General features: G+C 39.5%; 2 protein-coding genes and 1 pseudogene across 2 annotated transcripts; 1 reads left to right on the top strand and 2 right to left on the bottom strand.

Moving 5' to 3' along the window:
- Nucleotides 1–7,150: 7,150 nt before the first annotated feature.
- LOC122687290 lies at nucleotides 7,151–20,676 on the bottom strand (annotated as a pseudogene).
- A 13,140-nt stretch (nucleotides 20,677–33,816) lies between these two features.
- On the bottom strand, nucleotides 33,817–34,601 carry LOC122687511 (keratin-associated protein 13-2-like). The gene has a single exon (XM_043893039.1). The coding sequence runs from the start codon at nucleotides 34,572–34,574 to the stop codon at nucleotides 34,077–34,079; it is 498 nt and encodes a 165-aa protein (XP_043748974.1). The 5' UTR covers nucleotides 34,575–34,601; the 3' UTR covers nucleotides 33,817–34,076.
- A 20,837-nt stretch (nucleotides 34,602–55,438) lies between these two features.
- Nucleotides 55,439–56,280, top strand: LOC122687456 (keratin-associated protein 13-1-like). Its single transcript, XM_043892982.1, has one exon. It carries the CDS (start codon nucleotides 55,462–55,464, stop codon nucleotides 55,966–55,968), a length of 507 nt encoding a protein of 168 aa, XP_043748917.1. The 5' UTR covers nucleotides 55,439–55,461; the 3' UTR covers nucleotides 55,969–56,280.
- Nucleotides 56,281–65,030: the final 8,750 nt, after the last annotated feature.

The raw sequence follows: 65,030 nt of genomic DNA, 5'->3' as shown, positions 1-65,030 counted from the left end.
ACAATTTGATCTCTGGTTCCTCTGCCTTTTCTAAAACCAGCTTGAACTTCTGGAAGTTCATGGTTCACGTATTCCTGACAGAATGTGGTCCACTGGAGAAGGGAATGGCAAACCACTTCAGTATTCTTGCCTTGAAAATGAAAAGGCAAAAAGATAGGACACTGAAAGAGGAACTCCCCAGGTTGGTAGGTGCCCAATATGCTACTGGAGATCAGTGGAGAAATAACTCCAAAAAGAATGAAGGGATGGAGCCAAAGCAAAAACAACACCCAGTTGTGGATGTGACTGGTGACAGAAGCAAGGTCCGATGCTGTAAAGAGCAATATTGCATAGGAACCCGGAATGTTAGGTCCATGAATCAAGGCAAATTGGAAGCGGTCAAACAGGAGATGGCAAGAGTGAACGTCGACATTCTAGGAATCAGCAAACTAAGATGGACTGCAATGGGTGAGTTTAACTCAGATGACCATTATATCTAGTACTGTGGGCAGAAATCCCTTAGAAGAAAGGGAGTAGCCATCATGGTCAACAAAAAAGAGTCTGAAATGCAGTACTTGGATGCAATCTCAAAAATGACAGAATGATCTCTGTTAGTTTCCAAGTATGCTCTACATTTTTTTTTAATTCAGTGCTTTGTTTTTGATGGAAGAATGATCAGCTCCTACATTTATAATGCTATTATGCTGTACTTAGCGTAGTTTCATACTCATAGCCCAAGACCTAGCAACAGGATTTCTCTAGCATATATTGTAATTTATTGAGTTCAGCTTATGACAGTGAAATGGCAGACGCCCAGCACTCTGGTCTACCTCTCTTGGTCTGAAGCAAACCAAGAACACTCAGGAACTTTGAATAACCCTTATACAAGCTCCTCTTTAATAAGTGATGGACCAAGGATATTATATACTTAAAAGGACACCTCTGAGTGTCCACATTCAGCTTGACAGGTTATACACTCAATTTCTGTATAATGCTTTTGTAATACAGGCAGATTATTTATAATTTTGCATGACCACTTTTGTGAGATGAAAGATGCCCTCCACATGAACCCTATAACAAGCCATTTAATGTTTATGCACATTTGTATTCATCATTACACAAAAGCTTCTCCTCTTCAAAGCAGTAAATGGATTCTCATTGCTCTTAAAAAATGAGACCCATTCCCCTACAGCACCATCTAAGACCTGGTTGCTGCCTATTTTTCTTTCTCCAAATCTCACCACTCTCCTCTGCCCAGAATGCTCTCTTCTCCCAAGTCTTCACCTAGTTCCTTGAACATGCCAAGCATTCCCTTGCTTCCGTATTTTGCACATGCAGTTGTCTATTTCATTCCTTCACTGCCCTCTCCCTTTCCATATACAGCTCCCTTCCTCAGTTTTTGTGTCTCAACTTAAATGCTTCTCTTCAGTTCTTTCCTTTATCTTTCCAGTTGAAAAAAAATCACATTCTTGGAGTATCATATTTTTTTCCTTCACAATACTTATCTCAGCTTATAATGATTTTGTTTCTTCATTATGTCTTTGTCATTACACTGTAAGATCTATAAAGGCAAGAAATAGATATCTTTCTCACTACTATATCCTTAACTCTAAACGCCATGCCTGGCTGGTACATAATAAGAGCTCCATCAGTGTGTTTTGAAACATTAATTAATAGAAGTTGCTAAGTAAAAATTCACTCAGATTACAGCTAAAAGCCTTAAGGTATACAGTTCTGACACCGGAACATATCCAGGAATTGGCAAGTGTGCACAGGTTATAAAAAAGAAATAATAATAACCATGCCTGCCTCTCAACCACCGCTCAGTGAAATAGGAAGAAAATCATTAAGGAAGGCTCTTATTAGCTGAATCAATTATTTTAGAATAACATTTGCTTGCCCATAGAAACAACACAGGCAAATGTTTTTGAAAGCATTTACCAAGCAAAACGGCAGTACTGTTCACTGCCAGCCGAGTCCTGTTGCCAAATTCTGAGGGGCAAAGACAGGACACCACCCAGGCCAACCTTCACACAATTGTCTCCAGCAGTTAACCTCTTTATTAACCTCACAATGTGTAGTAAATTAGTGCATACCCGGCCGGTTCCAAATCTCCACATGAAGACAGTGTCAGTTGTGAGTGGGTCTGTCATTTACGAATAAGGCAGCTCCACGAGTTCTTTTCTCTTTGGGATGAGGCATTAACTTGAGCATTCTGTCTAGTTAAGTGCTGAATTAGCAGGTGTTCCAGTATACAGTTTTAATTTTAACTGGTGCTGAGTTTATAGAGGGAGTGGCCTGGCATATCTCAACAGAATGACGTAGGTTAGGACAACTAGTCACCTTGGAATCATTTTCATTCAACTCACTACAAACTAAGCATTAGTTCTGTAGGCACTTGAAAATGATAATTATGTAGTCTACTTCCTAGAATTCTTGAGAAATAAATAGAATCATTACCTGATGGCTTACGGCGACTGGATTCTTTGCTACTAAATAGTTGAAAAGCAATTTACTGGTCTTAAAGTCGACATGATTGCAGATGCAGTGGCACCCCCTAACCACCAGAGGGCGGAATATCAACAATTGCTGTGGCCTGCTCAGTCACTTCAGTCGTGTCCAACTCGGCAACCCTGTGAACTGTAGCCGGTCAGATTCCTCTGTCCACGGAATTTTCCAGGCAAGAATACTGGAGTGGGTGGCCATTTCCTACTGAGATGATATGTATGATACCAGACTGCCTGCCACATTTTGAGGGATAAATGAGTGAAAGTATTTCTAATCAAATTAAATATCATCATACAGACCAAGATGTTGCTCTTGTGGCAACATCAGTCTGGCGGTGCTACCATACTATAAAGTAAAATAAAAGTCTTTATTTGTATTTTTAAGATTATGTTGTTTACGGCTGTAAATGTCACACATTCTGAGATCCTTCTAAGGGTTGGATTGTGTTTATCATTTCCATTAAATGTCTAGCCAGCCTCTGTCCATCTCTCAAGAACTTAGCACATGGTTGCTGAAAGGTTGAGTAGTTTATATTGTTTTTATATTGATTATGTTGCTACTTTGGACTTCTAATCACTGGTACAGCTGTATCAAGGTAAACAAAAATTCACAAATTAAAGTCACCCTTCTGCATTTAGAAAAGGCAGAGGAACCAGAGATCAAATTGCCAACATCTGCTGGATCATAGAAAAAGCAAGAGAATTCCAGCAAAACATCTGCTTCTGCTTCATTGACTACATTAAAGCCTTTGACTGTGTGGATCACAACAAACTGGAAAATTCTGAAAGAGATGGGAATACCAGACCACCTGACCTGCCTCTTGAGAAATCTATATGCAGGTCAGGAAGCAACAGTTAGAACCAGACATGGAACAACAGACTGGTTCGAAACTGGGAAAGGAGTATGTCAAGGCTGCATATTGTCACCTTGCTTATTTAACTTATATGCAGAGTACATTATGAGAAATGCTGGGCTGGATGAAGCACAAGCTGGAACCAAGATTGCCAGGAGAAATATCAATAACCTCAGATATGCAGATGACACCATCCTTATGGCAGAAAGTGAAGAGGAATTAAAGAACCTCTTGATTACAGTGAAGGAAGAGTGAAAATTTTGCTTAAAACTTAACGTTCAAAAAGTGAAGAACTTGGCACCTGGTCCCATAACTTCATGGCAAATAAATGGGGAAACAATGGAAACAGTGAGAAACTTTATTTTTGGGGGGGCTCCAAAATCACTGCAGATGACTGCAGACATGAAATTAAAAGATACTTGCTCCTTGGAAGAAAAGCTATGACCAACCCAGACAGCATATAAAGCAGAAGCACTACTTTTCCAACAAAGGTCCATATAGTCAAAGCTTTGGTTTTTCCAGTAGTCATGTATGGATGTGAGAGTTGGACCATAAAGAAGGCTGAGCACCAAATAATTCATGCTTTTGAACTGTGGTGTTGGAGAAGACTCTTGAGAGTCTCTTGGACTGTAAGGAGATCAAATGAGTCAATCCCAAAGGAAATCAATCCTGAGTATTCATTGGAAGGATTGATGTTGAAGCTGAAGCTCCAATACTTTGGCCACTTGATTCAAAGAGCCTACTTATTAGAAAAGACCCTGATGATGGGAAAGATTGAAGGCAGGAGGGGAGGGGACCACAGAGGATGAGATGGTTGGATGGCATCACTGGCTCAATGGACATGAAATTTGAGCCAGTTTCAGGTGATGGTGAGGGACAGGAAAGCCTGGCATGCTGCAGTCCATGGGCTCACAAAGAGTTGGACACAACTGAGTGACTGAACAACAACAACAAAGTCACCTTCAGGAACTTAATTCAGTTCAGTTCTTCCAGAATTTATTTCCTGCTTCCTTGCCTTAGTTTTATTGCACCGACCAAAATTATGGCAAAGCACTAAGTTAATTTAAATCAATTCAATTTCTCCAATCAAGAATTCATTCATGTAGATGCAGTGTATTGCAAAGAATTACTAGGCTGAGAATGAAAATACCTGACTTTTAACCCTGTTGATTCTATTCACTGCATGAATTTGTACATCACTCTACCTCTCTTGATATCTTACAAGATAATGATATCTGCAAGGTAACGGCAACCCACTCTAGTACTCATGCCTGGAGAATCCCAGGGATGGAGGAGCCTGGTGGGCTGCCATCTATGGGGTCGCACAGAGTCGGACACAACTGAAGCGACTTAGCTGCCAGGGTCTTTTCCAGTTATCACATTTTCTCTGATTTTCTGTCAGAATCTTAATATCTAGAGTTGAAAAGGTATGAAATGGCATGCTGTCAAATCTACCTACTGATTGAAAACCACACTTTAATTTAGTAAATGAAATCTTTATAATCTTTATTAAGAGTAGCTATGATGAGTTTTAAAGGACAGACAGAAGGTTGAAGTTTGTAGATAATTAGATGCCATGTTAATAGCAGAAAGCAAAAGGAACCAAAGAGCTTCTCATTGAAGGCAAAAGAGGAGAATGAAAAAGTTGGCTTAAAACTCAACATTCAAAGAACTAAGATCATGGCATTCAATCCCATCACTTCATGGTAAATAGATGGGGAAAAAAGTGGAAACAATGAAAGACTTTATTTTCTTGGCCTCCAAAATCACTGTGGACAGTGACTGCAGCCATGAAATTAAGATGCTTGCTCCTTGGAAGAAAAGCTATGACAAACATAGACAGCCTGTTAAAAAGCAGAGGCATTATTTTGTCAACAAAGGTCTGTATACTCAAAGCTGTGATTTTTCCAGTAGTCATGTATGGATGTGAGAGTTGGGCCATAAAGAAGGCTGAATGCCAAAGAATTAATGCTTTCAAACTGTGGTGCTGAAGGCTCTTGAGAGTCCCCTAGACTGCAAGGAGATCAAACCAGTCAGTCCTAAAGGAAATCAACCCTGAATATTCATTGGAGAGACTGATGCTGAAGCTGAAGCTCCAATACTTTGGGGACCTGGTTCTAAGAGCTGACTCACTGAAGAAGACCCTGATGTCAGGAAAGATTGAAGGCAGGAGGAGATGGGAATGACAGAAGATGAGATAGTTGTATGGCATTATTGACTCAATGGGCATAGTTTGAGCAGACTCCAGGAGATACTGAAGAACAGGGAAACCTGGTGTGCTGCAGCTCAAGGGGTTACAAAGATTCAGGCACAACTTAACTACCAAACACAAGATGCCATGCATGCAGGTAGAAATCCAAAAAAACTATTTGAGATAACAAAAACCTCAGATATGCAGACAACACTACCCTTATGGCAGAAAGTGAAGAGGAACTAAAGAGCCTCTTGATGAAAGTGGAAGAGGAGAGTGAAAAAGTTGGCTTAAAGCTCAACATTCAGAAAACTAAGATCATGGCATCTGATCCCATCACTTCATGGCAAACAAATGGAAAAACAGTGGAAACAGTAGCTGACTTTATTTTTCTGGGCTCCAAAATCACTGCAGATGGTGATTGCAGCCATGAAATTAAAAGACGCTTACTCCTTGGAAGGAAATTTATGACCAACCTAGACAGCATATTAAAAAGCAGAGAAATTACTTTGTCAACAAATGTCCATCTGGTCAAGGCTATGGTTTTTCCAGTGGTCATGTATGGATGTGAGAGTTGGACTATAAAGAAACCTGAGTGTCAAAGAATTGATGCTTTTGAACTGCGGTGTTGGAGAAGACTCTTGACAGTCCCTTGGACAGCAAGGAGATCCAACCAGTCCATCATAAAGGGGATCGGTCCTGAGTGTTCATTGGAAGGACTGATGCTGAAACTCCAGTACTTTGGCCACCTCATGCGAAGAGCTGACTCATTGGAAAAGACCCTGATGCTGGGAGGGATTGGGGGCAGGAGGAGAAGGGGACGACAGAGGATGAGATGGTTGGATGGCATCACTGACTTAATGGACATGAGTTTGGGTAAACTCTGGGAGCTGGTGGTGGACAGGGTGGCCTGCGTGCTGCGGTTCATGGGGTCACAGAGAGTCAGACATGACTGAGCAACTGAACTGAACTGAACTGCAAGTAAATAAAAAGGATGCTTCTCTGTACAGAAACACATGAAGAAAGAAAGAAAGTGTTAGTTACTCAGTCATGCCCAACTCTTTGCGACCCCTTGGATTGCAGCTCAACGGGCTCCTCTCTCCATGGGATTTTCCAGTCACGGGTACTGGAGTGGGTTGCCATTTCCTTCTCCAGGGGATCTTTCCCACCCTGCGATCAAACCCGGGTCTCCTGCACTGCAGGCAGATTCTTTACTGACTGAGCTAGGACTTCCCTTGTACGCATGAGTCCATCTCAAAAAACTGTGTTAAGGGGAATGATCAGCTTCCTTTAGATGTTGTTGTTGAGTTGCTAAGTTGAGTCCAACTCCTTTAGATATAACTTTCTGTAAACTAAGTCAAGTACCATGTACACCTCCTCAGGCAATGAAATGGACATGGTAAAACTTTTAGGCTCTGGAATACTCAAAATTATGACTCTATAACCATAATATTGATCCTATGTGGAATATGGAAGTAAATCTTTCACCAACAACTCTCTCTTTCTAAAGATAAATAGATTTTCTTAGAATTTGATCATAAAAGGATTCACACATAACAGCATTTCTTCTCTGAAACTATTTCTAAATAATTTTGTTTCCTGGAATAATTCTTGATCATTTAAAATTCAATTATATCAGATTTTGATTCAAAGAGCTGAAAAGAGAAAAAGTTAAAAAAAGAGAAAAGTTAGATGATTACACAGTGTCTGTGAAAACTTTAATGAGAAGTAATTAAAAAAAAAAGAATAAACCAGAGTATCTTAAGTATCTAAACATTAACTTTCATATTTTCTACCCCTTTGTTCATTATGTCTTGGATGTGAAAGTGTTAGGTTTATTATAGTAATTATGCAATTTCTTTTGTTCCTATCCTCAGATGCTCTTACTCTGGCCTTCCTCTGAGGTTAGCATACAGTGAGGTTATTTTTCTGCCTTTGTGCAATCCAAAAATGTGAATTTGCTTTTGAGTTCTTCCAGTTACCCTATGGGTAATGAAGTCGTGGTAATATGTCATTGAGATGGTGCTAAATCATTTATGATGATAATCATGAACAAAGGATTGAAGACTTTGATGACAAGTAACTGACCTAAATAGAGTTCAACTAGCAAAAATGAATGCATGCTTGATGTCACTGACATAATATATTCTTCATACTGACACCCTAGCTCCATCTCATTCATTCATTCATTAAATTAACTTTTACTGAGTCTTTACTACTTATAAAATTTTGTTATATTGTGTATATTGAAAATGTAAGTGTAAATACTAAACAAAATAATAGTTTAAATGAAACATTAGAACTGGTGATTTTGTAATCAGCAAAATAAGCATATATAATGCTAGCATTGTAAACAGAATAATCAACCCTATTGATTCCATAGTCTATTTAAAAGACATGAGAGAAGAGATAGCATTGTCATGGGTTTTGAAGGTTAAGAGAGACGTAGCATTGATTTTAGAAGTATCAGACCATGTAAGCGCTCAGAGCTTCGCCATGTGTTCCCGGAAATGTGAGCAGTTGACACTGATGGAGTATGTGTTGGTGGAGTGTATGTTTGTGGAGTGTGATGAGAAGAGAAAATGGGAGAGTGCAGAGTGGGTTGCAAATGGTCTTTAATATTATATTAAGGAGTCTTTATAGCCAGTAAAAAATCCACCTGCAATGCAGGAGACCCAGGTTTGATCTCTGGGTTGGGAAGATCCCCCAGAGAAGGAAATGGCTACCCACTCCAGCATTCTTGCCTGGAAAATACCACGGACAGCATGTAACCTGGTGGGCTACAGTCCATGGGGTGACACGGCTGAGTGACTAACACTTTCACCTTCACTTTTTTTTTTCCCATTGAGAAGGAGATTGTTTTAGGTTTTAAAGGACTATCTCATTTAGGAAAACTTTAGTTACAAGTAGCTGAAATTGTAATTCAGCATGGCTTATATAATAACATGTATTAGCTCACGACCAAAGTCCAGAAATAAGATGGTCTGGGCTCTGTTCCTCAGCATTCCTGTTGGTTTACCCTCTTTCACACAATGGTTTAGTTCTCAGGCCATATGCAAGATGGATGCAGCATTCCACATAAGATGTGATAAAACGGAGACATGCTTGCTTCAAAAAAACTCCATAAGAAGATTTTTCCAAAAACATCTCTTATGATTATTCCCTGTTTCTCATTGGCTTAAGTCAGACCACATGCTCCATTCTGAACCATTCTGTTTCAGTAGGAACTGGGATTGCCAGATTCAATCCTGAAACCTGGGGCATAGCTATGTTAATATAAAAGTATAGGTGGATAGGACAGGATACACAAGCAAAATTCAGTTCTTGTGGGAAGAAGAGAGGAGAGAAAAACAGCTACAATGAACAATATGTTGCCCACATCCACTTAGATATCAATATTTTGTTCCCACTTAGGTATTTCAAATGTAGATGTATGCATTTCCCAAAACAAGAAAACTTAGTAAAGTATCTGTTATCCTATCCAAATGTAAGCCCAAGATATCAAGTCCTCCCTCTCGGCTAGTATTTCCTACTCATGTTGCAGCCATGCTTCCAGAAGCTGTCAGGAGAATTCTGTGAACCAGCTGGCCTTATACTGACCACATAGAAGAGAGAATGAAGGCTGAGCATCAACATGACTCAGAGATTCTAATCTTTTTATTGCAATAAGATGAATCTGTGGTTAATTTCATCCGTATTTAAGATATTTGTTTCATTACCTGGGTTACTGCTGTCAGGTAATATCATGACCTCAGAATTTCATTAGAGCTCGCATAAGGCCTCCTGATGCAAAGAGCTGACTCATTGGAAGAGACCCCGATGCTGGCAAAGATTGAGGGCAGGAGGAGAAGGGGACGATAGAGGATGAGATGGCTGGATGGCATCACTGACTCAATGGACATGGGTTTGAGTAAACTCCAGCAGTTGGTGATGGACAGGGAGGCCTGGCGTGCTTTGGTTCATGGGGTCGCAAAGAGTCGGACACGCTTGAGCGACTGAACTGAACTGAACTGAACAAGTCTGTAAAAGTGGTAAGGAACCCTCCTGCCAGTACAGGAGACATGAGAGACTCAGGTTCAATCCCTGATTCTGGAAGATCTCCTAAAAGAGAGCACAGCTACCCATTCCAGCGTTCTTGCCTGGAGAATTCCACGGACAAAGGAACCTGGCAGGCTACTGTTCAGGGGGTCAGAAAGAGTTCGACATGACCTAGAATGCAAATCTGTAAAAGGGTCCTATAAAAGTATTTTGACAATTCTTTCATCTGAAACAGCCTGGCTAGTACTTGCTGAAGCATCACTGTTGTCTCCTGAACTTTTCTGCTTGGCTCAGAACTATGACTAGTTTAACCAAAGTTAAGGTGTCCTGATAAGGTGGTCACAAGAGAGTTTAGGATAATCTTCTGCCCACGCTCTGAGTCCACTTGCCCAAAATTCCAAGGAACCAACTCTGTATTGGCAGGTAATTCTGCCAACCAGGGTGTCTGCTCCATAAATTAAATACTTCTTTTTAGTCAAACAACAGGAGGTTTGTAATTCCCAACAGACAGCCTCTTAAAAAACTTGAATGGTAAGCTTTATGAACTGATATCAGCTGAAATAAGTTTACTTGAAAGGAAAAGAGACCTCCTGCTCTATTTTTAACTAGAGAAGTGAGAGAGGAAATAGAAAACGGAATGTGTACTCTCTGAGATGAATTATTATAATATTAGTAGGATTTTAAAAAATAATCCCTCATCTAGGTAGTAGAATATAGACTCTGGCCAGATATTAATATTAGCCAAGATTAGTGAGATAACTGTGAAGTCACAGTCTAGAACCCTTAAAAAGCTGAACAGTAATAGAAGCCAGATATAGAAGGTTGGTTGATCACAAGAAGTTTGGCAGCTCCCAGAAGCCACATACATTGGGTTGCAGAATTGGGATCTGTGGCTCAGGGAAGGGAAGCCACAGACTCCATAAACCAGGGGTCTGAAGCCACGGGATCCAAAGCCCAATGAGTAGCAGGTACTAGATCCATAGCCCAAGCAGTAGGCTCTGCTGGACCCATGGCTCAGGGATCCAGTGTGAATTGACTGGCAAGGACTGCAGAGAGTGGAGGTCCTTGGGTGGCAGAAGGACATCTGACACCTGATGGGTTCATAGCACGTCTCCTGACTGTCGAGAGAGGAGCCCAGCTGGCAGGAGCTGGGAGAGCAGAGGTCAGTGCTGTAGACCAGATTGCTAGGGAAGGAGGAGCCACAGGAGGAGCCTGGTAGCTCAGGTGGTCCCCAAGGGAGCGGGAGGAGCAGTTGTAGGACAACTTCACAGGTGATGTGAGTTCAGCTGAATTACTGTGAAAAAGATGCTCTGATATCCTTGGCTTTTCCCAGGCATATTTATATATAAATATATATCTTCTTGGGGGGAGAAGGGGACAACAGAGGATGAGATGGTTGGATGGCATCACTGACTCAATGGACATGAGTTTGAGTAAGCTCCGGGAGTTGGTGATGGACAGGGAAGCTTGGCATGCTGCAGTCCATGGGATCACAGAGTTGGACACGACTGAGCGACTGAACCGAACTGAACCGATATATCTTCACCCCATTGGGTGTGATGCAGACCCTCCTCCTCCTCCTTGTACAAGTCTTGTCATGAAAATGGCTAATTAACCTAGGCTATAATTATCACTGAACACATGCATGTGTTTTCTTAATTGCAGTTCAGTTATTCTCGTTTATAGAAGCCACTCTGCTTCTCTCTGTTTTCTTTCTTTCCCCAGAAATAAGTTGTGGTTTGCCTTCAAAGACGTTGTTCGTGATGCATACAGACAGCGCCCTAGCTGCCCCTGAGCTTGACTGCGGGGATTTTGTTCCTGAAAGTGTAAATGATTACTCCTAACAGTCGTCAGTACTTCTGTCTCAGCTATTTATACATGCTTTATGGAGCCTTTACAATGTGTAAAACACAGCAGATTGTGGAACTGTTTAATCCTGGCAACAACCTTAGGAGATGGTCACCAGTTTAATAACCCAGATGTGACTGCCTCCGAAGCCACCAGGAACAGCAGTGTTTTGCTGACAACTCCAGAAGCTGAACCTCTCAGCTCCTGCCATCCATAAACAATGAATGCGCGTGCTTGGTTGCTCAGTCCTGTCCAATTCTTTGCAACCCCATGGACTGTAGCCCACCAGGCTCCTCCGTCCATGGGATTTTCCAGTCAAGGATACTGGGTAGGTTGCCATTTCCTCCTCCAGGGAATCTTCCTGACCCAGTGATTGAATCTGTGTGTCTCCTGCGAATACCCAGATGAGGAAGTCATTTCGCTGTGATAATACTTGCATTTTATCTAATGTGCCTGCCTGTATATTCTTACCTCTTTTATGAGGAAACGAAATACAGTCACCAAAAAAAAAAAAAAGTTTCTTAATTCTTTTAGCTATTTTTTTCAGCCTTCAAAGTTACCGTGGAGATGGTTATTTCAAACTATTCTTCTATTTGTCTTCTCATTTACCTTATCATCATTAAACAACTCATGTTTGATCCTGTATGGAATTATTGAGTTCTTTTTTCCATGTGAGGCAGAGATTCTTTGGCAATCACATAGACTATCACTGAGAATAATTGCTAAAAACTGGTATACTGTGAGTGAGTTGACTACCAATGAAATACATTTGCAAAAGCTTGAATTTTAATAGTGTGCTAACCTTTGCCAACTCAGTTGGGAGTGAGAAATGAGACACCTTAGTGATTCATTTCACTCCCTGCTGAGCTTCTCTTTGTCTCAGCCTTCTAGAAAGACAAAGAAGCAAAAAAGTACCTCCATTTTAAGTAGTTAAAATTATCCTATCACAATAAAAATCAATGGTAGAAAGAAAGTCTTGGAATTAGAGAAGTCTTCTTTTCTTTTTTTCACTTATTGTAATATCCACCTTCTGTCTTAAAGCTTCTTCTAGAAATTGGAAAACAAAAAAAGCTATTTGTGTAATTTGATCTTTTATATTTGTTTCCCAATGATCGTTTTCTCTAGTCTCCTGGAGTATTTGCTTATATGGCACCAGTGGAATTATCTGCCCACTGTTTTGCTTACAAATTTCTGCCAAATGTCTTGCTCACTTCCCCAACTCCTTCTCATTCCTCAAATCTAAAATCAAATTCCTCATATTTGAGAGGTGTTCGTCTCAACTCTTTAAAATTCTTCTACAATAAGGATCTTAGTATCTTACCAACTATCAATTTGGGTGACCAAACATTCATACACACACACACACACACATGCACATGTATACATCACGGAGGAGTTAAAAGAGATGTCTTTTGATATGGATCATGCAGACTAAGATTTCTGTCACTTGAACTTGCTGGACAGTCACATGTTTTATAAGAGTGGAATACCCAGAAGTTCCTCAGGATCTGCAAAGGGTTTAATTTTCTTTGAACCAGCATCTGGCACACTGTGGGTGCTCTAAATAATTTACAAAAGGAAGGAATATATCAAGATCTTAACTTTTTATTTTCACAGGATGGCTCAGTGGTAGAGAATCCCCCTGCAAGGCAGGAGATGCACATTTGAACCCTGGATTGGGAAGATTCCCTGGAGAGGAAATGGCAACCCACTCCAGTAATCTTGCCTGGGAAACCCCAAGGACAGAGAAGCCCGGTGGGCTACAATCCTTAGGGCCACAAAGAGTCAGACACAACTTAGCAACTAAACCACCATGCATAGATGCTTAAATACACACTAATTGCTTGTCTTTCAGAAGTTACCTTTAATACAACATTGAGTGAATATAAACATTTCTTTCATAATTAAATATAATCCCCAAGTTAACAATAACCAGTTTAGTGCTTGAGGTGACCCTAGCTCTCTGCCTCTCACCTCCAGCCCGAGCAAAGTTGACTTTGTGGCCTTGATCAGTAACTATTTCTTTCTCTGTCCAACCCATTCTAATGGGTTCTGTTTTCTCCGACTTCACACATAGTCAACCTCTCCAATCCAAAAATCTTTGTGTCACTTCTTTCATGATTATATAGCTTTTCTGTTTTTGAGGACCAAATTCTCTATAAAGATTTGTGTAATCAGTTTGTCAACTATCTAAATTCTTATTGCCTTTTCAATAACCATACTGTTTTTCTCTGGCTTAACACTCTCCTGAAATTTCACTAGAGTGGTCAGTGGTGGCCATTATGCTACTAAATGTGGATGTTTTTAGGATGATTATATGCAAATGTTTAATTACATTCAACATAGGTAACTGTGTCCCTGATCTTGAAATATGTTCGTCTGTGTTCTTCTGTAACAGCGCACTCCTGATTTTCTATCTAACTTTCCCCTAGTTCAATTTACCCTTAGTTTGGTTTCCTATATATAATGTTTTCTTGAGGCTTGGCACTGATCTCACCACTGATTCTCTCTTTGAGGAAGACATTTCACCATTATGACTTGAAATACTACCCATAGTCTACATCAAATGAATATTTCCAGTACAAATCTCTTTTTTATTCAAATTCCAGATATCCAGTCACTAGCCATTTCCATTTGGAGATTTAATAAGACTGTCAAAATTGTATGTGTATAAAGTTGAACTTTTGCTCTTCCCTAGGGAGGAAAAAAAACACTTTTTCTCATCTGAGTAAAGCAGCATTTTGAACCACATAGCAGTTTAATTCAGAAACCTTGGAATCTTCCTAATATATGCATCTTCTCTAAATATGACCCATTCTCTTTTCCAAGTTTATCATAAATCTCCCCAGTCATCTTACTGTCTTCTTTCTAATCTAGAGCTTCTCAACCTTGTCATCACTGACATCTTGAGCTGGATATCATTTTGTTGTGGGAAGTATCCTGTTATTTAGGAGATATTCGGCAGTGTCCCTGGTTCTATCCACTAGATGCAAGTTGCATGCGCACATACACACACACGCGCACACTCATACACACACATTATAACAGTTAACAATGTCTTCAACAATTGTTTGAGGGCTAAGCAGTTCAGGTGCAGAATCATTGTTCTAGAGCAAGGGAATCTCCTCTCTTGGTGGAACTACTGAACGATTCTGAGGCAGGAGATAAATGGACTGACCAGTTTCTCATCTGTGGAAAGAAATTCCATAATATCAGGTGATGGAGGAGGCTGGGCCCTGCCCAAATAAGAGATAAAAGGCCACATAGTCCTCATTCTTGGAGAGAAGGAGACCTTTTCAACTACAAATGCACAGAAGGACTCCTTGGAGATCTGAAGGGTGGTGGCGCTAACCTCGTACCAAGTGATGGTAACTACCCAGTGGCCTCTTTGCTAGAATCCACCATGGCTCAGAGATGCATGTGAACACACAGGAGACCTTAAGATAAAGCAAATATGGATTCAGAACCAGGCAAAGCAAGATGACTGGTCAAAGGGAGCCCAGAAGAAATGCCCCACGTTGGTGATTCAAACTACCATGAGGGTGCGATTTTCCGAGTCAGCCGGTGTCTATCTACACGTACTCTGCTTCCTAATAAATATTTTAGTTGTTTCACTATTTCCCATCTCTATGTGGAAATTTATTTCAACACAGCTGGCAGGCCAGGGCCTCGTCACTGGTCCCTGGTCCCTGGTCCCTGGTGGTTTAGTGGCCAGGATTCAGCATTTCCCCCTGCCTCGGTCTTGACTTCTGTCTCTGGCCAGAAACCAAAGCCTGCTTCAAGGTTCTACAAGCCAAGGTCACCTGAGATCAGCTCAACATGGCTTATTTTATTTTCAAAAAGAAAATGTCTTCTCCAACCTTTTATTTCTATCCCTGTCTGATCAATCTTCTTAAAAAACTGGTCTTATCACTGTCCCAATGAAAGTTGCCCATTGCTTTCTAACACATGTCCAATAAAACACACATCCTCTACCTGACTTGCAAGGTTGCCTTAACTTGTCTCTGCCCCTGCCTCTAACCTCATCTTCACACCTTACTCCTCCTCTCTTCCAAACACACTCTCTGCTCCGCGATTAACACAGCTCGGAGCTTTTTCCTACCAGGAGGACTTGCTCTTTCCTCTACTTTGAATGTCCTTTCTTCATCTGGATAATTAAGATAATTAAGCTTTTGCTCACTACTTAACCACTTTATCCCAGGATAAATTAGGTTCCCATGTTATGATCACTATCATCCCTATAATTAATTTTATTATTTTTATAATATATTTATTTTGTAGATTGTCCTCTAGGCTAGAGCAGTGCAACCTTAATGAACCATCCCGTGAGAGTCTGTTACCGTCTGCCATGAGACAAATAATGTATATCAAGTAAATGAGCTCATTAGTTCCTTCATGAAGAACTCCCGCATGATTAAAAGGTATCAGCTTAACTAAATTATAGGCTTGGTAACACCATTGATTCACCTGGTCTATAACCCACCCACTCTTGTAATCTTTACTTTTTGTTTTCTATTGGAGTATAGCCAATTAATGATGCTGTGAGAGTTTCAGGTGAACCGCAGAGGGACTCAGCCACGCATACGAAAATTGAAGTGAAAGTCACTCAGTCAAGGCTGACTTTTTGTGACCCTATGGACTATACAGTCCATGAAATTCTCCAGGCCAGAATACTGGAGTGGGTAGCCTTTCCTTTCTCCAGGGGATCTTCCCAACCCAGGTCTCCCGCACTGCAGGCTGTTTCTTTACCAGCTGAGCCACAAGGGAAGCCCAAGAATACCCGAGTGGCTAGGCTTTCCCATCTCCATTGGATCTTCCTGACCCAGGAATTGAACTGGGGTTTCCTGTATTGCGGGTGGATCCTTTACCAACTTATAAAAGTATCCATTCTCCCCCAAACTCCCCTCCCATCCAAGCTGCCACATAAATTTGAGCAGAGTTCCATGTGCTATACAGTAGTTCCTTGTTGGTTATCCATTTTAAATATAATAAAGTGTACACATCCATCCCAAACTCCCTAACTATCCTTTCCCCCATCCTTCCCCACTGGGATCCATAAATTCTTTCTCTACATCTGTGAGTATGACCCACTCTTAGTGGCACATCTCTGACTGTAATTTCTTGGGAGAGACAGTAACTACATTCTTTCTTATTCAACAGTAAATACTCAGCTCAAGAACAATCAAAGTTACATAGTTGTTTCTCAATAAATACTTACTTAATGGATAAATTAGGGCTTCCCAGGTGGTTCAGTGGTTAAAAATCTGCCTGCCAATGCAGGAGATGCAACCGATGCAGCTTCAATCCTTAGGTTGGGAAGATCCCTTGGAGAAGGGAATGGTTACCCACTTCAGCATTCTTGCCTGGAAAATCCCATGGACAGAGGAGCCTGATGAACTGCATTCCATGGGGTCAAAAAGAGTCAGACGCAACTGAACTTGAACACAATGGATAAACTAGGGACTTGATGGTTTTATTATTACCCATCTTTTGTCTGTCTCTCTAAATCCAAACTTTTGCTTGATCCTCGTATCCTCTTGGGTGATTCACAAAACAGGAAACCCAGCAGAAGCTCAACTTTTCTCCTAAGTCTTCTTGTTCAGTTGTGTCCGACTCTTTGCGACCCCATGGACTGTAGCCCACCAGGCTCCTCCATCCATGGGATTCTCCAGGCAAGAGTACTGGAGTGGGTTGGCATTTCCTTCTCCAGGGGGTCTTCCAGACTCAGGGATTGTAGGCAGATGCTTTACCATCTGAGTCACCAGTGAAGCCCATGTCCTATACATTTATCAGAATGGTTTTTCTAAAGTCTATGTTCAAAAACTCAAATTCAATTTCCGAAGTCTTTAATCTGAATCACCCTATGATCTGACCCCCCAATTATCTCATACTTGGTATCTCCATGCCCTAATTTTATCTTCAAAAGATACCAGATTTCTTCCTTGCAGCTTAAGGCTGAAAGAAAAGAAATTAGGTGAGAGGGTCTTACTTCAAGCTCAGCATCTGCAATGAGTATCAGAAGAGAAGAGATGAAAGGTGAGGCTGGAGACAGACAGGAACTAGATGACAAGTGGCTCCTGGACATTCTTCAGAGGTCCAAAATACTCTGAAAATCAAAACCTTCCCTTAGAACTAATTTGGTGGTGAAAGAAGGCATTATTTGTTCTCTGGATGGAATGACGTGATCAAATGAATGGTGTCTGTGCATATTCTTTTTCTCTCTATTCTTAGTGTAGATATATTGTGCCTCAGCAATAGATCAATATGTTTGATTATAGGGTGCTTTCACAATATTACATGCAGTTTATGCATTCTGTTATCATTCTAAAATCTGAAAAACTGGATTTCAAAAACCATCCATCTGCCTTGGCTTGGACAAGAGAATGGAGACCTGTAACAGTGAGAAGCCACAGATAGGTTTTAAATATGGACATAACTAGATCAAATGTTCCTCCTAAGGAAATGACTCTGATTGCAGTGCAATGGATTGGAGGGTCACAAAGGAGTTAGAGTGGGTCCCCAGGTTCAGATTCTTAGCAGTATGATTCAATAGCCTGTATTCTTAACTACAGTGAGTGGCTGTCTTCCATAAAAATGATTATTAAAACTCAGTAATATGTGTAAAATGAGAAGGGAACCTCAGATGGCACTCTGAGAAAAATTTACATTTAAGGAATTGGCAAAGTTTAAGGGGATCGCATAAAAGACTGAGAAGGAATAGCCAGTAAAGTTCAAAGAAAATTGGGAGTGTAACAAAGTCAAGTTAAAAAGGCATTATAAATAAACAAAAGCAATCAAAAGTATCCAGTATTGGAGGGAGGTCAAGTTAGACGGTCCTCCTAGATCTTAAGCATCTCACTATCACATATTATATATCTATATCTGTATCTATATCATTTGTTTTCGGGGGTTGTAATTTAATTTGGAAATGACCACCATTTAAATAGTGCCCAGTGCTATTTCAGATACTAAAAAACTTGCTAAATATAGATTAGCTATTTTTTTAAGCAATAGATGCTAAAAAATCCATTTGTTAAACTAAACCATCTTGTACAACTTTCTCAATATACTAACATGGCATTTGAATCTAAAGAGATTCATTTCAAGTCAATTCAGCAAGCACACATGAGAAGACAAGGCAGTGTCATGGATGGTGAGGACGAGGAGAGGACTAAGAAAGGGGTCTATCCAAAGGAGCTGTGCCTATGGAAGCACCCTAGATGTCCACTGACGACAGAGGAATGGATAAAGAAGTGGTACATATATATACTGGAATATTACCCAGCCATAAAAAAGAATAAAATAGTGCCATTTGCAACATGATAGGAGCTAGAGATTATCATACTGAGTCACGTAAGTCAGACAGAGAAGGAGAAATGTTGTATACCATCACTTATATGTGGAATCTAAAAAGAAATGGTAAGTGAACTTATTTACAAAACTGAAACAGACTCACAGTCTTAGAGAATGAACTTGCGGTTGCAGGAAAGGATGAGGGGAAGGGACAGTTAAGGAGTTTGGGATCAACATGTTCACACTGCTATATTTAAAGTGGATAACCAATAAGATCCTGCCGTGTAGCACAGGGAACTCTGCTCAATGTTATGTGGCAGCCTGGATGGGAGGGGAGTTGGGGAAGAATGGATGCGTGTATATGTATGGCTGAGTCCCTTTGCTATCCATCAGAAACTATCACAACATTGTTATCAGCTATACTCCAATATAAAATAAAAAGTTTAAAAAAAAAGTTAAAACTCTGAAAAATGAGATGTTAAGAAGATAAGTGATTTTAGAATGTGTTACAGGCAATTAAATCCAATAACTTTTGTTTTTCCTTAAGACCCCTCAGTAACTACACAAAGTTGAATAAAATCATATGCCCTTTTATTTACATAATGTGAACTATTATGAATTTTATGTTTTACACAGGAAATAATAATTCTCTAATTAGAAGTTTTCTTAGACTATCATATTTTTCTACCTCTACAAAAGGATTATGCTAGCTCTGATTTTACAGATTGCTTTTTACAAAATCAATAACCAAAGTTATCCATATGGTATTCATCCTATTAAAATATACAACCCGAGGAAGCCAAGAACTCTTTAAAAATTGAAGGAAATATGATTGTATTTGGAATTCCTTAAAAGATTAGTTTATTCAATAGCAACATTTCTGTAACATTTCAGGATAGCAAGAAGATATGAAATAACCTTCTGATTTCTCTTATGAATTGTTGTTCAACCTCTCAGGTATGTCCGACACTTTGTGAACCCATGGATGGCAGCACACCAGGCTTCCCTGTCCTTCGCTATCTCCTGGAATTTGCTCAAACTCATGTCCATTGAATCAATGATGCCATCCAACCACCTCATCCTCTGTCACCCCCTTCTCCTCCAACCCTCAATATTTCCCAGCATCAGGATCTTTTCCAATGAGCTGGCTCTTTGCATCATGTGGCCAAACTATTGGAGCTTCATTTCTTTTAATATACAACATATAAAACTCAAAGGTAGTTTCCTAATTTTGCCTACTGATTGTGTAATGATGACAGAACATCTATATCTGCAAGAAAAAAAAAAAGTTAGTGGTCAGTCAATTCCTAAAGCGAGGGTTTAGAGTAAATGAACAAAATAGAAAATAGTATTTCATGTAGACATGAAGAGGCATTAAACTGCTTTACAGAACCCAGGCCTCTAGGCTGGTCTGTATTAAGTTGGCAGGATACTTTAATAAGAAAGTAGTTTTCATGGTATAACCTGGGAAGATAATTCAGGTTTTGGGAGTTAGAGGATGGATTTAAAAATTGGAAGCCACTTAATTCATATTTTTTGGGAAAAATAGATGATTTCTGGTAGCTGATAGGCTTCTAGCATCTTTTTTGAGAGTCATTAGAAGTGAAGTGAAGTGAAAGTTGCTCAGTTGTGTCCGAGTCTTTGTGACCCCATGAACTGCATGTAGTCTGCCAGGCTCCTCTGTCCATGGAATTCTCCAGGCCAGAATACTGGAGTATCTTCCTTCTCCAGGAGATCTTCTCAACCCAGGGATCGAACCCAGGTCTCCCACATTGCAGGTGGATTCTTTACTGACTGAGTCCCCAGAGAGTCATTAGACAGAAACGTATCTTAGAAGAGACTGGGAGAACAGAGGTCAGTGGGGGAAAAGTGGCTGAGATAAGAGGCACCTCTGGAAAAGAGTGGGTAGACCAGGAATTCCTTACGAAAGCCGGAAGAGCAGTTTCCAGTCTAGCTGCTGTAACATGTTATCACTATATCTACTTCATTTGTTAACAGTGTCAGTGAAAGGGAAAGTTGCTGTTGTGTCCGACTCTTTGCGACCCCATGGACTAGGGTCGCATGGAATTCTATACAATCCGTGGAATTCTCTAGGCCAGAAAACTGGAGTGGGTAGCCTTTCCCTTCTCCAGGGGATCGTCCCAACCCAGGGATCAAACCTAGGTGTCCCACATTGCAGGCAAATTCTTTACCAGCTGAACTGCAGGGAAGCCCACAGTGTCAGAGAAGATCTAAATATCCCTGCTGGCCTGGAGGGCTTAATGCTCACTGCACCTGTGGGTGAGATGTTCTTGACGGCCAGTCTCAATGTCTTTCTACACTACAAGTTGTATAAGAACATCTCCTTATGAATACCTTGGTGGTCCAGTGGTAAGGAATCCACCAGTCAGTGCAAGGGACATGGGTTTGATCCCTGGTCTGGGAAGATTCCACACGCCATGAAGCAACTAAGCCCGGGTGCCATGACTACTGAAGCCCGTGTGCCCTAGAGCGGATCTGAGCACTAGAGAAGCTACGGCAATGAGAAGCCTGCCCCTGCAACTAGGCAACCAGAGGGTAATCTGCTGTTGGCCACAACATAAAAGCCCTGGCATAAGCGACAAGGACCCAGACCAGTCAAAAACTATCTATAAATAAATTTTAAAAATTAAAAGAAGACAGTCTCTATAGTGTGTTGTCTAATTACAATCAAATAGATTAGCACCATGGTAAATATCCTTACTTGCATTTTACAGTCAAAGACAGTTTATAGTTTATATGGCCTTGGATTTAAGGCATCACTGTATGCTCAGAACAGTTGGTCATCATCGCTGATTTAATTTGTGACTCAGAGGGTCATTTGAAGGATGTTGAGATATGGCTCTTTTCTTTTCTCCCTGCATTCAGCATTATATTTTAATGCAATTCTTTTCTCAGCCATCTCCGATGTGGTTTGCCATATTATAAAGCGTGTACTTACACTCAGTAACAACTGATATGTGTGATATAAATGGTGCATAAAAGACAATGATATCATTGCCTGATCATGATACTCTGTAAGAATCAAATGACTTTTATGGAAAAATAATTCTGCTCGGCTCTCTTTTTACCAGCTGGATGAATATGGAATGCCTCATATAAGTGGACTTAAATTATATTAGCTAAGAAGATGGAGATGTTAGCCTAAATACTTTTAAAAAGTAATCTACTATCAAATTTATAGTGTGTAAATTTTTAATGGCCCCTTAGAGGCTATGTTTATAAGCAGTAAAGCAAATACCAAATTATTTTCTTCCAGCACATTGAAAATTGCTGAACAGATGAAAAGTTCCAAAGCAATGTTACAGATAATCACATTTCTATATTATGGGAGGGTGGGCATTACATCTAAAGACCTTTGATTAACCTAACTATAGGAATGTGGTGGCTTGAAGGGTAGACAGACACTCATGAAGACCAAAAGTTCAAGGCACAGAGATAACACTGCCGGCCTGGTGCACTGGGAAGACCCAGAGGAATCGGGTGGAGAGGGAGGTGGGAGAGGGGATCGGGATGGGGAATACGTGTAAATCTATGGCTGATTCATATCAATGTATGACAAAACCCACTGAAATGTTGTGAAGTAATTAGCCTCCAACTAATAAAAAAATAAATAAATAAAGACTAAAAGCAGTGAGAAAAAAAAAAAGACTGCCCAGAAAAACCATAGCATAAAAGAAACATTAAATAAATACAAAAATGCATAAATATATCTATATACTTGTGTATATAAGAAAATGCCAAATTAGGTTACCCCTAGGGTAAAAAATTATAAAGAAAACAGATTAAAACATCTTTATTTGCATGTTTGTGAGGTTGAGAGTGAACAGAGTATACTCTTGTGTACGTTATTGTGTATTTAAAATGTTTAGGGATTGAGAGTGTAAATATTTGGCCTTAGGTCAAATGAAAGAGTTTGATGTTTATGGCTTACATTAGTTAGGTCATAGTCTGCTTTATTGACTATGCCAAAGCCTTTGACTGTGTGGATCACAACAAACTGGAAAACTCTTAAAGAGATGGGAATACCAGACCACCTTACCTGTCTCCTGATAAATCTGTGTGCAGATCAAGAAGCAACAGTTAAAACTGGACATGGAACAACAGACTGGTTCCAAATTGGGAAATGAGTATGAAAAGGGTGTTTATTGTCACACTGCTTATTTAACTTATATGCAGAGTACATTATGCTAAATGCCGGACTGGATGAAGCACAAGCTGGAATCAAGACTGCTGGGAGAAATATCAATAACCTCAGACATGCAGATGATACCACCCTTATGGCAGAAAGTGAAGAGGAACTAAACAGCCTCTTGAAGGTGAAAGAGGAGAGTGAAAAAGCTGGTTTAAAACTCAGCATTCAAAAAACTAAGACAGTGGCATCTGGTCCCATCACTTCATGGCAAATAGACGGAGAAACCGTGGAAACAGTGACAGATTTATTTTCTTGGGCTCCAAAATCACTGCAGATGGTGATGCCAGCCATGAAATTAAAAGACACTTGCTCTTTGGAGGAAAAGCTATGACAAACCTAGACAGCATATTAAAAAGCAGAGACATTACTTTGCCAACAAAATTCCATCTAGTCAAACTTATGGTTTTTCCAGTAGTAATGTATGGATGTGAGAGTTGGACCATAAAGAAGGCCGAGCACAGAAGAAATGATGTTTTTGAACTCTGGTGTTGAGAAGACTCTTAAGAGTCCCTTGGATTGCAAGGAGATCCAACCAGTCCATCCTAAAGGAAATCAGTCCTAAATATTCATTGGGAAGACTGATGCTGAAGCTCCAATACTTTGCCCACCTGATGCAAAGAAACGGCTCCTTAGAAAACACCCTAATGTTGGGACAGATTGGAGGTGGGAGGAGAAAGGGATGACAGAGGATGAGATGGTTGGATGGCATCACTGACTCGATGGACATGAGTTTGAGTAAACTCCAGGAGTTGGTGATGGACAGAGAAGCCTGCCATGCTGCAGTTCATGGGGGCACAAGGAGTCAGAAATGGAGCAACTGAACTGAACTGAATAGTTAGGTCAAGGAATCCATAGGCATCAAATTTTTTTGGCTAAAAGTCACATGCATTTATAACCTAATAATAGTTAACATTTGTAGAATGATTTCTGTTCAAGGAACACATCTAGTCACTTCACGTATCAGTTTCTTCTCATCGTGATATAAATACTACCATCTCTCTTTTACATTTAAGGAAATTGAATTTTTGAGAGGTTCTGTAAATAGCCATTAAGTGTTAGAATTTGAGGTTTTAAATATACAGCATTTCTTCTTAAATTGAGTTTAAATGAGTTCAATCTCACAGCAGACAAACTAATGTCCAAGTGAAAAAACAAATTTAAATGCTTACATATTCTAAGGACATGTTCTAAAACATGAAATTTCAGAAATTCTCTAGGTAGGGAAACCAAAGTGGGGACCCAGAATGAAGCATCCTGAAGATCAAGTGATCTCGTTATCTGGACGGTAGTATGGGAGCTCAGACCCGGCTGTCTCACAGAACATTTCTGACTCTTTTGTCTTATTAATGGGCTTGATCCTGACAACTCTGTACTAGTTCTATTTGCATTTTGGGAAGGAGTCACTGCTGATACTCTAGTTATGACTAACTAAAAACACTCACCGTTCAGGATCCATGTGCCTAATAACAGTCAGGAATTCTTAGGACAGCATCAGTTCTTCATGGTTTTAGCAGCTTGGAGGCAATGGACCTTCATTCTCTACTCATATCGGCAAGATTTCAAAGTTCAAGAAACAAAGATAATAACTTACAGTATGCATTTGTTTCAAATTTTAAGACCATTAGTAAGCAGTTTTCTGTTTGGCATCCCCAACAGAATCATGATAGTGGCATAACTGAGGACTGTTACCCCCAAGAATAGAATCTGGTAAGTTAGAGGGTGCCAGGTGGAACTTGGTTCCCTTTCTTTCATCAGGTACTATAGTGATTTATATAGAATTATACAAAGTAGTGTCTCAACAGGTAAGAATGCTTTTAAGGAAGGCTTGCACATTTTTAGGCTGTTTTGCTCTCATACAATATAGAAATCAGTGAATATTTAGGCAAAACAATATATTAAATTAGTTACAAGTAAACTTTGGAATGCACATTTATTTTTCTTCGTATTTGAGAAAGCAGTAGTTGTTTTGCTTATGCTTGAAATAGTGATGCTCTTTGATATATTTTGAATCTCAGTAATGCAGACCAAAGTCTACTGTATGCTGCTTCTTGCTAAAAGAGATTAATATGTCGACACTAATTGCCAAATATATGATAACCACACCATATATCAAGGAAAATGGGCTTAGAACACAAAGATGATTGAGACTCAATACCTCTCTTAAAATCAAAACCTAAAGCCTCCTAATTATGCAATTCTCATAGTTGGTACTCATAATAACTCAATTAACTAGTATTGTTTTCACTTTGCAGAAAAATGCATATTGATATGTTAAACAATGTATACAAAGTATTTTAATAAAATACTTTATAAAACCAGGTTAGACAAAATCTCTCTGCCTTCCAATATTTCATTACCCATATCTTATTTGTTGGGGTTCCCAGGCAGCTCAGTGGTAAAGAATCCACCTGTCAATGCAGGAGACACGAGTTCAATCTGTGGGTTGGGAAGATCCCCTGGAGAAGGAAATGGCAACCCACTCCAATATTCTTGCCTGGCAGATCCCATGGACAGAGGAGCCTGCTGGGTTACAGTCCGTGTACATGACTTAGTGTACATGTACATGACTCAGTGACTAAAGTCACTTAGTGACTAGTGTACATGTACACAACTTAGTGACTAGTACACAACTTAGTGACTTGTACATTTCCATGTACAAGTCCATGTACACGACTTAGTGACTCAAATCACCACCACCAGCACTGTCTGTTGTTAAGCCACAATAACTAACAATAAGCTAACAAATGCTGAGAACCAAATGCGTGACATAGATGTGTCCAACTTTTATTACTCAGCTCTTTAGCACTTAAGAACCCCTCTAAAATAGTATTAAAATGCAAAAGAGGACAATACTATCCCAGGCAAAGTGCTAAACCACACACCAAAAGGTACTGGGTAGAAAAGGAAATGCAAGTCATTTTAGAAGTCACATCACATACTTGTCTAGAATTTGAAAGTGAAAAACTTGCTGAGTAGAATTCCATCTTGTGACTTCAGTAAAGACAGGCTTGTACAAAGCATTCCTCCCCGTGTGTTGACAATCGATTAAGAGAACATTTCCACATCACTCTCCCAGAATGAGGCCTGCAGCTCCTGAGGATGTGCTAAATGTGGTTTGACTGTTTGTTTTTCCTGTGTTACCTTGTGCAATAATAGACCGTGAAAAATCACCCTAAAATTGTTGAAGCAAAAGCATTTTTCAAATTTGGTTTATAAGCTGGAGAAGATGAACAATCAATGACACCATTTTACCTTGCAATATCATGGGACACAGAAAGTGTAGTCCCTTGGAATCAATTCTATAGTCAAGACATTAACCTCTGTGGTCATTTGCCCAGCAGGAAGAGTAAACTGTTAAAAACACAGAATCAGCTGCTATTCACTTTTTATGATTATAAGTGTAATATCAGCTTCCTCTTCAATTACATGACTGGAGTTATTTTGCTGGTAAAGTACCAAAAAGGGTGTATATCAAAAGCAAATTTAGTTATTATCCCTTTGCAGAAATTCCCTGAAATAAGAGTAATAACTCATTCCTTCCCTAGTGGCTCAGATGGTAAAGAATCCACCTGCAATGTAAGAGGCTCTGATTTGATCCCTGGGCCAGGAATATCTGGAGAAAGAAATGGCTACCCGCTCCATGTTCAGAATCCCATGTTCAGAGGAGCCTGCAGGGCTACAGTCCACGGAGTCTCAAAGAGTTGGACTCAACTGAGCAACAGAATGCACAGATTTTGATTAAAATTAATTTTGACTAAAAATTACAGTATTATCTGAACCTAAGAACTTAGAAAAACTCATGTGGTGTCTCTTTCATCTCTGACATGGAGAAGAGAGGGATAGAAACAATAATCCTTCCCTCTTTATTTGGAAATTCAGATATACTTGCACACGTGATTTTGTTCAGACTCCTCTGGCCATGGGATTCTCTAGGCAAGAATACTGAACTGGGTTGCCATGCCCTCCTCCAGTGGATCTTCCTGACCCAGGGATCAAACCCAGATCTCCTGCACTGCATGCAGATTCTTTACCACTGAGCCACCAGGGAAGCCCATATGTGTATTGTTCTATGCAATTACATTTTATGTCTGTGTGCTTTGTCACTCAGTCATGTCCGACTCTTTGTGACCCCATGGACTGTAGCCCAACAGGCTCCTCTGTCTGTGGGGATTCTCCAAGCAAGAATACTGGGATGGGTTGCCATTTCCTTCTTCAGGAGATCTTCTCAACCCAGGAATCAAACCCAGATCTCCTCCATTGCAGGCAGGTTCTTTACCAACTGAGCCATGAGGGAAGCCCCAGATCTACCTAAAGTAATCCAACATCTAGCCACAGTCTTATAAGTTGAAAATTTAGTGTATGTTTCACAAGAAAATGAGTATTTTTTAAAACCCAGCATATTCAAAAGACATACCAGAATACGCACATTAATGACAATTTCGGTGCCAGTGAGTTAAATCTCCACAATCTTGCTTTTCTTTGTCATTTTCTACTTGCTGTAAGGATCTACTTCATTGCCAAAAATAAGCCTTAAAGTAAAACATCACTAAGATTTAATAACTTCCAAATGAATTAATCAGATGGAAGAGTTAATGGACAAAGACTACTTTTCTCTAGGTAGATGCTACTTATCCTATTATAGGGGGTGTCTTAGAATAAGTGCAGTTGATCCAGGGAAAAGGTCACAGTCCAGTAAGAGACTGTTCATATTAGATGATAGAAGCTTGTGTAGTCTTTGCAGAAAAAAAATGAGGTCATGCAGCAGTTTGCTACCTTCTTTATCTCTTCCTCTGTTCCTCTGTTAATGGATCGACATGCGTGTGTATAACTGATTCTGTTTGCTATACGGCAGAAGCTAACACAACACTGTAAATTGACTATACTCCAGTAAAAATTAACTTAAAAAGCAAATAAAGGGAAAGTAGGTTGGGTGGTAGAATGAGAGCCCACAACCCACAGGGGTAACTATTGTGTCCCTAGACTGAAGTCTTCATGTCATCCGTTTGGCAGGGACTATAAAAGGCAGCAGTTCTTAAGTGGCATGCATGTGACATTCAACATAAGGCATGATCATAGATTAGAGTTATTTGCAGATCAGGGCCAGGGCTAGGGTGGGGCAAGTGGAGAGCTTGGGGTACAACATGGAAGGAAGCCATTGTTTGCACAACCTTGAAGCGAGTGTACCCATAAGAATGAGACGCTTCTGTAAACCAAGTTGATGGGATGAGAACAAACATAGCAAGACACTAGGACATCAGAAGATCCCTAAGGGGACAGGAGGGGGATCCCCAGAGCAGCAACACATAAGACATGGTGAGAACTAAGATTTCCTGTTGAGTAGCCATGCAAAGTATTTTAAACTTGAACAGTAAACTCACATTCTCTTGGAGTGCAGTTCCTCTCAAATTATAGCCTGCATCACTAAGCTCTGCCCTGTGTGTGTTAGCATTTTATTAGACTGCTAATTGCCCCTGAATGAGTCCCCAGGCACATAAATAAGCACATTGATTTTGCAACCCAAGAAAAACATGAGCCCCCCAATCATTTCTGCATATTAAATGTAAAGGTTTATCATTGACATCTCATTACCCCAGACCCAAAGTTCAGGTCTTTTTAAGCGTCAGAGTTGCTTCTGTCTCTATTCCTGGACCGGTATGGTTGAGCAATCACACTTTTAATTATTATACAATCTCGTACTTCTCACTGCCCCCATTTCACACTTCAATTAAAATATATATATATATATATCTTGCAGGTTTCCTCCCCAAACCTCACATTATATTCTTTCAAGCAATTGTGTCATTGTTTATGCAGTGGCTCTTCCTGAAGATCTCTTCACATCCACCCTTCCCACCAAGATAATGAGAGACAATCTGTCTCTCTCAGGAGATGTGACCTAACTCTTGGAAGGCAAAGGTCATAGTCTTCTCTAAGTTCTCTAGTGCATTTTTCATTGAAGAACTCTAGCACAAAGTTAAAGTTCAAAACATATTTAGTGAGCTGAGTTCAGAACAAAGACCTGATGTCAGTGTATCAAAGAGCATTAGAGGTGGGACAGTTGTGAATGAGAAGAGTGAGCTGGAAAGGCAAGTGCCCCATGTCACTCTGAGCTTTTATGTCACCACTGATAGATTGTAATCTTCTCTTACACACTCTGTCACCATCCTCCAAGCAAGTCACCCACCCAGTGTCACCTGGTACCTAGAGGGGAGATATCACTGGATATCTCTTTCTTCTGTCTTGGGCTGTTCTGAGTTTTAGACAATTCTCTCCACCCAACACTGCTTGGAGGGCCTGATGACTTCTTTGCTTGAGGTTAAGTTCAGTTCGGTTGCTCAGTCATATCCGACACTTTGTGACCCCATGGACTGCAGCATTCCAGGCTTCCCTGTCCATCACAAACTCCAGGAGCTTGCTCAAACTCATGTCCATCAAGTCACTGATGCCATCAAACCATCTCGTCTTCTGTCGTTGCCTTCACCTCCCGCCTTCAATCTTGCCCAGCATCAGGGTCTTTTCCAATGAGGCAGTTTTTCACATCAGATGGCCAAAGTATTGGAGCTTCAGTATTGATATCAGTCCTTCCAGTGAATATTCAGGACTGATTTCCTTTAGGATTGACCGGCTGGGTCTCCTTGCAGTCCAAGGGACTTTCAAGAGTCTTCTCCGATACCACAGTTCAAAGGCATCAATTCTTTGGCGCTCAGGTTTCTGTATGGTCCAACTCTCACATCCATACATAACTACTGGTAAAACCATAACTTCGACTAGATGGACCTTTGTTGCCAAAGGAATGTCTCTGCTTTTTAATATGCTATATAGGTTGATCATAGCTTTTCTTCCAAGGAGCAAGCATCTTTTAGTTTCATGGCTGCAGTCACCATCTGCAGTAATTTTGTAGACAAAAATAAATAAATAAAGTCTGTCACTGTTTCCATTGTTTCCCCATCTATTTGCCATGAAGTGATGAGACCAGATGCCATGATCTTAGTTTTCTGAATGTTGAGCTTTAACTGAACATTTACACTCTCCTTTCTCACTTTCATCAAGAGGCTCTTTAGTTCTTCTTCACTCTCTGCCATAACGGTGGTGTCATCTGCATATCTGAGGTTATTGGAGGTTATTGGTATTTTTCCCAGCAATCTTGACCCCAGCATGTGCTTCATACAGCCCAGCATTTCGCATGATGTACTCTGCATACAAGTTAAATAAGCAGGGTGACAGTATACAGCTTTGATCTACTCCTTTCCCTATTTGGATCCAGTTTGTTTTCCCATGTCCAGTTCTAACTGTTGCTTCCTGATCTGCATACAGATTTCTCAGGAGGCAGGTCAGGTGGTCTGATATTCCCATCTCTTTCAGAATTTTCCACAGTTTGTTGTGATACACACAGTGAAAGGCTTTGGCATAGTCAATAAAGCAGAAATAGATGGTTTTCTGGGATTATCTTGTTTTTTCTATGATCCAACGGATGTTGGCAATTTGATCTCTGGTTCCTCTGCCTTTTCTAAAACCAGCTTGAACATCTGGAAGTTCATGGTTCACATACTGTTGAAGCCTGGCTTGGAGAATTTTGAGCATTACTTTACTAGTGTGTGAGATGATGGCAATTGTGCAGTAGATTGAACATTCTTTGACATTGCCTTTCTTTGGGATTGGAATGAAAACTGACCTTTTCCAGTCCTGTGGCCACTGCTGAGTTTTCCAAATTTGCTGACATATTGAGTGTAGCCCTTTCATAGCATCATCTTTTAGGATTTGAAATAGCTCAAGAGGAATTCCATCACCTCCACCAGCTTTGTTTGTAGTGATTCTTCCCAAGGCCCACTTGACTTTGCATTCCAGGATGTCTGGCTCTAGGTGAGTGATCACACCATCATGATTACCTGGGTCATGAAGTTCTCTTTTTATAATTCTTCTGTGTATTTTTGCCACCTCTTCTTAATATCTTCTGCTTCTGTTAGATCCATACCATTTCTGTCCTTTATTGTGCCCATTTTTGCATGAAATGTTCCTTTGGTATCTCTGATTTTCTTCAAGAGATCTCTAGTCTTTCCCATTCTATTGTCTTCCTCTATATCTTTGCACTGATCACTGAGGAAGGCTTTCTTATCTCTCCTGGCTATTCTTTGGAACTCTGCACTCAATGGGTATATCTTTCCTTTTCTCCTTTGCCTTTAGTTTCTCTTCTTTCCTCAGCTATTTGTAAGACCTCCTCAGACAACCTTTTTACATTTTTGCATTTCTTTTTCTTGGGGATGGTCTTGATCCCTGCCTCCTGTACAAGGTCCTCGACCTCCATCTATAGTTCTTCAAGCACTCTATCAGATCTAATCCCTTGAATCTATTTGTCACTTCCACTCTATAAACGTAAGGGATTTGACTTGGGTCATACCTGAATAGTCTAATGGTTTTCCCTACTTTCTTCAGTTTAAGTCTGAATTTTGCAATAAGGAGTTCATGATCTGAGCCACAGTCAGCTCCCGGTCTTGTTTTTACAGGCCCTGTAGAGCTTGTCCGTCTTTGGTTGCAAAGAATATAATCAATCTGATTTCGTTATTGACCACCTGGTGATGTCTATTTAATCTGATTTCAGTATCGACCATTTGGTGATGTCCATATGTAGAGTCTCCTCTTATGTTGTTGGAAGAAGGTTTTTGCTACAACCAGTGCATTCTGTTGGCAAAACTCTGTTAGCCTTTGACCTGCTTCGTTTTGTAGTCCAAGGCTCAAGGTATCTCTTGACTTCCTACTTTTGTATTCCAGTCCCCTATGATGAAAATGACATTTTTTTGGGGGGTGTTAGTTCTAGAATGTCTTGTATGTCTTCACAGAACAGTTCAACTTCAGCTTCTACAACATTACTGGTTGGGGCATAGATTTGGATTACTGTGATATTGAATGGCTTGCTTTGGAAACAGACAGAGATCATTATGCCTTGTTTGAGATTCTAACCAAGTACTGCACTTTGGACAAGTTTGGGAGCTACTCCATTTCTTCTAAGGAATTCTCATCCACAGTAGTAGACAAAATGTTCATCTGAGTTAAATTCTCCCATTCCAGTCCATTTTAGTTCACTGATTCCTAAAATGTCGATGTTCACTCTTGCCATCTCCTGTTTGACCACTTCCAGTTTACATGGATTCATGGACCTAACAGTCTAGGTTCCTATGCATCATTGCTCTTTACAGCATCAGACTTTACTTCCATCACCAGTCACATCCACAGCTGGGCGTTTTTCATTTTGGCTCTGTCTCTTCATTCTTTCTGGAGTTTTTCCTCCACTCTTCTCCAGTAGCATACTGCGTACCTACTGATATGGGAGTTCATCTTTCAGTGTCATATCTTTTTGCCTTTTCATACTGTTCATGGCGTTCTCATGCTTGAGGTTAGAAGCTTCTAGTTCAATTAGGTTTGTTGAATGTGTTCCTAAGTCCTTCTCATGGGCCACATAACTGTGATCCCTTTGAATTTGTTTTTCCAGTGGTGTCTTTAGTCCACATGTTACTCATTCCACTTTACTAGAAGAGGAATTCTTTCTCAAGGCCAATGCCAAGAATTCAGACTCACGGGATCTTTTTGTCTTACTAATAAAAAATCTAAATTCCTGTTTATACAAAAGTCAATGAGTAATTCTGCACTTAGATGACACATTGCATTAATTATAACTCTTTGGATGTGAGTAATAGAAATCTTATTTTATTTTAATTATTTTAATTAGTTTAAACCAAACGAAGACTTTATTGGCCAATATAATCAAAGTACATAAAAGACAAGTAAATCTGGCTTAAAGGATGCTGGAAACAGAGGCTCCTGGCTCAGCAGAAACTTTTGTGTCCCCCTTTTCTGTTTTTTCTTTTTTTTCTTAATTTTCTGTCTCTTGAGAAGATTCCCCTGCACAGAGGACCTGGTTCCCACATTCCTTTGCTTAACCATGATCATTTTCAGTATTGGAGAAAAGAGGCCCTCTTTTCCCAGATTCACTTAGAAAAAGTTTGAGGAAGAAGGAAAACAAATTAGTAAACACTCATAGCACATGATTGGAGCAAATGGTAATGATACTTATTTTCCCACTCATGAAGAGTTATTACTAAATGTGTTATGAAAAAAGTTGTAACTGAATTCTGACCCTTCATTTAGCCTCTGAGACAAACCACTTGCTCAAATTAAAGTAAACTCAAAGTGTTCCCTGTCTCAAATCTGAGTAGACCGTCCTCCCTCTCTCTTTCACACAAACACACCTAATAATCCATTTCCTGTATATTTAAAGTCAACCATAATGGCAACCCACTCCAGTAATCTTGCCTGGAAAGTCCCATGGACAGAGGAGACTGGGGGGCTACAGTCCATGGGGTCACAAAGAGTCAGACACGACTGAAACGACTTTGCACACACGCACATAATGTCCTTCAACCCATGGTACTTTATCTTTTCTCTTTTTCAAACCGATGTATCAGATTTATACAAATATTAGATATAATATATTTTATAAATATTTCATCACCATAAGTGACATCTTCTGGACAAACTCTAAATCAGTTCTGATTTGAAAATGTAAAATCAAAATCAAATATGGTTGTCAGCCCAAGGTGTCCTCCTTGAAAGCACAATGAGAATATTTGCTCCATTATGAGCACACTGTCAATTTAAAAAAGAAAAAAAAAACACTCTACCAGATTTGATAATGGAAGACATGCACACTTATTAGCCCTTAAGCAGTGGAATGCACAAAGAATTTCCCATACAGCAGTCCTGATACCATTTCCTGGGGAAATACAAATCCATTCCTAGGGAAAGGACTTTGAGGGTCTGGAGCCCCAAAGAGATTATAAATCAAACTTAAAACCAATAAAGAACAATGAAAATATCAGATGCAAGAGTGAATGAGTTTATTAGGGGAAGCATATCTGGATTTCCATGCATTTTGTAAGAAAAGTTTATGTAATTCTGAATCAATTGTTTCAACAAAATTACAGACTTGAACTCAATATTTTGGTCATTAATTTCACTGAAAGAATTAGTCAGTCAGTCAGTGCTTGACACTAGAGAAAAGATGAGATGCTGATGGTGAGAGGGTTTAGCTAGTATTTTTGAAAGAGGCTATGAGAGTTTTAAGTAGAGACTGAAACATTTTGCTCAGAAGTTCTGGAAATTCAACAAGTTGATCTACAGAAGGTTGATCTACAAATTGGCCTATAGTAAGAAGACTGGCAGCTCCTAGAAGCCAAGTAGGCTGGGTGGTAGAACCTGGATCCACAGCTCAGGGAAGGGAAGCCATGAATTCCATAACCCAGTGGTCTGAAGACTATGGATCCACAGCCCGCTGAGGAGGAACTTCTGGATCCACAGCCCAGAGAGCAGCAGCTTCTAGATCCGTAACCCAGGGAGCAGCCTCTAATGGACCCACATCTGGGAGCACCAGAATAAGTTATCTGGAGGGGGCTGCAGAGCGTGGAGGTCCTTGGGCGGTAGCAGGACGTCTGACAGGGGTTGAACACCACACAGGTGGGCCGGCAGGTCCTGGGAGAGCAGAGGTCAGCGCTGTAGACCAGGTTGCTGGGGAAGGAGGAGCCACAGGAGGAGGCTGGGTAGCGCCGGTGGACCCCGAGGGAGCGGGAGGAGAAGTTTCCGGAGCAGCACTTGTAGGACATGTTGGCAGGAGATGTGAGATCAGCTGAGTTGCACAGAGGACACTCTCTGAGCTTCAGTGTCATGACTTGGACTTCGAGTGTGTATATATATATACTCTTGGATGCGTCACTGTGAAGATGGTCCCTCTTCCTTGCTCACCGTTTCAGACAAGCATACCTCCCTAACTTATTGCTTAAATGTATCATGTCTTCACATAATTATGCTTTAATCATGCTGATATACTTAGAAAGAAATTACTCAGTTTCTTTCCCCTGGAAATTGATGTGACTTGACTTCCAAAATTATAGGTCATCACATCTCCAAATAGCCCCTCCCCCTTCTTATCCACTGTGCAGTTATGTCCTGGTCCTACCAGGGAAACTTACATACATTTTCCTTCACTTCCAGTAGGTTATTGTTCAAAATAGTTTCATGTCTTCTTCAAAAACATATGATAAGGATTTCTCCAAATACTAACTACATTCAATGGTCTTACAAATCTATCAGTTGGAACTTTTTATTTCTAATTCATATAATTTCTAAAGAATATGAAAAATAATATGTATACATCCACATATATGTATAACTGAATCACTTTCTCTGTACACTTGAAATTAGCAGAACATTTTAAGTTATGCTTCAGTAAAAATCCATGTTAAAAAAAAAAGAAAAATTTTTAAAAAATCCATGTAATTCTTGATATCCATTAATTTGGCTTAATTAAACCAATTCATTGGCAAAATTTTCATCCTACCTTTTCTGTGATACCCTTGACTTTATCACATCTGAGTTCATGATCAGAATTAAGGGATATAGACAGACATCCTTGGTGTTCAGGCCAATAGACTGCTTTAAAAAGAATGGAAGTTTAAAACATTTCCTTAGATGATATTCTTTTAAGAAACAATAAATATAACTTTTTGAGAGAGACTTTGAATAAAAGTATTTGCTAGACTTGAACATCTTCGTTCAAGTTTTATTCGTTCAAGTTTTATTATCTGATACATCTGTCTTGTAGTAAAGTTCCAGGGAAGGTTAACATTTTCTGCAACAACTAACTTGAAATATAAGAGCTACATGAGTCTTTACCATCCTCTGATCAACCTACACATAAAAAAAATATTGTCTTAGGTTTAACAACTTTCCTTTAATAACTCAGTGTCTGAAAAAAAGTTGAAGTTTGGACCTTGATCTCCGTATACTGAGTTAAGATTCAAACACTGCAAAGATAAAAGCAAGTTCAACTTTAACCTGTCTCATATATGAATCTGCTAAGCTTTCTTACACTAAGATATAAATGCCTGATAAAGCCTTATTTACTTCTCCTAAGAATACTTGCATTGAATAGTGTCCAAGAGTAGAATTCCATGTATCCCTCGTCTTTATACATTTAAAGTATATTTGACTTTTCTAGAACAAGAAAGAGAAAAAAATCCTGTGCAATCTATACTTAGATTAATGGGTAAAAAAGAAAGAAAAGAGCTTTTTAAAATCTGGTGTGTTCCCATTTGTCTTCTTTTGAATCTAACATTTTATTTGGTTGAACTAAGGGAAATGGCATTCACAGCTGTCATTGAAAAGAAAGCTCCCTAACTACCTGAAAATTAAGTTGCTTTATTCCAAAGCACGCTGCTTCAGAGCACTTAGTTACTTTGTTTTATGATTATCTCTCCCATGCAGAATCCAAAGTGTAGCATGCATCACATGAAGTGCCCTTGTGCAATACTTAAACCATCACTCTGATTCACAGAAGTAAAATAAGCTATGCTTTATGAATGGATACCTATTAAATTTGTTAAAGATGTATGTGTCACCCTCAACACATGGGATTCCTTATTGTGCCAGCCTTTAACTTCTTTGGGATGGATAGTATTTATCTCTTTCTATGAATAGCTGGCTTCTGCTTAAAAAAAGAGATGTTCTAATATGCATATGTTCTTACTTTTCCAGGCCAGCTCTCTGTGTTTGGGAATTAAAATGAAAATGACTCAGGAATAAGTCAATTCCAATTAACATTCCCTCAACCCATTCCTAATAGGTTAACACTTTTCATTAGAGTTATTTGTGTACATTGTACAAATGCTAATTATTAACTCATAAATGCTAATAAATATGTCCCTCTGAAAGTCAGAAAAGGCAAAACAAACAAGAGTAGCTTTAATGGTTCGGAAGTACATCCTGGAACTAATAAAATACTCTGGGTGCTTTGTATACACAGGCAAATGTTTAAGAGAAGAAAAAAGTCACCCTCTGGATAAATCAGAGGGAAAATGCAATGTTGGAAAACTTTTTTTTTTTGAGAAATAGAGGAATACCAACATTACGTAGAATAGAACACATTTTAGAGTACCCACTAATCGTAAGTATCTTATGATCTGAATGACTTAAATAGTGATGGTTTTTCTAAGTATTAAAAATGACAGTCTCTTTTGCAATGTGCTTTCAGACATTTTTGAATATCTTTCCTCTACTAGGCAGTAGTAGAAAGAATGAAAATCCATGTGCTCCATCCTATACTTTTTTCGTTCCTGTTCACTTTTTCTCTGCATCCTCAAAACTGCCTTTTCTAGACCTAAAGGATCTTTGCACTGCCCCTTTGCCAAAGGGTCTTCTTCCTAACAAATAAGATGATGTTTTTAAAAAAATTTATGAAGTTTTTTATTTCTTTGTTTCCAATTTTTGTTTATCTTATTTCTTTTATTTATTTATTTTTTTATAATTTTTTGGGCCATATCAAGAGGCATATGGGATCTTATTTCCCTGACCAGAGGTGGAACCCTGGCCCCCTGCAGTGGAAAGGTAGAGTCTTAACCACTGGACAACTAGGGAAATCCCTTCACTAACATTTTACTTTCCAAACGTTCTTACCAGAGGGTGATTGCCGGTTAAGCACTATTGCTAGGTATGGGCTAAAAGACCATTTCTGAGTAAAGAACTTGAGATAAACCACTTGCTTTTCCAGAGGGCATTCTGCTTCATTGTTAGAATTCTTCTTAGTACTAGTACTCCTCTTGTATGACTACAGTTTTTTCCTGCTTCCGATGGACCCAATTTACATCTTCAGAACTGCATCATCCATAATTTTTAAATGAATTGAAAAGGCCAGGGTAGCTGGCTTCTAAAGGGTTCTGCTTACAGACCTCTCTGATTTTTTACACTTGCATTTACCCACTGAAAAACAACAAAACATCTTTAAAAAAATAAAATAATGCTAATATAACTGCCCTCTTTCAGAGGTTCATTCAAAGCAAGTTTTATTGCCTATCTTTACTTAAAAAAAGTTTTTTAAAGAGAACAAGCATCTTCTGAATCTTATTAAGCTTGATGGCTTCAAAATAGAATACATGCTCCAGTTGAACAGACACCCCGCTTGACTTACCACCATCACTTTTTATGGACATGCACGGCCACGGTTCTACCTCACTTCCCCTTGGTGCCACATTGAGCAGTGTGTGACTAACGGGGCAGAAGATGGTGATAGGTTTCACCTTGTATTTGAAGGGAAGATCAGTCCCTGGGTGCTGGATGGATCATTTAACTGGTAGAGGTGAGTGGAGGTCTTCCATCTTCAGTTTGCTTGTCAGTTAATAAACACTTCTGACTCTTTTAAGAGGATTGAAAAATATCTAACTCCTGTTTCCAAAACTTAGTTCTCAAATCTCCATCTTGAAAAATTTTAAAGATGGATATAATCTGGAAAAAAATTCTTAAGGGGCCAGAAAAAGAATCCAGTTTCATATTCAACTCTAAGTTTTTCTGTTGTTGTTTGTTTTTGTTTGAATTCAGCACAGTGAGCAAAGCAAAAGCAGAGAACAGCAGCTGGAAGCGTTCACCTACAGCAGAGCAGGGTGGAAACTCAGGCAGGGTTTCTATGTTGCAACCTTGATAATTCTTTCTTAAATAAACCTTGGTCTTTTCTCTTGAGGCCTTCAACTCACTGGCGGAGGCTTACTCATGTTATGAAAGGTAATCTGCTTTACTCAAAACCTACTGATTTACACGTTAATCACAGAAACATCTGGGTTGGTGTTTGGCAAACGACTGGACACCATATCCTAGCCAAGTGGAAACCTTAAGGTTAACCATTACAGATGGCTATTGAGGCATTCAACAATGCTTGCAAATCAAGTGTTACCAGGCATCAAAGTATTTGCAAACAATGCTTTCATTAGAAAAATGCAATTATTTGTCTCTGTACTACATCCCCTTTTTGGTAATTTAGTATTTGTTTGTTTTAGCAATACTGGTAATATGGACCCTGTGGAAGTCTCCGTATCTTTTGGTCGTCTGGATCAAGTTATATTTAAAATTTTAAGATTTAAAACCTCAACCACACTTGAAAAAAAATATGAGATTTTTGATACAAATGTTTTACAAAGGTAAAGCACCATCTGGGAAAGACAACCATATTGTTTACACATATAAGAAAGAATGCTTCAAAATATTCACAAATAAGTGCTGCTAACAGCATCTCTGACTCGATGGACATGAGTTTGAGCAAGCTATGGGAGTTGGCGATGGACAGGGAAGCCTGGTGTGCTGCAGTCCATAGGGTCTCAAAGAGTTGGACACAACTGAGTGACCCAACTGAACTGAAATGTAAACTAAATCTACATATACTCTAAACCTCATCATAATAATGAAGCCTGTGTATTTATTTACCAAAAATCACAAATTAATTTCCCATAATTTTGAAATGTTTATTTGAATAGTTTCAAAAACTCATGACTTTGAAACATGAGACTGTAAATCTTTCTTATATAGGAAGACACATTTTTTAGGATGTATTAGTACTTCCCTGGTGGCTCAGACGGTAAAGCATCTGCTTACGATGCAGGAGACCTGAGTTCAGTCCCTGGGTCGGGAAGACACCCTGGAGAAGGAAATGGCAACCCACTCCAATATTCTTGCCTGGAAAATCCCGTGAATGGAAGAACCTGGTAGGCAGTCCATGGTGTCCCAAAGAGTTGGACACAACTGAGTGACTTCACTTTCACTTTCTTTCACTTAAAGTTGAAACTATATTTGCCAATTCCTGTAGGATGTGAATTTTCAGTCACCATACTTGAAATTATTAACCTTTTAACTATGACATCACTGAAATAATTATGCTTAAGTCCCGTAAGCAGTGGGAAAGCCCTGGAGAGTTCTTTGAAACTAGAAATATACAGGAAAGCATTTTTGGTTCTTAAATTAAAAGGCAGCTAAAATAGATTTGATAGTCTAATTAACTTTTTAACACAATGCAGAATCTCAATTTTCTCTCTTAATGAAATAACACTAGCGAATGATGGCTTTCTAGGAGGTAGTCCATAGGGTCGAAAGTGAATAATACTTAATAAGCATTTTATACAGGTCAGACACTGTTCTAAGCTATTCATCTAGTGAATAAGGAATCTTATTTAACACACAGATGAGCAGAGGCTATACACCATCACAGCTTTATCTGAGTCTACACTCTTAACTGTGTACTGTCTCAGTAACAAGGAAGATGGATAAGGGAGGTGGGGAGGGTCAGGAGTAACAGTTTTGAGGCAAGGTAAAAAGTGAAGAAATATTAGAAGGACATAGTCAGAAATATAAGAATAATTTGCTGGTGGCTCCAATGGTAAAGAATCTGCCTGCAATGCAGGAGACCCAAGTTCGGTCCCTGGGTCAGAAAGATACCACGGAAAAGGAAAACGGCAACCCACTCCAATGTTCTTGCCTGAAGAATTCCTCGGACAGAGGAGCCTGGAACCCTACAGCCCAAGGTGTCGCAAAGAGCCGGACACTACTGAGTGATTAACACTTTCACTTTCAGGTTTGGGGAATGCTCAAGGTCTATTTTTTGGTTCCTCTTATCCATTCTGTTGAAAATATGTTTTAATTACACTGTAGTCTGTGTATGATGGAACCAAACCAAAAAAACCACCACCTAAGATCTGCTACAACTTCATGCCACCCTAGGCTTCAATGACACCAAAAATGTTGTATATTCCTTAAAAGAAAAAAGAAGATCTTCCATCTGATTCTCTAATCTTTTACAGATTCTCAAATCTTTCCTGAATATATTCCTTTTCTTGTGATTCAAATGAACCCATAGAGTTGAACTTCAGAACCACCTCAAATAATGGTACTCATGAAATCTTTCTAGCTTTTTTCTGACAAGATCTGCTTGGTTCAAATATATTCATCAGCTTCACATGTTTTTTTGTGTTGAACCTGAAAATTATTTTAATTTCTAATTTACATGACATAGATTATGAGCATGCAAAAGTTATAAAAGAGACAAGTTCAGGACTACTAATAATCAGAAGCAAGCTCACAGAGGAGAAAGCACAGAAACAAATACTAAGATGTTGAAAAAAAATTAATCCAAAAAGTATTTCTGGGTAAAAAGAGATAAAAAAAAAAAAAAGAAGAAGAAGAAGAAGAAGAGATATGGATTAGCATAGAGATTAGATGGAAAGGAAAGAAAGTAGAAGATTCAAAGTGTAGTAAACGAACAAATCAACAAAAAAATCAACCACTTGCCAGCAATTCTACATTTTAAAGTAATTTAATTCTCCTAAGAAATATATGCCATTATCACTCACATTTTCCAGGTATAGAAGCATATACAAATAAAATTTAGCAAATTACATAAGGCTGCATCTTATAAGTAAAAGAATTAAGTTTTAAATTCAGGTTTATTTTATTCCAAGTTCTATTCTTTTCACTTGTCATTAATTTACTCATTCACTCTATTCATTTCATTTGCTTTCATGAGTTTCTTACCCTGAATAAGTATTTCATAAGCTTTGAGAAAGCTTTGATATATAGATACATAAACAATAGAGCCAAAGAGTAAAGTCTGAATTTACTCATTTGCTCTATTTACTCATTCTCCAGGCAAGATTACTGGTAGCCATTCCCTTCTCCAAGGGATCTTCCCATCCAGGGATGGAACCCAGGTCTCCTGCATTGCAGGCAGGTTCTTTACCTTATGAGCCACCAGGAAAGCCCAAAATCTGAGTTATTAGTACCAAATCCATTCCCACATTCTCCCAAACTCTGACTCTGTTAGGAACCTGAAATATATTTCTGGATGACTTAGGTTAAATTTGGATTCTGCTTCTTTGAGATAACACTTAGGTCTCAAATGGGACAGCTAGTGCAAAAGAAAGGTCTTTCCTCAGCATATTCCTTAAGTTGTAGTCATTGCTTTACCTCACAAGGGATGAGGAAAAGCTAATTATTTTTGAGACTTCTAAAAAATATCTTGCTTGGGGCTCCAAGTTTGGATAGAGACCAAGAGAGGAAAACAGAGAGAAAAGACAGATAATTAAAATCCAACTATAACAATGACTTCAATATCTGGCACACCTGGCTTGTGAATTCTGCAGAAACTCTAGGCCTTGAAGCTACAGGGTATTCCTTAGAGGAAGCAGGATCACTGTATGTTAATACCAAATAAAACTAAGGACACACAGAGCCCACTGAAATACCTAAGTAGAAGCCTAATACTCACTTTTATGCTAATTTAAGCAAATTATCATAAAGCAGGTTTGAATTTTTCTATTCTTTTATTATATCTTAGAAAGAGATGGTTCAGAAAGTGGGTAAAATAAATTGTGTTCTGAGAAAGGGAGAGGAAGAAATGGGAGATAGAGGTAGGAGGGAAAATTGTGTGAGGCGGGAGAGGGAGAAAGAGTATTTCATAAGAATTAATTTGAAGATTTCTAGTTGCTTAGTATGAATTACTGGTGAATTAAAAAGCTCTGGTTAGTGATATAAGGTGGATTTTGAAGGTCTAATATCTTGGAAATTGATAAGCAGCTCCTGAGCTAGCAGAACTGAAATTTTCTTAGTAATAAAGTTTTAAGAAATTAGTTCTATGAGATCTTGGAAATGTGTCATGCTGACTTGTAGACCTCTGAACAAACACTCAGCAGTGGCCATGAAACTGGAAAAGGTCATTTTTCATTCCAATCCCTAATGACAATGTCAAAGAATGCTCAAACTGCCACATAATTGCACTCATTTCACACACTAGTAAAGTAATTCTCAAAATTCTCCAAGCCAGGCTTCAGCAATATGTGAACCATGAACCTCCAGATGCTCAAATTGGATTTAGAAAAGGCAAAGGAACCAGAAATCAAATTGCCAACATCTGCTGGATCATCAAAAAGCAAGAGAATTCCAGAAAAAATTCTACTTCTGCTTTATTGACTATGCCAAAGACTTTGACTGTATGGATCACCACAAACTGTGGAAAATTCTGAAAGAGATGGGAGTACTAGACCACCTGACCTGCCTCTTGAGAAATCTGTATGCAGGTCAGGAAGCAACAGTTAAAACTGGACATGGAACAACAGGCTGGTTCCAAATAGGAAAAGAAGTATGTCAAGGCTGTATATTGTCACCCTGCTTATTTAACTTATATGCAGAGGACATCATGAGAAATGCTGGGTTGGATGAAGCACAAGTTGAAACCAAGATTGCCAGGAGAAATATCAATAACCTCAGATATGCAGATGATACCACTCTTATGCCAGAAAGTGAAGAGGAACTAAAAAGTCTCTTGATGAAAGTGAAAGAGAAGAGTGAAAAAGCTGGCTTAAAACTCGACATTCAGAAAACTAAGATCATGGCATCTGGTCCCATCACTTCATGGGTAATAGATGGGGAAACAATGGAAACAGTGATAGACTTTATTTTGGGGGGCTCTAAGATCACTGCAGATGGTGAGTACAGCCATGAAATTAAAAGATGCTTGCTCCTTGGAAGAAAATTTATGACCAACCTAGACAGCATATTAAAAAGCAGAGACATTACTTTGTCTACAAAAGTCCGTCTAGTCAAGGCTATGGTTTTTCCAGTGGTCATGTATGGGTGTGAGTTGGACTATAAAGAAAGCTGAGCACCGAAGAATTGATGCTTTTGAACTGTGGTGTTGGAGAAGACTCTTGAGAGTCCCTTGGACAGCAAGGAGATCCAACCAGTCCTTCCTAAAGGAGATCAGTCCTATATAGTCATTGGAAGGACTGATGCTGAAGCTGAAACTCCAATCCTTTGGCCACCTGATGCAAAGAGCTGACTCCTTTGAAAAGACCCTGATGCTGGGGAAGATTGAAGGCAGGAGGAGAAAGGGATGACAGAGGATGAGATGGTTAGATGGCATCACCAACTCAATGGAAATGAGTTTGGGTAAACTCTGGGAGTTGTAGATGGACAGGGAGGCCTGGCGTGCTGCAGTCCATGGGGTCACAAAGAGTTGGACACGACTGTGTGACTGAACTGAACTGAACACACACTGGTTGGGAATAGGTGAACTGACCTCTCCTGGAGAAAGAGTAGGACTGTCAAGGAAGCCCTGTCGATCCCTAGAAGTGACAACGGTCCCATATCCACAGCCCAGAGACTATAAACCACAAAGTCTATAGTCGCAAGCTCATGGTCTCATCTTCTAGATAGACCAATGAGGAAAGGTGCACATAAGTGGGTGCAGGATAGCTGGAAGGTTCCCTGTGGACAGAAGAAGCTTGGCAGACACTGGGTATAGATAGTCTACTGTAGTTGCCTAGTTCTTGAGAAGCGGGGACCCCCTCCTTTGATAGTAATTCTCTCCCTATAACTTGATCATTTCTGTAAAGACTCTGTCTTCCAACAAGGTCTTATTATGAGGTATCGGAATTTATGACTTCACACTATGAATTTTGGGGGGACAGGGCACAATTCAACCCATAAGAAGAGACAAGCAACATTGAAAATAGAAAAAGAGGCACTTTACAAAGTTGATCAGATATAGTTTCAACTTTCTTGGGGTTTAATGAGAAATTAGAGTGAATTTCTCCCAAAGTTATAGACCTTTACTACTGGGTACAGTATATGAAGAAAACATTCTGGGAAAGTCCTCTCTGTTCAGTTCAGTCACTCAGTTGTGTCCAACTCTTTGTGACCCCATGGACTGCAGCACTCCAGGCTTCCCTGTCCATCACAAACTCCCAGAGCTTGCTCAAACTCATGTCCATCAAGTCGGTGATGCCATCCAACCATCTCATCCACTGTTGTGCCCTTCGATTCCTGCATTCAGTCTTTCCCAGAATCAGGATCTTTTCCAATGAGACAGCTCTTTGCATCAGATGGCCAAAATATTGGAGCTTCAGCTTCAGCATCAGTCCTTCCAATGACTGATTTCCTTTAGGATTCTCACTAATCAGTTATTTAATTAAAATGAAATTAATCTGTATAGACATGGCCGGATATGTTTTATTCATTTATTAAGAAAGATAGGTCATTTCCCATTTACAGAATGAAAGTTGCTACTTTCATGGCCAATAATCCATTAATCACCACGGAGCACAGCAAAACTCCCTACCACTGCCCACTCTCCACCATCTTGTACTGACAAAATACTATGGTCTTTAATTTCTGTTTCCTAAGGAACAAGGCAGCACAATCTCAGTTTATGAAGCAATAATCACATATCTTCAATTCTCAGCAAGTAAAACAATAAGGTCAATACTAAGAGGTCTGGTATCTCTCTTTTTAATAAACATTACTGATAATCTATTATGAAACAGAGACTGCAAAAAGAACATTATCTTTCACATCTAGATCCTTCTAATCTGATGGATTAAGACATGATGACAAGGGATTAATTTCCAAAATATATAAACAGATTAATACAAAAAAAAAACTCAATCAAAATATGGGCAGAAGACCTAAATAGGCATTTCTCCATAAAAGACACACAGATGGCCAACAGGCACATGAAAGAATGCTCAGTATCATTAATTATTAGAGAAATGCAGATCAAAGCTATAATGATGTATCACATCAGAATGCCCAACATCAGAGAGTCTGCGAGTAATAAATACCGGAGGGACTGTGGAGAAAAAGGAACCTCTCTACATTGTTGGTGGGAATGTAACTTTGTCCAGCCAACATGGAGAATAGCATGGAGGATCCTGAAATACTAAAAATAGAGTTACCTTATGATCCAGTGATCCCATTCCTGGGCATATATCTGGAGAAAACTCTAATTTGAAAAAAATACACACACCCCCATGTTCATAGCAGCATAGCACCACTATTTACAGTGGCCAAGACATAGAAATAGTCTAAATGTCCACTGGATAAAGAAGATGATGTAGCTTATATATACAATGGAATATTACTCAGCCATAAAAAGAATTGAAACAATGCCATTTGAAGGGTCATGGATAGGCCTATAAATTATCATACTAAATGAAGTATATCAGAAAGAGAAAGACAGATATCATATAATTTATATGTTAAATCCAAAAAAAGATGATACAAGTGAGTTTATTTACAAAACACAAATAGACTCATACACATGGAAAAACAAACTTATGGCTTCCAAAGGGGAAAGAGGGAGGGGACAAATTGGAAGTTTGGAATTAACATATACATGCATGCAGCTCTTTGCAACTCTATGGACAGTGACCCATCGGTTACTGAACCCTCTGTCCACAGGATTCTCCAAGCAAAAATATTAGAATGGATTGCTATGTCCTCCTCCAGGGGAACTTCCAGACACAGGGATCAAACCTGCTCCTCTTATGTCTCCTGCATTGGCAGCTGGGTTCTTTACCACTAGCGCCACCTGGGAAGCCCAAAATATACATGCTGCTGAATATAAAATAGATGAACAAAAATACCTGCACAGTAGCATGGGGAACTATATTTAGTATCAAGATACTAAATCTGAAACAGATCATATATGAAAGTGAAAGTCACTCGGTTATGTCTGACTCTTTGCAATGCCATGGACTATACAGTCCATGGAATTCTCCAGGCCAGAATACTGGAGTGGTAGCCTTTCCCTTCTTCAGGGGATCTTCCCAACCCAGGGATTGAACCCAGGTCTCCCACATTGCAGGCAGTTTCTTTACCAGTTGAGCATAAAGAAAACCCATATGTGTGTGTGTGTGTGTGTGTGTGTGTGTGTGTAACTTAATGACTTTATTGTACACCTGAAAGTAACACACCTTTTAAACTAACTATACTTCAATTTTTAAAAGTTATTGAAATGAAAAAAATCATGATGTTCAGACCTGAAGCTTCCTAAAGCATTCTGTCAGAAGTGGACCATTGCTTTGAAAACCAGATTATGCACAGTTATGAGCTCAGGTTTTCAGGGCCACAGTTGTAAGTCATCTTGAAATTGTTTGCCTTTGGAAATACTCTATTAAAAAGGCATTATTACACTGAGATTTCAGCGTTTAAAATGAGTGCTGGAAAATTTTCATTTAATTATTTCTATTCTAAAATTAAATAAAATAGTAATAAAGCTAATTAAACATCAAGCTTTTTAAGAGAAATGAGTAGAAATTCTTAACTCTTCCTGAAAATAAGCATAAAGCATGGTTCTAATCAACCAATGAAATGAATAGATTTCCATGAGAGTATTTGGTTTGCTATTGTTCAGTCCCCAAGTTGTGTCCAACTCTTTGTGACTCCATGGATTTCCCTGTTCTCCATTGTCTCCTGGAGTTTGCTCAAACTCCACTGAGTCAGTGATGTCAAACAACCATCTCATCCTCTGTCGTCCCCTTCTCCTCCTGCCCTCAATCTTTCCCAGCACCAGGGTCTTTTCCAGTGACTCAGCCCTTCACATCAGGTGGCCACAGTATTTGAAGTTTCAGCATCAGAGTTGAATATTCAGGGTTGATTTCCTTTAGGTTGAATATTCAGGTTGATTAATTTCCTTTAGGGAATGATTTGATATCCTTGCTGAGAGTGTTACCAATATGGAAAGCTAAACCAAGATGAATAGCAAATGAAAAACAAGTAAGGGGAAAAAAGAATGAAAAGAAGGCAAAAGTAAGAGATGGATGGTTGCTGGGGTCCAGCCTCAGCAGCGTCGGCAAGAAAGAGAGAGAGAGAGAGAGAGACCAGACTGGGGGTCTGTAGTAGAGTCTGGCCAATCTTTTATTTTTTTTAACCGTAGCTTTTATATTCTAAGTTAGTACATTTTTAAGGGGAAGATAGTTTAATATTACATCGCTCATCCTTCACGAAACCACGGTGTTTTCTGCATACTTCTTTGTGAGAGTCTTGTAAATTATCTTCTGGCCTTGGGGTCTATTGACATTTTATGACCTAGGTGAATGCAAAGCTGTTTTCCGTAATCTATTCTTTAATGAACACAAAGGTCAGTCCTTTTGCAGAAATTATCAGTTAAATTTATCTAAAAGGTTTACCACACAAAGACTCTGCAGCTCCAGTGAGGCAGCCCCTGTTTAGCATTCCTGGTTAAAATTAACAATTCTAAACTCTTATTTTTCTAAATCTTTAACTATAACCACTTTTAGAATAATATTTTTATGTTCTCTAATAGGGCTTCCTCACCGCTGAAGGGCTCTGTGCCTATTAGGGTCTTTATGTGATCAGGTTCTTTATGCTGTTTATGATTAAGGTGTCGTGAGCAGTCATGTGCCTTAGTACGCATTTGCCAAGCAGGCTAGAATGCCAGCAAAGGGGTCTAAATTGAAACACTCCTTTCATCCTGGAAAATCTTATGGGATACCACCGTCCAGCAGACATATTAATTAAAGTTCTAAGTTGATTCTGTTTGGAAAGAGATCGGGGAAGGCCTTCTACCCATGTCACAGAAATTAGGGAGTAGTCTAATATAGCAAGCATCAGAAAGACAGAGATCATCTTTAAGATGAGTGCCAGCGCAGCTTTTCGAAATCCCTGAAGTCCTGATCTGCCTTGCTTGTCAGGTTTCCTCCTCACGACCTTGTCATGGGTGGGATCTAGTGTGCTGGCTCCCGGCAGATGGTGATGAGAAAAAAAAAAAAGGGAAGTGATAGAAAAATAATAAAAGAAGCAAAACAGCCTGTGAGTGAAACACTAACTTAATAAGTTAGGAAGTCATTTATAACGGGTTTTGAACTTCTGATTCGTACCATAAAGGTTTAAAATAGTGCTTTCTGCATGGGATTGCAATTGCAGTGAATATTCCGGATTGATTTCTTTTAGAATTGAGTGATTTAATCTCCTTGCTGTCCAAGGGACTCTCAAGAGTCTCCTCCAGGACCACAGTTTGAAAGCATCAATTCTTCAGTGCTCAGTCTTCTTTATGGTCCACCTCTCCCATCCATACCTGACTACTGGAAAAAACAGAGATTTGACTATATGGACACTTGTTGGCAGTGATTTCTCTGTTTATTAACATGCTGTCTAGGTTTGTCATAGCTTTCCTTCCAAGGAGCTTTTCCTTCTTTTAACTTCATGGCTGCAGTCATGGTCTGAAGTGATTTTGGAGCCCAAGAAAATAAAGTCTGTCACTGTTTCCATTTTTTCCCCTTTATTTGCCATGAAGTGATGGAACCAGAAGCCATGATCTTCATTTTTTTAATGTTGAATTTTAAGCCAGGTTTTTCACTCTCTCCTCTTTTACCCTCATCAAGAGGCTCTTTAGTTCTTTTTCACTTTCTGCCATTAGAGTATTATCATCTGCTTATCTGAGGCTGTTGATATTTCTCCTGGCAATCTTGATTCCAGCTTGTGAGTCATCCAGTCCATCATTTTGCATGATGTACTCTGCATGGAAGTTAAATAAGTAGGATGACAATATATAGTGTTTATGTACTTCTTTTCTAAATTCGAACCAGTCTGTTGTGCCATGTTTGGTTCTGTTGCTTCTTGACTTGCATACAGATTTCTCTGGAGACAAACATGGTAGTCTGCTATTTCCATCTCCTTAAGAATTTGCCACAGTTTGTTGTGATCCACATAGTCAAAGGTTTTAGCATAATCAATGAAGCAGAAGTAGATGTAATATAACTCAGCCATAAAAATAATGAAATGATGCCTTTTGTAGCAAGATAAGTGGACCTAGAGATTATTACACTAAGTGAAGTAGGCTAGAGAAAGACAAATGTTACATGATATCACTGATATGTGGAATCTAAGAAATAATACAAATAAACTTATTTACAAAACATACTTAGACTCACAGACATAGAAAGAAAATGTATGGCTATCAAAGCCCCTTTTGGAGGAATAAATTGGGAATTTGGCATTAACTGATACACATTGCTATGTATAAAACAAATAAACAACAAGGGCCTACTCTATAGAACAGGTAAGTATATTCAGTTTCTTGTAATAACCTATAATGGAAAAGAATCTGAAAAAATATATACATGCAACTTTGCTGTATACCGGAAACTAACACATTGTTAAATTAACTATATTCCAATAATTAAAAAAAAAATTCTGAGTGACCAAGCATACTGTATTCCATAATACCTTATATGTTTGTTTGTTTTATTTAAATTTCATGTTTTTTGAAATACTCAAATCTTGGTGTTAGGATAAGTTTAAAAGTCAGTATAAAAAAAGAACAAGAAAGGATGAAGGAACCTTGTGCTCAATTCCAGGACTAAATAGGCTAAATTATGTTTTGTGCTGTACTTAGCTCAGTTGTGTCTGATTCTTTGTGACCCCATGGAATGTACCCTGCCAGGCTTCACTGTCCATGGGATTCTCCAGGCAAGAATACTGGAAGGGGTTGCCATGCTCTCCTTCAGGGCATCTTCCCACCCTAGGAATTGAACCCAGGTCTTCCACATTGGAGGCAAATTCTTTACCATTTGAGCCGCCAGGGAAGCCCAAACTATGCCTTACAGCTCTTTAACTACTTTTATCAAAACCTCGGTCTACTTTGTCGAGGACAGAACTCCAGGCACCAGCAATGTTGCCAGATGCAACAATTTTTGCATCATAGAATTTGAGCACTGAAATGAGAAAATGAGTAAACTGAATTAAGCAGTTTACACTGCAAATTGAGCAAGAAAACAAAAAGAAAGACCCTAAATTAGAGATTTCTCTAATTAGAGCTCTCTCCAGTTGCCTCCAACAGACATTGGGGTACCATGAGGGTGCTCAGTCATGTCCAACTCTTTATAATCCCATGGATTGCAGCCCTGTGGGCTCCTCTGTCCATGGAATTTTCCAGGCAAGATTACTGGAGCAGGCTGCCATTTCCTACTCCAGGGAATCTTCCCAACCCAAGGATCAAACCTCCATCTTGGTCTCTACTATGTCCACTGCTGTACTTAACTGACCTATCACTACAAGACCAGTCCACTCCAGAGAAAATAGGGCTCCATTCTTGTCTAGGCATCTGTCTAGTTAGAAGGGTGGACTGCCTAGGAAACAAAAAATCTCAAGTAATCCTCCACTTTTAAACCTTGAAAATCCAGAAACACCTTGGAATAAACTCTTACTCTTTAGCATCCTTTTTTCTGCTCTCCTCACTATTCTATACCCATATTCTCCCCAACCTGCCTACCCCATCTCTGCAGATGAAGAGGGTTCACGAACAGAAAGCTAATTCAATCATATGTTTCCTTCCTGAGGTTAGATGAATAAAGACAGAGGAAATATGGAGCTGCCTTCTGTATGCCACTCGTCCTGCCTTCAATCAGTAAAGACTTTGGGAAGAAAGAAATGAGGCAGGAGATGGTGATGCCTCTGATTAGGAAGAGGCCAATATCCTCAAAGTGGCAGGAGAGGAAACTTACTCAAACACACATCTTCCAGCATTTTCTCTTTTTGCTGCCTCACTACTTTCCAAGCCAAAGACTTGGCATTAACTGGATAAATCCAAGCCCCCAGGTCTTATATGACCATAAATTCTGAGTTAAAAAACTTCCAAATCTGTTAATAGGTACTGTCAACCTTCCCTCAGCTACCCAATCAAGGAAAAACAAAAAGTAGCTAGTAATTGTACAATTTTTTTATGCTTTATTTCATTTAAGATATCTGCCATCTGAATTCTCTTTTCAGTCAATCGACATATATTTATGGAGTACTTACTATATGCCATGGACTGTTTCAGTTTCACTCATATTCTCAATATGCCAATCATCTGATTTTTAACTAAAACCTCATTTTTATTCTGCCTCCCAAATGTAGCCATGTCTGTCAAAATTGCTGCTTTCTCCCATATTTATAGTGAGTCATTACTAGTCACCATGAGGCCATCTGCTGAAAGCCACTGAGTAGCAACATGCAGCTTTTGTTTAATCCCTAAGATGCTGCATTCTGCAGGAAGGATAGTCATGCTACTAAATCCATCTTCAGCATTCCTAAACAACAGCATATATAACAGCTATTATATTTCTGCAGTAGCAAGAAGGGAAACAGCATATTATTAGCAGGAACTGTCCATTACAATAGACTTATGATGTTATAAACAGAAAATAGATTTCCTTTTTTTCTCTTTTTAATATTGTGCTTTACGTTCTTGGAAATGCAATTCTTGTACAAAAGTGGTTACACTTGTCAGGCATACCGCACGATTTCACCCAGCGATAAGCATCTCCTATGGGCAGCTGGCTAAAAGTTAAACCTTTAATTTAACAGTGTTGGTGCATCACGATCACAAGTGGAGTGGCCAGGAAAGGAGTTCAATCACTTGAGATTTTAAAAAATTATTAGTTTCAGGTTGGTTTGTTGTGTATTCAGCATTAAGATTTAAGTCTTTACCCAGTATGTAAAATCCTGCTGACATATAAAGTCAGAGGATCACAGACATAAGTGAGGTGGTTTAACTGACTTGTGATCTGTTCCATAACTGAATATTCTAGCCCAAGAGCACAGATACACGATATTTTCCTGTTAAACACAGGAGAATATCCTTCACAATTTGTTTACACAAACAATTTTTTTTAATTCTTATTTTATAATAGAGTACAGTTGATTAATAATGTGTTAGTTTCAGGTGTATGGGAAAGTGGTTCAGTTATACACACACATGTATCTATTCTTTTTCAAATTCTTTTCCCATTTAGGTCATCACAGAGTGTTGACTAGAGTGTCCCGTGCTATAGAGCAGGTCTTTGTTGGCTATCTATTTCACATACAGCTGTGTGTACATGTCAATCCCAAATTCTTAATCTACCCCTCTTTCCCACCTTTCCCCCCCCCATACCCTCCCCCCCACCAGTCCTCATATTTAGTCGCTCAGTCTTGTGACCTCATGGACTGTAGCCAGGCTCCTCTGTCCGTGGAATTTTCCAGGCAAGAATATTGGAGTGGGTTGCCATTTCCTACTCCATCCTCCATCCCCACCCCCCCACAATTGTCCTCTGAAGTCTTGAGTCTGTTTCTGTTTTGAGCTCATTTGTATAATTTTTTTAATCTCTAAGTCGTCCCTCATTCTCCTATTTATACTAGCATTAACAGGATAAAAGCAGTGCCGGCTCTATGATTAATGGTAACTGAAATTACTGGGTGTTCAGAGACTTAGGGATCTAGTGGACACATCCTCCATATGAATGGAGCAGCTTGTGTTCAGCTCCAGGCAATGGCAAGAGAGGGGCCCAGGTATAACCAGATCTTCAGAAATTTTGAAAGTCATAAGTCCACATTCTGTGTAATCTTTTGATTTTTAAATATTGACAACTAGTTTGTGTGGCAACCCCGCACTAGTGCAGTAAACACATTTATGTGGGTTTGTTTATGAAAACTTTGAAACTAGAATACTTGACTAGTATCTGTTTCAAAATGGAATAGGCATTTTCAGACAACTAAAAGTTTAGACAACTTGTCACTAGCCTTCCAGCTATAAATATATATAATTAATAGCTATACATGGTCAAAACCAAAGTGATCCTGTGGGTTCAGTGGCTCAGTTGTGTCCAACTCTGTGACCTGATGAACTGCAGCCCTCCAGGTTCCTCTGTCCATGCGATTTTCCAGACAAGAATACTGGAGTGGATTGCCATGTCCTTCTCCAGAGGAACCTTGCCCACCCAGGGATCAAAACAGCATCTCCTGCATCGGCAGGCAAATTCTTTACTGCTAAGCCACCAGGGAAGCCCTATGGTACAACAAAAAGATGTGAGAAGGAAGGAAGGGTAAACAAAAAAATATTCCCCGGTGGCTCAGTGGTAAAGAATCTATCTGCCGTGCAGGAGACCCAAGTTCAGTCCTTGTGTTGGGAAGATCCCCTGGAGGAGGAAACAGCAACCCACTCCAATATTCTTGCCTGGGAAATCCCAATCCATGGAATCTCAAGAGTGAGACTTGACAACTAAACAAAAACAACAACAAATATATAATCAAATATTGCCTATGGCAACATAGGGAAACACATACAATATGAATAGAATATGAGTAAGCATACACAAAATGAAAATAGTGAAATCATAACACATGAATTGGGATAAGGATAAATGGGTTTCCCACATTTTGTATTGTACAAAAACAGTAAAAGTATTAATTAGCAAATCAACAATTGCCTGTGGTCCCTAAGGTAGTACTGTTCCATAGAACTTTTCTTGATGCTGAAATATTTTTTACTAGCAATTTCCAATGTTAGGTATCCATTAATCACATATTATCTGCTGTGCACTTGGAATGTGGTGAATACAACTGAGGAACTGAAATTTAATATAATTTATAGAAATTGAGCTTGAAACATATGACTAGAGGCTACTCTAATGGATAGTGTGCCTTTACGGTAACATTTGAATGACTAATAATGTGTATCATCCTGGAAGTCTGACAGAATGACTGTCAAGAAATATCTTGCTTAATATATTCAATTAAAAAAAAGGCTTCTCATATAGCAAACTTTGAGACTAATAAAGTGGCCCTAGTATTGTTTTTGTTTGTTTGTTTCTTTTCCTGGATATATCTTTTACTTTTTCCTTTTCTGTTTTCTTATAGTTAAGAAAATCTAGTTTAGGTAGAAAATAAATTTCATTTTCAGTTCAGTTTTATATATGGACTATTTTGTCACGTGATATTTAAGTATACATACAGTCAGATTTCTACCTATGTATTTACTATTTTGTTGCTATCTGGTCCATCTTTAAATTTCTTTATGTCTCCTTTCATACTTTTGGGGCATAATAAAATGGTTTAATGCCATAATTTTATTCTTTTGTTATTTTTTCCAAACTTTTAATTTTAAGCAGTATCTTAGATTTTAGTGATCATTCTTAAATTTATTAGTTTACTCCCACTTACAGATTAAGAATTTTGTTAGAATTGTGCACAATGTGTATTTACACATAATTCACTCATATTTAGTCCTCTTTTATGCTCCTGCATGCAATTCCAAATTTTCTCTTGTGATTATTGTCTTTTTAATTTGTTCATTTTGGGCTTACCTGATATGGAAAACTGTAAAAAGAACCTATTTGGTTATTTTACAGTAGAAAAATAATTTTAAAGAAATAGAGTAAATAAAAAGTATGTTTTACAGTGAAAAAGAAAATTGTATGAAATCTGAAAGTAAAAATGTTCAGAAAGTATTGCTTGATTGGCGTTGTTCTAGAAGAGAAAGATCTCTAGAAAATTTTAAATACGGAAGACAAGAGGGACAATCTGTATACATTAAACTTTTCAATTTTCCCTTTCCAAAGAATTTGAGAACCAAATGTATATAAAAACAATTTTAGGCAATGAAATAAGTTTAGAGAAAGAAACTTATTGATGGCAAATAGAGTGTCTATACCACTGACAAAGAAAGACTATTAATATTTACTTCATCTTAATCCCTGCCCTTAGAGCTAAGCATCCCCAGGTGATACACAGTCAAATGCACGGAGGATCTCCAACCATTGAGAAGAGTAGGGTATTTTCTGGCAGTGATGGCATTAAAGGCAGGTAGTCATAGAATTTCTGACTTAGGAACACGTCATCAGCTTAGTCCTTTAACAATGTGGTGAATTTACCCACGAATATGAGATGAAAGGAATTTTTCATCTGCAATTACAGAAAACATTATTGAATTACACATTTGGAGATGAACGATTACAAGCATGAGAAAGGTGACTGTGAAGAATGCCACACCCATGGCTCAGTATAAAAGCGCCCCAGCCCGGGAGGTGACGTTAAACCTCAGAATCTTCTAGTCCTTCACCTGAGCTCACATCACCTGCGAAGATGTCCTACACCTGCTGTTCCAGAAACTTCTCCTCCCGCTCCCTCGGGGACCACCTGCGCTATTCAGGCGCCTCCTGTGGCCCCTCCTTCCCCAGCAACCTGGTCTACGGCGCTGACCTCTGCCCTCGCAGCTCCTGCCAGCTGGGCTCCTCTCTCTACAGCCAGGAGACCTGCTGTGAGCCCATCAGGACCCAGACGTTCCGTGTGGTGTCCCGTCCCTGCCAGACGTCCTGCCGCCGCCCGAGGACCCCCACGTTCTCCAGTCCCTGCCAGACGACTCTCCCTGGGTCTCTGGGCTTCAGGTCCAGCAGCTGCAGCTCCCTCAGCTCTGGATCCAGAAGCTGCTACGCAGTGGGCTGTGGACCCCGTGGCTTCAGACGCCTGGGCTATGGCATCTGTGGCTTCCCTTCCCTGGGCTGTGGATCCGGATTCTGCCGTCCAACCTTTGCCTCCAGGAGTTGCCACTCTTCTTGTTACAGGCCAACCTGTGGGTCTGTCTTCTGTTGATCAGCTTGTGAAGAGTTCAGATGTTTTGAGCAATGTGTCCAATCTCTGAACAGAGCTTCTATCATCTTCATGATCTTCAGGAAGATTAAGGACTTATCACATTTTTCCCAGTCATAAATTACTGACCAAAAATGGTCTGCCACACATATTTAATGATTAATTTTATTGATTGATTTACTGAATGCATTAATGGAGTTAGTAAAATGAATGCAATATATTGCTAGATCAATTAATGAAATTTATGTTAAGAAACGAATTAATGTTAATGAGTTAATGGAATCCTTGTTCATGTATTCACAGAATACATAAAAGCCTAAATAAATATAACAAACTCATTCAATCTGGCTTCTAAATATGATGCTAATTTTATTGTTAGTTTTAACTGGTTAAGTTTTGTTTTTTTTTCTTCCTTTTGCTTTTTTATGGAGGAATATTTAGGTTTAAGTTTACTATACCTTTGAAAGCCAACTTTGGAAACCCAGTACTGACAGATTTGAACTAATTTATTGTGAGCTTTGGGGCTTACCCAGTGGCTCAGTGGTAAAAAAAATCTGCCTACAATCAGGAAATGCAGTTTCGATCCCTGGGTTAGGAGGATCCCCTGGAGGAGGGCATGGAAACCCATTCCAGTATTCTTGTCTGGAGAAGCCCATGAACAGAGAAGCCTGGAGGGCTAGATCCCATGGGGTCCCTAAGAGTCGGACACAACTGAAGCTACTGAGCATACACATCATGGGCTTTAAATATTTTCCTTCAAAACTTCTGCTTTCTGGAATCCTTATATGGCATACATAGACTTCATGTGCATAAAATCTCAGGAATGGCATAAAACACATTTTCTTCAAAAGATGCGGGGCATTGATGTTTGTTGACTGAAGGAGGAAGCAAGGAACTTGGAAAATACAACCATTGGGGAAATTTTTAGATTATATAGGAAATTTTGTACATTACTTTAAAGAGCTTTCTTTGATTCAATCCATGTTGGATGGCAAAAAATCCCTTATTCCTTCATCTCACCTAAACTGTTATATGTAATTTATTTCTTCACAGGTGGGAGGAGGAAGTCAATTACCTTTGTTGAGAATTAATTATGTTCATGAGATGTAGAGTCTCACCTTTCTGTATCCAAAATCCAACTAAACATGGCTGGAAAAACACAAGCCTTTCATTTTGGAAATTATTGCTTCATTCATATCTTATCATATATTTACACACTTCTTGACTTTATGTTGCCATTCTGGTATTTTATAGATTAAATGCTTCAGAAAACAACATGATGTAAAAATAGATAACATGCTGATGCGGTCTAAAGCTAATAACAAAAAGACAGTATCTTTATACAGAGATAAAGAGAAATGTTCAATAAATTTTCCCTTTCATTGTTTTTCAGGTCTCTATAAGGATCACGAGAAACACATTTTATGAACTAGTAATTTTATACATAAGGAAATGAGGACTCAAAGCAGATCAAGGATTCACTGTAGGTCCCAGTCTTACAATGAAACCAAGGTTCAAGACTTTATGATAAATGACTAACTTAAGAAGTAAAGACATAAGCAATTTGGGATGGAATAAGGAGAACTTTGAGAAGATGAAATAAAATGAACAAAGCAGAGAAGTACAAATGTACTTGTGTTTAGGGAATTATTGAAAATCAAGTTACAGTTTGTATGGATTAGTAATGGAAAATCAGGCTACAAATATTTAATAGGTCTGTTTCACGTCATTGTTTTGGACATCCTGAATTTTGGATCACATTAGTCTTAGGATTCATCTCTAAACAGTATATATATATATATACTGATATACATATATGTTATACATATAAACAGTATATGTTTATATACTGTTGAGATAGCTTTCTGCTTGGTCATTTTCATTCTATTTTCTATATTTGTTTAAACAATCTTAAATACTTTAAAAAATAAAGCTTTTGCCAAATATTGTGTAAAGTGGTATATTACTATATTTCCTCATTTTATATAAATATGTTCCTATTAATATATAACACAATATAATAATATAAAATACATAATAAACAGTTAAAGTCTTAAATTCCATACTGCAAATAGAGTAGCAGAGTTTCTGGTAGAATTTTTTGGGTTCTGGAGAAATCAGGCTCACCAAGTAAATACCTCTCTGGACTATATGCACAACTTCCTTTAGGCCAGGAGCAGGATTCTCTAAGTTGAGTTTCAGATGCAAGTAAGCCCATTGGTTGGGTCAAACAGTTTGGCAAACCATATGGTGTTGGTGGCATCTGTGGTACTGAAAGATATAAAGTAAACCTGCAACGTGATGTTCATGGCAACCTCAATGGATAAATCACAACATAGGCAAATAAAATTGTAGAAGATGTTATAATCTGTAGTGAAAAATTAACATATCTTTGGAAAATCAAATCCTTTAATAACTGAGCATGGTAGAGGTACAAAACTTGACCATGGACCAAGTGATCATGAGCTGTAGCTGTCCATCATGAGCTGCGTTCTGATGAAAATTCCAAATCACTAAGTCGGTGGACTCAGTAGGAATCCATGGTAAGATGGAAATAGCTTGAAACTTCCCTGGTGGCCCAGTGGTTAAAACTTCACCTTCCAATGCAGGGGGTGCAGATTGAATCCCTGGTTGTGGAACTAAGATCTCACATGCCTTGTGGTCAAAAAACTAAAACATAGAAGAGAAGCAATACTGCAACAAATTCAATAAAGCCTTTAAAACAGGTCCACATCAAAAAAATCTTTTAAACAGAAAGTAGCTTATTCAGAAATGAGCACTAGCAAAAGAAGAAAGTCGGCCCAGACCACCTGTTATAAGCAGCGTTGTAGCACCGCTCCTTTCACAGGTCACATGTGTGGTCACACTGGGTGCCTCAAATGACCAGCTGAAGGAGGAAGGAAACATCCCAGTGACGTTCGCGGATAAGTTGACCCATTGCACGTAAAGACCGCGATGAGGTAAAAACATTTCCTCTATGGGTAGAATTGTAGGTCTAGATCTGGTTATCCACTTGTGTAAAAGAGAAAAGTAGCCCCAGTTGATAATACATCTAGATTCCTAGACAGTGGTAATTGACCTGGCCAGCTAGTTAGAAAGCTGGAAGGGAGAATATTAGAACAATAAGACAATAAAATCTGGTATACAGACTTGTTGATGGATATACACAAGTGGGTCCAAAGTGTGAAGATCTTTATTATTTCTTTTCAATGCCTACCAGAATGCATCCGTCATGGAAGAGGAACTAAAAAATCAAGTTGAAAAAATGACTGTCAATTAATGCCAGCTTGCCTTTGCCAGAAGTCCTAACAATGCTGGCAAGGTGAGCATGTGAATAAGTGACCACAAGAGACTGTAGATGGGTCCAACAGCATAAACTCCCACTTACACATCTGATACAATCAATGCCACAGCAAAGGTCCAATCTGTCAGCAATAGAGGCCAAGGCTAAACTCCCAATGTGGCGCAATTCCTCAAGGAAACCAACTGGTCACTAGGTTGCAATTAAACATGGCCCCTTCTGTCGTGAATGGATCAGTGGTGCATCCTCAAACACATGCTTACCGATTCAGAGTAAGCCTCTGTTTTTTCATGCTTATCTCAGCAGCATCCTTATTCAGGAGCTGATGAAAAATTTTATCCACCCACGTGGAATTCCTCACAAAGCAGTGTCCAATCAGGAAAGCCACTTCATAGTGAGGCAGCAAGAACTGAGGTCCATTAATATATATCAAAAACACCGGACCCTGACGCTGTCTGCCTTATGGTGCATTAAATAGTCCCACTGCCAGCAAAAACTGAAGTTTGCTTGGAGCAGGCAAGCAATGCACTCAAACACCGGGTTCCAGATATCCAGTTATTATTGTTCTCAATGACCCATTAAAGTGCTTGGTACTTCCTATTTCTGCAACTGGAATTTCCAAAGATAGAAGCACTGTTCCCAAAGAGAAACTTACTAAAGGACACATCAATCAAGGGTTTCATTAAACTACAAATATGGTTGCTGGCTGAGCACTTTGGGTTGCTTGTTTCAGGCAAAAAAAAAAAAAAAAAGAGAGAGAGTTAATATCTAATCTAACAGTAGATAATCCTGATTAATAGAAAGTGGTAGGGTTACTGTGGGGATGATGCCCTGGAGGAGGAAATGGCAGCCCACTCCAGGATTCTTGCCTGGAGAATTTTCGCGGACAGAGAAGCCTGGAGGGCTGCAGTCCTTGGGGTCACAAAGAATTAGACACAACTGCTGAAGCGACAGAGCACGCAGGGTTCCTGCGCACAGTGAGGGCAGGAGGGAACATGTGTGGAGCTCCGTGGACCTACTTGGATGGCCCTTGAAATTTCCTGTCCAATTGAGGATGTAATTTGTCCTATACAGTAACTCTGGCAAGAAAAGGGTATGGCTATGAGTTCATGCCAAGTGTATGCAACTCTTTGCAACCCCCAAGGGCAGTGAGTAGCCCTCCAGGCTCCTCTGTCCATGGAATTCTCCAGGCAAGAATACTGGAGTGGGTTAGCATTGCCTTCTCATACCTCTCAGGAATAAAGGCAGGGACGATACCACCCAGAAGTCCACTGAGACCAATAGAGGTGGTAAATGAGGGCAAGGCAAAGTTACAGTGAGTTGTGAAGGAGGGAGATAATGAATACCCATGGCAGCTCTAGGATCAAATACAGAGACAGAGTCTGTTTCATCAGGCTGAGTCACTCTTGTACATTTCCCCTGGAAGGGAGGCAGACCAGAGCCATGGAGAATCTCTCTCCTGATAGGTTGACTCTCAAGGTGCAAATGGCGAACCGTGACAGGGACAGATATGCACTGAAACTCACATCACATCTCTTCAGATGAAGAATAGCTATCCAACTGTGACAGTGAGGTCACCGGACAGCCTCTCTCTGCTGGCGTCTTTCAGATCTGACTCAGATTTCAAGCCATGGTCAGGTTTCTCTCAAGGCAGCCCATTGTGAATAACTGAACAAGGTGGTCAGCTGGCTTTTTTTCTTTCACATGTCCTGCTCTTTTGCAAACTTTTGCTCCCCCATGCCTGTCTCAATGCCTGCTTCCTAGAGAATCCAACTGGCACATATTCTCTCTATTCTTTCTTGAAGTTTAATGTTTCCTTTTAAAATTATTTCCTTCAGTCTAAAGAACTTCTATGTTTATTTCAATGCAAATTTATCTGAGATAATTAACCCACTGGAAATGAGGACTCAGTTATTGTGCTATTCAAAGGAAAAAAATAAAATGTAGAACAGGAGTGACAAAAGAAAAAGGTATTTTTGAAAGAAATTATAGAAAAGGAATTGACTTTGAAAGTGCACAAAAAACAAGTCTGAGGGAGAAAAGCCTGAGTTGTTCTAGGATGCAGATCTCAGATTCTTTTTAAATTTTTATGATGTTAATAAGAATATAGGAAAATACAGTAAGTCTCCTACAGATGAACAAGTTCAGTTTCAAGAATGTGTTCATAAGCCCAAGAAAGCTAGCTTAGGTACCCAGGGAACACAGTTGGCTATATAGTACTGTACTATAATAAGTTTATAATACATGGCACACAAATAATACATAAAAAACAAACACAAAAATAAATAAAATGTTTTAACCTTACGGTACAGCACCTTGAAAAGTACAGTGGTACAGTACAAGTACTGGCATACAGGGGCTGGCATCGAGTGACTGGCAACAGTTAGTTACTAGAGGAGAGAGAGGAGGTGGGAGATGGGAGACCTGAAGGGTCGTCAGCAACAGGAGGTGGAGGGAAAGCTGTAATTTCACTCATGTCTGACACTGATGGAATGCATGTTTGCATCTTTGAAAGTTTGCAACTTGAAAGTTCATGTTTAAGGGGCCTACTGTACATATTTGCTTTCTATCTTTTTCTACTCTATTTATTTTTCTTAATGGCATTTAGAGCCATAGTCTCAAGGTAAGTAGAAGAGACACCTGACTTCCCTCTCTTCATCCCTTTCCCCAGCTTCTCACACTAACGTCATTATCCCCACTCCCTCTCCACACGCCCCGTATCAATTTTTCCTGTGACTCCATCCCAGTTCAGTCTTCTGAAGTCACTTTGTCTTTGAATGTTTGCCTGCTTCCTTTCTGTTTCCAGCCACTTCTCATTATGTGCCATTTTTCTTCCCTCCGTTGGATGTGAGCAGCAGTATATAATAATGTGTGATAGATGGAAAATAAATTTGAAGCATGTGAATCAGTAGTGACAAGGAGAATCAATCATGAAAAGCATCCTTATAAGAAGCAACGCTATGCCACTGATCTCTTGACAGCCTAGAGAAGTGACGACATTGCAGAGCAAAGCAGGAAGAGATGTACGCGGCGTCACAGGCGGGAACAGCAAAAAGGCGGGGGTGGGGGGTGCTTTCCTGGCCTTAATAGAATGAAGATAACTGACAAATTGTGCTAGAATTTCCGTATATGAATAGTCATTAGCTTTGAGATATAATAAATCATGGCAGTAGTCATCATTCTCCAGTGATCATGTATGGATGTGAGAGTTGGACTATAAAGAAAGCTGAGCACTGAAGAATTGACACTTTTGAACTATGGTGTCGAAGAAGACTCTTGAGAGTCCCTTGGACTGCAAGGAGATCCAACCAGTCCATCCTAAAGGAGATCAGTCCTGGGTGTTCATTGGAACGACTAATGTTGAAGCTGAAACTCCAAATGTTGGCCACCTGATGTGAAGAACTGACTCGTTTGAAAAGACCCTTAGGCTGGGAAAGATTGAAGGCAGGAGGAGAAGGGGACAACAGAGGATAAGATGGTTGGATGGCATCACCGATTCGATGGACATGGGTTTGAGTAAACTCCGGGAGTTGGTGATGGACAGGGAGGCCTGGTGTGCTGCAGTTCATGGGGTCGCAAAGAGTCGGACACGACTGAGTGACTGAGCTGAACTGAACTGAAATCATGCCATCAATAAATACAATAGGTAGGAAGCTAGTAATTTACATGTAATTACAGAACAACACACTTTTTAATGAATTACACACATGCAGAAGAGGGGTGCAAATGGGAGAGGATCGCACTAGTCCTGTGCCATTCCAACTGACAAGAAGGGTATAATTACCTAGTCCACAAGATGACCTTAGACCTCAGAATATTTTTAGTGTAATTCTGCTGAACTCACATCTCCCAGCACGATGTCTTATAACTGCTGCACTGCAAACTTCTCCTCAAACTCCCTTGGGGTCTACTGATGTTACCTAGGCTCCTCCTGATAGCTTACAGTGAACAGTGTCGCATTCTTAATCTCCAAAGAAGATTTAGCTTTAGGACCAGGGACCAGGCTTGATCACTAAAGAGCTTTTGTGTAGCAGAGTTTTATTAAAGTAAAAGGGACAGCAAAAGCTTCTGACACAGACATCAGAAGGAGGATGGAGGGTGCCCCCTCACTAGTGTTAGGAAGGGAGTTATGTACTTTTTAAATTAGTTATTGCAATAAATCAAAAGAATGTCTCAAGGTTGTAAAAATTTTACCAGATCTACTCCCACAATTTACATTTCAAGGTAACAGGATTAGAATTTAACAATAGAAAGATCCTACCAGACCCACTCCCATAATTTACACTCTAAGGTATCTGGATTAGTCAGAAGGTTTTCAGGAAGGAGAAACTGTCCTCAAGCAGGATACGTTGTTGTTATATAATCCCTAGTAATTGAAAGAGGAGAGTGAAAAAGTTGGCTTAAAATTCAACATTCGGAAAACTAAGATCATGGCATCTGGTCCCATCACTTCATGGGAAATAGATGGGGAAACAATGGAAACAGTGACAGACCTTTTTTGTGGAGGGCTGCAAAATCACTGCAGATGGTGACTGCAGCCATGAAATTAAAAGATGCTTACTCCTTGGAATGTTATGACCAACCTAGACAGCATATTAAAAAGCAGAGACATTACTTTGCCAACAAAGGCTATGGTTTTTCTAGTAATCATGTACGGATGTGAGAATTGAACTATAAAGAAAGCTGAGCCCCAAAGAATTGATGCTTTTGAACTGTGGTGTTAGAGAAGACTCTTGAGAGTCCCTTGGACTGCAAGGAGATCCAACCAGTCCATCCTAAAGGAAATCAGTCCTGAATGTTCATTGGAAGGACTTGTAGTGAAGCTGAAACTCCAATACTTTGGCCACCTGATGCGAAGAACTGACTCATTTGAAAAGACCCTGATGCTGGGAAAGACTGAAGGCGGAAGAAGGGGATGGCAGAGGATGAGATGCCGACTCAATGGACATGGGTTTGGGTGAACTCCAGGAGTTGGTGATGGGCAGGGAGGGGTGGTGTGCTGCGGTTCATGGGGTCAGAAAGAGTAGGACACGACTGAGCGACTGAACTGAATTGAACTGAATTGAATCCTTAGCAGAGTTTAAGCTGAGTTGTTTGTTGTGTAATCATCAGTTCTGGGCTTAAAGAAAAAAGCCATTTTATGCAACTCAGACTGAGGAATGTAGAGGAAAAAAAAAGAAAAAGAAAGTTTGTGGTTTGTGCTTTCCTCCTCCTTGAGAATTCCAGACCCCCATCGAAAGCCCAGATCCCTCTCTCCTCCTCGGGAACCCCGGACATTTTATCAACCTGCCTAGGAATTGATTCTCTCACTCCTGTGGCTCCTCCTTCCCCAGCAACCTGGTCTACAGCACCGACCTCTGCTCTCCCAGCTCCTGCCAGCTGGGCTCCTCTCTCTACAGCCAGGAGACCTGCTGTGAGCCCATCAGGACCCTGGGTCTCTGGGCTTTAGGTCCTTGGGTTCTGGATCCAGAGCTGCTACTTCCTGGGCTGTGGATCCCTTGGCTTCAGAGCCCTGATGTATGGAGTCTGGGACTTCCCTACCTTGAGCTTTGTACCCAGTTTCTGCCATCCAACATACTTGTCTTCCAGGAGCCTCTAGCTAATTTGTAACCAACCTATCTACCTATCTGCCTTTTACTGGTCAGTTTGTTGAGTTCTGTATTTCTGAGTCAATCCATCAAGCTGCCTGCTCTAGTTCCATCGTGCTCATTATTCCCATTGACACCTATCTTCTTCCTCCTTGGTCACCATGCCTCACTCCATC

This window comes from Cervus elaphus, chromosome 31 (assembly GCF_910594005.1).
Source record: "Cervus elaphus chromosome 31, mCerEla1.1, whole genome shotgun sequence".
NCBI classification, from domain to species: domain Eukaryota; kingdom Metazoa; phylum Chordata; class Mammalia; order Artiodactyla; family Cervidae; genus Cervus; species Cervus elaphus.
Note: the sequence above shows the minus strand (reverse complement) of the source record. Positions and strands in the feature narration are given on the sequence as shown.

What these genes read in the sequence shown, in the direction of transcription:
- LOC122687511 (XM_043893039.1), bottom strand. Translation starts at nt 34,574, where the DNA reads ATGTCCTACAAGTGCTGCTCCGGAAACTTCTCCTCCCGCTCCCTCGGG.
- LOC122687456 (XM_043892982.1), top strand. Translation starts at nt 55,462, where the DNA reads ATGTCCTACACCTGCTGTTCCAGAAACTTCTCCTCCCGCTCCCTCGGG.